Below are 72089 nucleotides of genomic sequence, written 5' to 3'. Positions count from 1 at the left end.
TGATGAAACCAATATTTGCTGTTGTTAATTTATTTCATTATAATAGTTTGCTTTTTTCTTTAATTTCTAATTTTAGCTTCATTTTGTACTTAACTATCATTTTAAATTTAGTTTACTGTTCTTTTACCAGCTACCTGGAAATGATATTTAGATTGGTTTTGAGCCTTTAATCTTTTTGATTATTAAGTCCATACATTTCCCTCGAAACACAGCTATATCTCATGTATTTTTCACTGTAGTTTTATAACCATACATGACAAAATATTTCTCAGTTTCCTTTGTGAATTGTTTTCTTTGAGCCATGTTTTATTTAGAAATGTATTACTAGTTTTTCAGATATTTGAAAACATCAACTCTACTATGGTCAGAGAATATGACATGTATAACTTCAATCATTTCTTGAGACTTGCTTTATGGTTCAACATAAGGGTAAATTTGGTAAATGATCCATATGCACATAAAAAATTAGTAATCTACATTTGATGGATGCAGTGGTCTATATTTTTAATTATGTTAAATTTGTTAATCATGTTGTCAAAATTTTCTATACGATAAATGATCATTTTGTTTGCTTTTGCTTTTAGTTACAAAATGAGATATGTTGGAATCTCCCATTATGATTGTTTCTTTGTCAGTTTATGCTCTTTGTTCTATCAGTTTTGGTTATGCATACATACAGGCTATGTTCACAGGTGATAGTATTTGTAGAATTGTTTTATTTCCCCAGAGGAGTGACCCTTTAATTGCTATGAAATATTTCTTTTTTAACTAGAAATTCTTTCTGCCTTAACGTCTACTTTGTCTGATATTTGATAGTGACATCACTTTGTCATTATTATGATGAGCATTGTCACTGTTGTTATCAGCTAAGTTCTGCTTGGTTTATCTTTTTCCATCTTTTAATATCAGCCCTTCTGTATCTTTAGTTTTAACATGTGACTCATAAAAAGTATATAGTGTATTTTTTCCTTTACTATGAAAATCTTTGTAAATTAATCAGTGTACTTAGTCTGTTTATATGTAATGTAAACACTAATATTTTTGGATCAAAATTTCCTGCCTTAATATTTCTACATATCATATCTGATCTATTTCTATTCTTTCTTTTCTTAACATTTTTGGTAGATTCCAGTATTTTTATTGTTCTTTTTTCCCATTATCCTAACTCATTATTTATGTCTCCTTTTACTATGTATTTAACTTGTGTGGAGGATTACTTCCATCCTAGACTTGTCAACTTCTAGAATATTTTATCTCTACTTGAACATAAAAACAGTGCAATACTTTAATCCCCTTCCTTACTTTTCCACCATTATTGCCTTATATTTTAATTGTATGTATTTAAAACTCTCATAATTGTTACTATATGCAATTATAATTACAATTGTTACTACATATGTAATTATACATATTTACATATAAACATATGTAATTATATGGCTAAAATTACAATTATATATACAGTGTACATATATGTTTTCTTCCTTCATTTATATGCTTTCTACTGGGAGTCATTTCTTTTTACCTGAACAACTTCCGTAGTTTCCATAATGAAAGTTGTACTAGAGTCTAATTATTTCAGTAATTGTCTAATTATGTATTCATTTTACCTTTAGTTTTGATATTCTTTCAGCATATAGAATTCTGGGTTTTCTTTCATCCCTATGAGATACCACTGTCTTTTGGATTCTGACATTTTTCTTGAACCCTCTTTTTTTTTTTTTTTTTTTTTTTTTGCGGTACATGGGCCTCTCACTGTTGTGGCCTCTCATGTTGTGGAGCACAGGCTCCAGACATGCAGTCTCAGTGGCCATGGCTCACGGGCCTAGCCGCTCCATGGCATGTGGGATCTTCCCGGACCAGGGCACAAACCCGTGTCCCCTGCATCGGCAGGCGGACTCTCAACCACTGCGCCACCAGGGAAGCCCAAAGCCTCTTTCTTGTTATTGGTTTTTTTAAGGTACAGTAATTTATTTTCTCTGGTTACTTTTAAGATTTTTCTCTTTGCCTTTGTTTTTTACAAGTTTGACTTAAATAAGTGTGTGTATGTGTGTATGTTTGATTTTTTTGGTCAATTTGGGGAAAATATTAGGTGAATATTACTCTTTCTATTTTTTCTTTTTTCATTGTTTGATTCTGATTACTTACATGCTGGACATTTTATCATGTCTTGTATGTCTCCTTATGCCCTTTTAAAATACTTTTCATCCTTTTCTGTCTGTTGCTTTAGTCCAGATATTTTCTGATAAACTGTCATTTCATTTAGTCACCCTCTTTACTTATAATATTTATGAATTTGGTTATCCAGACACACATTTATGATCACATATAAAATGTCTAGTAAATTAGAAATACTGCTTTTAAGCATTCTCAACCTCACAAAATGATTTTATTTAAACTCATGTTCCCCTGGCATCACTTGGTCGCAACTCAAGTAACAGTTGAGTCATGTAAGATAGTCCTCCAAAGGACTTTGCCTTCATTTCCAGCTAAATTGTTTTCAGTTTTTTCTTGAATTGTATAATATACTATTAATGAAGATTTACCCTAAACTTCATATACACACTTGCATAATATTGAGTATAGTTGATTGTTGATTCAACATCTAAATGTATGTTTATGATTGCTACAAAAGAACTCCATGATAGTTGTTTTTTGTTATTGCTTTTTCTTTTTATAGCTGAGATATAATTTGCATACTATAAAATTCATTATTTTAAAACACACAGTTCAGTGATTTTAGTATATCCTCAGGGTTGTGTAACCATTACCACTATCTAATTCCAAAACATTTTTCATCACCCCCAAAGAAACTTCATACACATAACAGTCACTCCTCACAACCCACCCTTCACTCCCAGACTTTAATAACCACGCATCCACTTTATGTTTCTGTGAATTTGCCTATTCTGGACATTTTATACAAAAAAATTATATGATACATAATCTTTTGTAACTGGGTTCTTTCACACAGCGTAATGTTTTTAAGGTCCATCTATATTGTTGTAAGTGTCAGTACTTCATTACTTTTTGTGGCTGAATATTCCATGTCTTATGGATATCTAACATTTTGTTTATCCACTCATCTATTGATGGACTTTTGGGTTGTTTTCACTTTTGGCTATTGTGAACAGTGCTAGTAGGAATGTTTGTATACAAGTTCTTGTTTGAACACTTGTTATAAATTCTCTTGGGTATATACCTAGGAGTGGAATTCTAGGTCATATGGCATCTCTGTGTCTAACTCTGAGGAACTGCAAAACTCCTTTCCACAGTAGCTGCACCATTTTACATTCCCACCAGCAATGTACGAGTGTTCTAATTTCTCCACTTACTGACAAACTTATTTCCCATATTTTGGTTATAGCTATCCTGGGGAGTGTGATGAAGTATGTCACTGTGGTCCCTAATGTCTAATGATGTTGAAAATCTTCTTATGTGCTTATTGGCCATTTGTGTATGTTCTTTGGAGAAATGTCTATTCAAGTTCTTGCCCATTTTTGACCTGGGTTATTTATCTTTTTGTTGTTGAGCTGTAGGAGTTCTTTATATATGCTGGATACTAAAGCATCATAAGATCTATGATTTGCAAATACTGATATTTTCTCCCATTCTGGGGCTGGTCTCTTGACCCTCTTGATAGTGTCCTTTGATGCACAAAAGTTTTTAATTTCAGTGAAGTCCAGTTTATCTAATATTTCTTTATTTGGTGACATATCTAGGAAATCATTGCCTAGTCCAACATCATGAAGGTTTACACGTATGTTTTCCTTTAAGAAACTTATACTTTAAGCTCTTACATTTAAGTCTTTTTTCACTTTGCGTTAATTTTTATAAATTGTTTGTGGAGAGGCCTAAATTCATTTTTTGCATGTGGATATTCAACTGTCCTGGTGCCATTTGTTGAAAAGACTATTCTCTCCCTATTGAATGGTTCTAGAAAATCCCTTGCAGAAAATCAGTTGACTCTCAAGTTCACCCAACATAGCCACATGTCTATCCTTATGTCAGCATCACACTGCCTTTGTTACTGCTTTGTGGATGGTTTTGAAATTGGGAAATGCAAATCTTCCAATTTTGTTCTTCTTTTTCAAGATTGTTTTGGCTATTCTTGTTCCCTTGCAATTTCATATGAATTTTAGAATCGGCTTGTCCGTTTTTATATTTTACAGTCAGTTCAAATTTTTATAGGAATCGTGTTGAATATGTTAAACAATATGGGGAATGTTGTCTTCTTAATAATATTAAGTCTTTTAATTCATTAACATAGGATATTTTCCCATTTGTTTATGTCTTCTTTACTTTTTTTAACAGTGTTTTGTAGTTTTCAGTGTACAAGTCTTGCATTTATTTTATGGAATATATTCTTAAGTATTCGGTTCTTTTTGATAGTATTATAAATAGAATTGTTCCCTTAATTATATTTTTGGATTGTTCTTTGACAGTATATAGGAACACAACTGATTTTTGTATATTGATCTTGTATCCTGAAACTTTATGAACTCATATATTAGCTCTAATAATTTTGGGGGGAGGTGAATTCTTAGGGTGTTTTCATCAAAAAGATTATGCCATCTGCATCTAGAGATATTTTCCCTTCTTTTCCAATCTAGAAAATTTTATCCCTGAGTTTAGTAAGTTGGGTCTTCTCTTTCTTTTAATTGGTCAGCCTAGGTAAAATTTTGTCAATTTTATGACTTAAAAAAAAGCTTTTTATTTTATTGATTTTCTAGTCTCTATTTTGTTTATATATAATTTAATCTTTGTTATTTCTTTATCTTGTTTTGAGCTTAAATTGCCCTTCTATTTCTAGTTTCTTAAGGTGGAAATTTAGGTAATTGATTTGAGATCTTTCTTCTTTTATTAGTGTAAGCATTTACAGCTGTAAATTGGCTTCTGAGCACTGCTTTCACTGCATCCCTAAATTTTGGTAGCTTGTGTTCCAATCCATGTCAAGGTTTTTTCTAATTTTCCTTGCTATTTCTTCTTTGACCCACTGGTTAATTAGGAGTGAGTTGTTTGATTTCCACATATTTATCAGTTTCCCAAATTTCTTCATTTTGCTGATTTCTAATTTCATTCCATTGTTGTCAGGGAACATGCTTTGTGTGCTTTCAATCCTTTTAAATTTATTGAGACATTTTACGTCCTACCATATGGTCTATCTTGGAGAACACTTCATGTACACATTTGATGTTATTGAAAATGGAATTGTGTGTCTACTGTTGCTGGGTGGAGTGGTCTACAAACCTCTCTTAGGTCTAGTTGGTTTATTCTATTTTCTTGCTAATCTTCTCTCTAGTTGTTCTGTTTATTATTGAAAATAGGGTATTGAGATCTCCATCTATTGCTATTGAATTGTCTACTTCTCCGTTCAATTTTGTCAGTTTTTCCTTCTCTTTCATTAACTGCATGTGTGTTTATCATTGCTATGTCTACCTGATTATTGTACTAATTCTCCCTCAAACTTTATTTTCCTTAAAACCCTATCTATTGAGATCTTGATTTCTACTACTGTTGTAGTTTAAATTATTTCATTTAAAAATATATTTGTTTCCTTATAAAATTTTCCATTTTATCTTCTATATTTTTAAATTTTTACTAATTTTAAAGTTTATATAAAATAGCTTCTATATAGAAATCTCGGGGATCTATTTCTAATATTTGTTTTTTCTCTTTTTTCTGTTTCCTTGGTTTTGTACTGCAGGCTGATATGCTTGATAATTATTTTTGTTGAATGTCAGAAATTGTATATAAAAATTGTATAGATGATTTAATGCTACCACTTTCCCTCAAAAAGCATTTACCACTGCTTCTGGCAGGCTTTTTTGCTGGGGCAAGTTCCAAGCTATGAATTCGTTTATTTGGAGCTGAGTTTCAATGTTTGCAAATTCTGGCCTAGTTTTGGCTTGCTTTTACTCTTCTGTAGCCCCTCCAGAAATCCTAAATTAAAATTTGGATTATTTTATAGGGCTTTTCCTTTGAAAGGTTTAAAAAAACATTTATATCTGCTGGCCACAGAAAAGTACCAAAAGCTCTGTTCAACTTCTTAGTCCCAGTTTCCACTTAAAAATCCAACACACAGGCAAAGCAAAGAGCAGCTGAGGCCAGCCCAGATTAGCTAAACTGCCCTCCCTCCAACACATCCTTAACCTGCCAAACTTTGAGTAAAAAAACAAATAGCTTCTGGGGTAGTGTGTTATGCAGAATGTGAGATTAACTGCCTGAGATACTACATTTCTCCATAAAGAGTTCTTATTATCTTTGCAACACTGGGTTTGCAAACACCTCTCAGATGAAACTTTTGCCTTGAGGTCATTTGCTTGTACAGCTGGAAGCAGATTCAACCATCCCGACCTTTTTCTGACTGGTGAACTCCTAAACATGTTTCAAGATTCAGCTCCAGAAAAGCTCATCTGAATTCCTTAACCCACCCTCTAACCCCTAACCCCTCATAACCTTAGTGCTCAAATCTGTTAGGGCAACGTTCGCATTGTAACCCTCCAGTAACTTGCACTTGCTGCCCCGGATGGCCCCTGCACGTTGAATATGCAAGTTGGCAATCTGTTATCTTTGGATCCTCAGTGCAGTGTCTGGTGCTTGTTATTGGCTTAATTTGTGCTCATACAATGATGGGTAACAGTGACAGTGTCTGAAAGCTGTGTGATATTTCATGGTATACAAGATATCAATACTTTTACAACATTATTGTTTTTTGTTTTTGAGTCTCACATTGAGGACTGACTTTGTTACATAAGGTAGACACTATCTTTGGGACAAGCTTTTTGACTACTTCATATATGAAGAAATTAGACCTCAATGAAGTTAAGTAACTGGCCTGAGATTACAAGGCTTTTAGTAGAACAACAGCAATTAGAATCCATACTCTTTTCATTTTGCCATATGGCATCTCCATACGAGCTGGCTTTCAGGCACCCACTGATGGGAATTTAAACAGAGGCCTTTGGCACCAAGTTTGGCTTCACAGTGTTGGCAACCCCTTCCATTTTCACATTCAGCACATGGAACCACAAACTCCCTAGAAATTCAGAACTTGTCCACTGGATACCTGGGCTGACACACACTAATCCTTGTACTCACTAACCATGAGCTTTCACAAAGTAAATCGAAGTTGCAAGCTGTTCTATGCTTTCATCTGAGAGGAAGGCTTTTGTTTGTGAAGAATTATACCAGGAGGCTGCTGGCACCTTTTGTCAGATGACATGGAAACATCTGTTCCAGTCAAAGTCTCCTCACTGGCTCATTTGCAGGGAACAAGAATCTCCTCTGGCAATGAGAGCAGACCTGGTGAGGTGGCCTTAGCTGGAATTTGGTTGTTTTCTGGGTTCCACCCCCCCCCCCCATTAAGCCCTGCAGGCCTAAGACTACAGGTGACCGATGATCTAGTGGTACTTCAGCGTGGCTGGGAGGGCAGGTGCCTCGCCAAGCCCAGGGAGGAATGTCCCAAGGTGCCCTCACATGACAGGGGACAAATGAGCATCTTGGGTTGAGGTCAGGGGGCAACGTCTGAGGATGCCCCACTCACCCTGTCAATCCTGAGATGTGGATTATAGTAGGAAGGAGCTAGAACACAGAAAACAAAAAGCTTTTGGTGACTGTATGAGTCTTACTGAAAATGTTCCTCTTTGGAGCAGGTACGAGGGAGTGGACTGGCCATTCCTCCACGTGGTTTGGGGTGTTGTGAGGACTCAAACTGCTGCTGGTTGTGTGGAGCTCCATCTACACTGATGTAACACTTAAGGACTCTGCTGTTGGGATGCACTTTATGACTACTGTCATGACTCCTGTGACCCCAGGTCTGGGACTCCTGTCTCCACGTTGACCTTCACTCTCTTGAACTAGCCTTGACATGTGTGTAGCAGAGAGGGCAATGGCTAGAAGGGAAAAAAGAAATAATACATGTTAAAGTATCAAGGGTGCGGTCAACTTGTGTGGTGCCCACCAAAGCAGACTACAGCTGTCTGCAAAGGAACATTGTATTCTTAAGTCGAGTCTGATATCATCCACTGGTCATTGCTATGGTGTGATGACTGCCCACATCCACTGATCAGACACACCGTCCATTAGCAAATGTGTCCTGGATACCTGTTACTCTTTAGGGATTTTCTCTGTCAAGGTAAGAGTGTACACTCTAGAGATGTATTAACAGCATCAGAACCAATCAGAGATATTCCAAGGAATTGGCTCCCATGATTCTAGAAGCTGAGACATCCCACATCTGCTGTCTGCCAGCTGGAGACCCAGGATGGACAATGGTTTAAGTTCTAGTCCAATGTCGCAGCTCAAAACCAGTCAGTCAGGGAGAGCAAATTCTCTCTTGTTCTACCTTTTTGTTCTTTTCTCTTTTTTTTATCAGTACCTGCTTTTCTGTATCTTTGCCAATTCAGATATATCATCAGGGACTTCCCTGGTGGACCTGTGGGTAAGACTCTGCACTCCCAATGCAGGGGGCACAGGTTCGATCCCTGTTCGGGGAACTAGCTCCAGCATACATGCCGCAGCTAAGAGTTTGCATGCTGCAACTGAGAAGTCCGCATGTTGCAACTAAAAAAAGATTCCACATGCCGGAATGAAGATTGTGCAAGACCTGGCACAGCCTAGATAAGTAAATAAGTAAATAAATAAATCTTTTCTTTAAGAAAAGGATTTCTCCAGATATAACATCAGACTTATTGATCTTTACCAATCTATACATGAAAGTGGTATTGCTTTATCATTTAAATTTTCATTTCTCTTATGATGAGGCTGAGCATCTGTTTTTTTTTTCTTCAAGTATATTAATTTACAATCTGTATTAGTTTCAAGTATACAGCAAAGTGATTCAGATATATATATATATATTTTTTTTTTTCTATTTCAAATTATTTTCCACTCTAGGTTATTACAAGATAATGAATATAGGTCTCTGTGCTATATAGTAGGTCCTTGTTGTTTGCCTATTTTATATATAATAGTGTGTATATGTTAACCCCAAACTCTAAATTTATCTCACCCCCCTCCCGGCCCCTGATATCCCCCTTGGTAACCATAAGTTTGTTTTCTATGTCTGTGGGTATATTTCTGTTTTGTAAATAAGTTCAAACATCTTTTAATTCGTATAAGATCCAATTCAATTTCCTTTTCTGGGAACTATACATAGATTTTTTGGGCCCATTTTTCTATTGTGAGTAGGTTTTCTTATTTATTTGTAGGGACTGTAGGAAATTAGGAAATTAGCCCTTGTCTGGTATATGAATTGCAAAAGTTTCGGAAATTTGATGTTCATAGAAATATCACGTAAGAACAGCACCCCCTCCACAGCAAATACACAAACCTTTCCCAAGCATGGGGAGAATACTGCACATACAGACTTCCACTTGAGGAGAACTAAACTCCTGAGGGGAGGTTTTGGATTGGAAGAATGTCATGCTTTGTCAAAGAATCAGATGTGTATTGTTCCAAAAAAACATAAAACGCACATGTCTGTACAAATGACTCTAGAGTCTCTCAGTAACCTACGTGGATGAAAAGTTAATGTTTTATTGTGTATAATACAGCCGACCTGGGTCTCTCTGATGGGAATATCCACCGGTTCATTTCAGGCACAGGGGAAGATGACAGTCACCTCTGGGCACTTCCTGCCTTGCCTTTCCGAGATCAACACATCATCCAAAAGTGAAGATAAGCTCACAGTTTGGGTGCCCTATCGCCAGCTGCACACATAGCACTCCACTGAGATGTCTATATCTTAGGATGTAATGGAGAACAGTTGGGACATAAAAAATTATCTTATTTTCGCATGACACAGAGAAAGAAAATGTGTTTGACCCCAAATACAGCAGAAGACGGCTTGTGAACTAAAAATGAGGCACAGAAAACTTTACTTAGTTTCTTTGGATAAATAAATGTATAGACTGCTTAAGAGAGAGACTCCCTGGGGAGGGCTGTGGAACTAAAGAAGGACGACTCACTACCTCTTCTTACAGAGGACGTGGGGTGTAAGTCAGTCACCCAGTATGAGCTTGAACCAGGCAGGCGGTGGTCACTGGATTTGATTTTAATTTGTCTATTGATAGTAAACATTTCATATGCTTTTTGTTGTATTCAGGCCACAGACAGATTGGATGAGACCCCCTTTCCCCAATGGAGAGGATAATCTGCTTTACTCCCTGTAGGATTCAAATGCTAATCTCATCTGGAATTAATCCAACATCTGTGCACCCCGTAGCCAGTCAGCTTGGCACATAAAATGAGCCATCACTGTCCCACAACCTGCCCGGGTTCTAATCCAGACCCCACCATTTCCCAGCTATGTGACACCCACCAGCAAGTCTGAGCACCTCTGTGCCTTGATTTTCTCATTTTCAAAATGAGGCTAAAACACAGAAACTACCTGAAGGGCCATGATGAGGCTTACATGAGAAAATGCCCACAAAGGGCTTAGATGATGTCTGGTCCATGTAAGCACTGAGGAGAAGGTGCTGTCAGCTTCCATGAACCACACTGGGACCCCACCCTGAACCTGCCACATTCCAGACTCCAGCCCATCCTTCCCGCCTATAGGAGACACGTGACCTTCCTTCCCGCCCTCCCTCCCTCCCTCCCTCCCTCCCTCAGACTCCACAGTTGGAACACAAACTGTCCTCTGCAAACACTCTCTGGATTAATGAATGATGTCTCTAAAAAGAAGGTTTCATCTTCTTCCCCTAGTGATCCCTGAAGCAAAGTCAGCTACAGAAAACATATTTTCTCTGATCTGGAACACCGTATAAACAAGCCTTAATTTAAAAAAAAAATTTAAAAGTTTTAGAGCAGCCAAAATGGAAATACATAAACTCTCTACAGAAAGTACTAACTAGCAGCTATCACACATATAAATGAGCACTCTGATTTAGCTCCATTCTCCACGAAGCAGAGGGCAGTTAAGGCAGGCCCCGTGCTGTGGGCTCAGAAACCCGTAAAGCAGAGGAGGGTGAACGGCATGGTTTAGGGATGTGCAGACACTCACCTACATTTCATGGCTATTTTGGATGATTAAGATCACGGCTATTTTGGATGAAATAACTGTTAATTGACTCTATACATTTTATATATGAAAAGATACATTTTCTTCTGGAGTGCAAGTTTGTAATTTAGTTATGTTTTAATAATGGCATAGATAATTCAAAAAAAAGATTGTTTCAAAGCTGGACCACGCGAAGCTGATGAAGGGTGGGCAGGGAGCCTTGTAGGAGGAGCACCCCACCGGCCCCGAGCCTCAGAAGTCAGGCCCTGCCAGGCACGCACGGCCCCCATGGTCACACTCACCAACACTCCTCCTCTGGTTTCTCTCCTGGCTTCTAGCTTTTTCTTTTACATAGAGTCATTAATTTTTTGTCATTTTTATTCTTCATTCATGTACACATGTTGAATGAAGTTTTTTGTAATGCTTAACGTCTTCAATCATGTATTTAATAAATGTTAATTAAACCTTATGCCCTGGGTGCTGTGCGGGGCACTACAGTGACGGACGAGACACCCACTGTCTGGGCCTCCTAAGCATTACTCTGCGGTGGAGGAGAGATGTGAACAAGAGGGTGATGATGGACGAGGGCTGTGCGTTGTGACAGGGGCCATTAGAGACAGAGAGCAGAGGCCCAGGGTGGGGGGGTGTCGGGGTGCCTGATCCTGGGTAGTCCCAGGGGAGCACGGGGCTCTCTTCCCCACCTACCCACCGAGCTGCCACGCAGAACAACCCTGCAAGGACTGCTCTTTCCTCCACACCGTCCTTGCTCAGGGGACCCTCTGCATCCTGATGCAGACCGGGCGGTCTGCATCCCAGTTCCTGGCTGGGGCAGGTGGGGGTGGTGACATCGCCTCCTGGGGCTCCTGCAGGGTGACCCACTCCAGCATCCCTGGTGACCCTGGGTCACGTGGCCTCTTTGCTGTGGGCAGCCCTGGACCACAGGGCACCTTTCAGTTACTTGCCAACCACGCCTCTCACCAAGATGGATGTAGCCAGCGCTCAGCAGTCGTCCACGGAATGGATTCGGGATCAAATAACTCTATCAGCTCTTTCCCAAACCAATGTGATCGAAGACCTTCAGCTCGGCGTCCTTGCCCTGCCCCTCACCTCTGTTCCTTAAATGAAAATGCAATTCCAGACGCCTGCCTGAGAAAACAAAGCACCCAAACGCCGCCGCACAAGCCTGTGTTTCCTTCCCGCAGAGTACAGGGGCCCAGGCTGGACTGACGGCCCTGCTGGGCAGAAAGTGACCCCCCGACCCAGCTGGCCCCTTGCCCTTCCCCCTGTCGGTGATCCATCCCCATCTTTCTGGAGAGCAATGACTCCCCAGGCCTAAAATACACTCTTGAAACCTGTGAGGAGATGAGCAAGAGTCCTAACCACTCCTGGGTGTCTCCTAGATGTCGTAATGTTGACACGGTCCCTGCTAACACGTGGCTGTAGGAAAAAAAAATCACGTCTTTTCAAGTTTCCTGCAACACCTGTCGTTGGCAACGTATGTTCCTGCATAATGATGTGCATAAGTGAAGTGACATTTCAGAGTAATGAGGCTTCGGTGACAATGTGTAAGTGCTGTGACAAGTTTTCTCTGATATGAAAAGGCAGCCGAGACAAAACCCAAATCCACAGCCCAGGCAGGCTCTCGGCTCAGCTGTGAACCCGGGTGGTGCTGTGGGCACCCCTGCCGCCCAGAGCAGCAGCTGTCTCGGGGAGCTTGCTGGGAACACGAGGCCCAGCCAGGCCCCCGCGCCCTGGCCAGAAGGACCGACAAGGTCGCCTGCCGAGGGGATCAGAGAGCAGGAGGCGGGTGTGGAAGACAGAGGCAGAGGGAGGGGAGGAGCCACCTCTGGGGGGGGTGGGGGGGCGGCAGGACTGGGCGTACCTTGGACAAAAGCTACTTGACTTCTTCACTTCTCTAAACTCTGATCTGCTCCTCTTTCAAATCAAAGACAGCCACAACCGCCTCCCATGACTGGATCAGACGAAATGCAAAAGAAAATGCTCAGGGCTTGCGGCACGGAGTGGAGTCTGTGTTCTATAAACAGAATGATGGCCTCTGTGTTAAAATACATCCCACTTTCAGCCCAAGCTGAGGGATGGATGCTCTAAGTGAAAAGTTCGGGCAACAGAGACCTTGCTTGCCTCACCTCCTTAGAGGAAGGGTGGCCAGATGCCCAGATCTGCCTTCAGCCTTCCCTGGCCCTGCGGGTCCCCAGGGCGCCTCTTGGAGCACAGGAGTGTCGCTTTGTTCAGGGCTCCCGCTAAGGACACCTGATCAGCTGGGGCTGCTGGCTTCACCTTGCGAGAACCAGGAGGACACAGCTCACCTCCACCCCTTCTCAGGCCTCCAAAGACCTGGCTGGGCCACCTGTGGGTGCCTCCTTCCCCCCTGGCCTCTCAGGACTGGAGGGGATCACCAGGGCAGCCAGCCAGGGGCAGTCCTGGGAGCATCAGAGAGAAGGTCACCCTCTTTGCTGAGAGCCCAGGGAGCTGGGGCCCACCCTCAGGTTGGTGCCCCTTCCCCTTGGACCACAGGAGGGAACATTCAAGACCCTGAATGGCCATCACCCTGCCCAGCCCTCTACATGCGCCCCTAAAAAATTCAAGTTTGTCTTATCCAAAGCGGATCACTGGTGCCAAGACAGGGACCCTGGAACTGCGTTCCTTCATTCGGCAAATATCTGCTGAGTGTCTGTTGTACCAGGACCCTTTAGAGGGAGACAGACAGGCCCCACCTCCGGGATGTGAATCAACAGGGAAAATCCCAGAAACCAGCTGGGTGTATGGAAGAGGCAGAGAAGGGCCACCTCAAGTGCTCTCTGAGCTGGGGGAGGAGAAAGGGGTACCAGCAGGAGAGCAGGCGAGGCGCTGGGCAAGGCCATGTACCAGAGTCAGAGCATGTGGCCGGGGGATGCCCGACAAGTGCACCAAGTGTCCCTGTGCTCCGCCCCCCGGGGGACGGACTTCCTCCTTCCCCAGAGGCCGGCTGCTGGCCTCAGTGCTGGCCCCAGGGGAAGGCGCTGGGACTCACACCCTCCACTGTGGAACCCCCGTTCTGAGCTCCTGCCTTTTGAGGAGCATGTTTCAATCTCTTCTTGGCATTTACACAGTACTTTTGAAACTGAGCAGGGCCCTGTGGGGCTCCTGGGCACAAAAGCCCTTCTGTGTCCCCCATTTCTTTAATTACAGGAAATAGGCTTCATTCAGCCTCCATAACCTTCCCTGAGTTCCGAAGAAGGGCAGGTTGAAACAGATGCTAATTAGGGAAGGGGGTGCTGTGGAGACAAGGGAGGAGCAGCCAAGAAACAATAGTGCAGCCTGGGGGCAGGGTCCTGGTTCCCCCTCGGGATACACACAACACTATCTTTGAGCTGTTTTGCAGATAAACCTCCCCCCGGCAAGGTGGAAGAACTTAACTGCATGCTGCCCACCAGCACATAGACTCCAGAGCTGTTGGAACCAGAAGGTTGATGCCGACTCCCGATGACCTCACCACCAACCAATCAGAAGAATTTCCATGAGCTGACCACGCCCTGCTCCTTGAACCATTGCTCTAAAACTCCTCACTACTACCCCCTCCAGGGTGGGACCCTCAGTCTTGAGGGCATGAACCCTCTGTGGCCTCCTTTGCCTGGCAGAGCAATAAAGCTATTCTTTTCTACTTAATCCAAAACTCTTTTCTCCGAGAGTTAATTCAGCGTCGGGGGAGAGAGGCCAGATTCGGCTTCACTTTCAATGACCAGCGTTTCTCCACACGTCCCTCTAGGGCTCAAGGCGCCCGCCCTGGCAATTCAGCCTTGGACGGCACAGCTCCATCCTGAGGTCCCATTAAAAGGGTCTCAAGAAAATTAAGCTCCCTGAGGTTTCCAAGAGCTCTGCTTGATCACATGCCAGGAGCTGGAAACCCACTGCCCTCTCACCTCCATTTATATGCCTTCTCGAGCCCATCCCTGGGATGTGGGGATACAGGGTTGGTATAACTTTGCTTCTTTTCTAAGCCAATAGCCCATTAGGAGGCTGAGAATTTGCCATCAGGGACAGTAGGGCAGTGTCTAATGGAAACATCCTCATTCTGGAAGAAATGAGGGCCAGAGCAAATCTCTGGGCAGTCCAGCTCCAGACCAGGGTGGTACTGTATGCCAACCCAAAAGAGAAGGTGGCAGGGTGTCTATTGCAGCTTGGCAAGTCTCTCTCCCAGAGTCCTCCCACCCCCAAGACATGGGCAGCTGCCCTCTTTCCCATTTCTTCTGTGCTCAGTACACACCCCATTTATTTCACAGCTGAAGTGGGTTCAGTTGTGGCTCCTGCCAAAGATATGTCCATCTGAAACCTCAGAGGGTGACCTTATTTGGAGTCAAGGTCTTTGCAGATGTCATTCAGGGAAGGATCTCATAATAAGATCATCCTGGATTAGAGGGGGCCTTAAACCCAATGACACGTGTCTTTATAAGAGACAGAAGAGGGTACAGAGACACAGAAGATGGGCACGTGAGGATGGAGGCGGAAATTGGGTGATGCGTCCACAAGCCAAGGGACACCCAGGCCCCGGCAGCACCAAGAGCTGGGGGACAGGCCTGGGAACGTTCTCCCTGGGAGTCTCAGAAGGAGCCAGCCCTGCTGATGCCTTGATTTCAGGCTTCTGTCCTCCAGACTGTAAGAGAATAATACATGTCTGTCACTTTAGGCTTCCAAGTTTGTGGTCCTTTGGGACAGCAGCCCCCAGAAATGCATGTGAGCCCTCCCTGCATCTCTCTTCTGTTCTGTGCATGTGAGGAGCATCCGTCCACTAACTGTGGCATCTGTAACCTCCAGCCCTGGCCCTGAGGTTGGCATACAGTAGGTGCTCATTAAGAGCTTGTTAAACTGCACCGGGCTCTGTACACGCGGTCACAGGGAGTGTCCTTGGGCATCACTCGGCAGGACCAGAGAGGACCCCTCCGTGGTTTCTTACCATGGAAGGATGAGAAGGAAGGGCTCGGAAAGAAGCAGTGGATGGCTTTAGCTTTTAGCTTTTAGCTTTTAGCAGACGTTCCAGAAGCAGGTGTGAGATCCAGGGCACGCAGGTCGGGGAGGAAAAGGGGCGTATGAATCAGCGAGACTCACGAAAGCGAGTTCTTCTGATTGTCTTTTAAGGAGTGAAATTCGGCACGGAGACACGGACAAGGAGCCACGATGCAGCTGGTGTTGGGAGTGATCGCCCACCGAGGGCGAGGGGATGGGTGGGGGCGGGGGTGGGGGCGGGGACCCCTGAGTAGATCCCACCCGGGAATTCAGCCGCTTCACTGGGGGCGTTTCTAAACTCCTTTCTGCCGTCTTGGCATCCTGGGCTGCCTGTTAACAGCCGTCAGGGGCTGCTTTGCTGCCAGGGTCCTGGGGACCACCCTCCCCGCCTGCTGTGATGAGAGCAAGAGGCAGCCCTGCATCTCGGGGCGGGACGGGAAATCCGTGCAAATTCCTGGGGACACCGACGACGATACCCGCCACAGCCTTGGAGCCATGGGACAGGGTGGGCCCCCTGCCAAACCTCCACAAACACTTGCTGAGCGCCTACTGTGTGCGGGCGGGCACGCAGTGGCGCTTTACACCCATGCCCTCCTGTCCCCGCACCCCTGCCTGCGGGGCCATGACCAGGAGGCACATGGAACCTAACATGAGGACCACATGCTGAGCGCCCCCTGCAGTCTACGGGACACCCACCACCCGAGACGCGTAGGGACCCCCACGGGCTCCCTCATGGGGGCTCAGCTGTGTCCCTTGTCCTTATAACCCCAGCCTGGCATCATCCCTGGCTTCCCCCTCCTGCAGGAGGCTGGCCAGACACTGTCCTGTGAGGGGAGACCCTTTCCCACTGCCCGGGGTGGGATCCCAGGCACGGCCCTGCCAAGGCCACTTGGGTTCTGGCGCCCCTACAGCGGCCCTGGACTGACCTCCCAGCTGGAGGGAAATGCCCACGGGCCTTGCTCTTCCCGGGCCAGACCTCGGCATTAGCGGGGGCCCCCGGGGGCCCCGTTCTCTGGCCTTGATGGCAAAAGCTGACTCTGCTCCTCAGTCACACAGAGACCCCTCGGGCCGGCAGGCCCTTGGGCTTCTCCTGATGACCTGTGAGCTGCCCCTGCGGCCCCTGCACAAGGTCACTGTGGTGCTTTCATGTCCGCCTGGGGACCGGCTCTTTGTGGGCGGAGTCTCTGGTGCGGAACCCTCAGCTCTTGAAGTCTGCTTGCCCGGAGGCCCCTCAGTCCTGGGGAAGCGACTCATCTTTCAAGCTCATTCGTAAACATTTGCTGAGTGGCCGCTGCACCTGGGGCTTTGCTAGGCTCCGGGGACACTGGTGGAGAAGCGTGAGACCCCACCCTGATGGGGGAGATGGGCAAAAGTGGATAACTAGAAGAATTAAAGAAGATACCTCTACAGGAGGCAACCACATGGCGCTGCCGTGGAGACCGAGGCGCTGGGGGCCTCCCTTGGCTTCATCCCACCCTTCTCGACGTGTAGCTACGTGTTTCTTTCCCTTATTTATTTAACGTTTGTCTCCTCCATAAACCCAGCAAGAACCACATTAGTATTAGTTAATATTTATTTAGCGCTCTGTGCCAGACTCCAGCCGAAGAGGTTGATGAGGATTAGCTCATTCTGTTCCTACAGCAAATCTCCCAGAAGTTCTATTTTTTTCTCTATAATGAAGATGAGACACTCGGTGCTTGGGGAGGCCGGGGTTGGCCACCAGCCGGCATGTGGAAGCTCTGGGACTTGACTGCAGGAGGGTGGGGGGCGGGGTGTCCTGGCTTTTGGGAGGGTCCCCTGTTCCAGGAGGCTGGGTTCTGGTCTGCTCGCCACCGTGTGTCCCAGCTGCCAGCAGAGCGACTGAGTGACTGAGTGGGGGCAGATGTTATTGTAACGGGAACACTGTGCTGTGCGACGCCTCCCCCACTTTCAGATCACTCCAACTGGGCTGCATGCAACACCCATCTCCTAAGTGCCAATGGAGAGACTCAGAGAGGAGGACTCAGAGCACCTCACATCTCCTTGGAAGTCCAGAGGGCATCCTTGCAGTCCGAGGCATCCTGATCATCCCCATCCAATCCCTGGGGGGCTTCCTGGAGGAGGTGGCTCCTATGGTGGACCTTGAAAAGGACCCACACATCACCTCTCACTGCTGAGTACAGGCTCCCAGATGCCCCAGAAGTGGCACAAGGACCTGGGACAGCAAGCTGGGGCTAGGCTTCGGCTCTGCCATTCGGGCTGGTGCCTAGAACACATCATCCATCCATCACTCGTGGATGTGCCGGGAACTCCAGGTCCGCCCCCTCTGGCGTGCCTCCTGGGGCCACACGGGAGTCCGGCTCATCCAGAAAGGGGCACTTCCTCCAGAAAGGCCAAGATGCAGGCAGCACACTCGAGATATTTCCATCCACACACGTTGGTTAGAAGAGCGATTTCCAAGAATTAAAGGCTACAGAAACCTAGCTATCCCGAGCATTTACTCTCTGGGGAGTCCAGGATTCTATGCAGCAAAGAGCCGGCTTTAGTCCTACGCTCTCAGCGTGTTCAAGGCTGCACTGTGAGGCTCCGACAGGGCTCTGCTAGGTCTCGGATCTGTTGCTGTCGTTCTGTATCCTGAGCTTTCTCCCCTGCTTCTCTTGTGTGTGTTCATGGCACATCTTGACTACGAGCCCCTTATTCTGGCTTGTCTAGAATTCAGAAACCATGGAACCAAATTGCATGCAGAACTGGATTAATCATGCCCAGGAGGAGGGGCTGAGACCTCTTTTCTGGAGCAGTGAGAACTTGGGACCCCACTCAGCTGCTCAGAAGAAACCCCTTCATCTCGCAAGGTGCGCCGTTACCTGCCCTAAATTCCCGATAAAGAGAAAACTTTGTAAGCTGGCAGGACTCCTGCTGAGGTGGGACTTTCCCAGTGTGCACTAGTGGAGGGAAGCTGTTCCCAGGATTTATACAGCCCCTTGTCCCACAGAGCTCCAAGGCATACACATTCCATCATTTTAGCCTTTTATATACTCATGACAGTGGTTTGGGAAACACCTCAAAACTAGACAAACATTAGCTTAGCTTATAAAAATAAAAATAAACTGTAACGTCTTTAATCGTGTTGTATTAAATGCCAGACCTCATAATACCTTACATTTCTTTAATACTTTATGGCTTTCAGTGCACTTTTAAATAACTTCTCATCTGGAAGGTTTTCACAATAGGCTGGCCTCACTCCCTGGCGCTGGCAGCCTGGGGTCCAGCCACTCTGGGTGCAGACTCACCTCCTCACCCTGGCTAAGGGCCTCCGCGGGTTCCTTGGGGCAGACGCCCAAGTCTGGTTGGGATTCTGGAGCTGCCAGCAGGTCCATTCTGCCTGGACCCCATCCTCACACCTGCACTGGCGACCTTTTCCATGTCTGAGCCTAGGAGTACTACCTGGGGAGGGGATGGTGTGGTCTCCCCAGCTTGGCGCTGAGGAAGGAAGGACCTCACCCTAAACCGTAGGATGAAGCCTGTGGGGGTCGGCGCCCTCCCCTCTCCAGAGTGTGCACCGTGGTGGCCGAGGGCAGGCCTTGTCCACATTCACGTCCATGTCCATGTCCAGTCCAATCTCTGTCTCTCTCCACTGCATCGACCTTGGACGCTCAGAACGCTTCCTCACCCTGAACCCCTTGTTTTGTGCAGGACCCCCAAGGTATTTGCAGGTCTCAGTGAAAAATGGAAATGTGACACCAGGGGGACATTTGCCCAGTATTGGGAACTGCGCTGGGCTCTCCTGTCGGTGCGCATGGTTTCATCTGAGTCCTTAGAGAGTAGAAAGCAGAGTCTCAGAGACTGAGTGGCTTGCCTGGGATGCAGGGAGTTTGATGGGCAGAGGGGCCCTACCTTGAACCCACATCTCCACCTCTGAGAGTACAGGCCTGCCCTCCTCCTCTCCCTGACCATCCTGGACACTCCAGGTCAAGCAGGCTTGAATCCATACTCAGTGGCTTATTTGGTTGGTGGTCTTGGAAAGCTCCCATATTTTCCCAACTCTCGCCTCTCTCTGCATGGTAGGGAAAGTGTTCAAGAGGAGGGCTTGTTAGGATGACAGAGGCTGAGACTAGATGGGGCCCTCCTGGCAAAGCTGAGACCTCAGCAAAGAGCAGCTGGTACTCGTGCCCCGACCCCGATTTCTCTCCACCTTGTCTTATCAGAGATGCACCCACTCCTCCTTGGGTCATCATCATCCTTGGGCATCCCTCCTCCTCCCAGAGCCCCCACTGCTAAGTGTCTTCCACTCAGCACGCTGCATCTGGGTACCCCAGCCTTGGACCTGGGTGAGTCTTGCTCATGGTGACTTGGAAAAGGTGGATGGAAGGTGTCAGCTCTGTGGGCTGCTGATGGCTCTCCTCTCCTCCAAGCTCAGCCTCTGCCACATGGTCCAGCTTGGACTGGATCCTACACAGCCGCCCACTGGAATGCTATGGGAATCCTGTATTTTATTAGAGACCAGACTGAAGCAAGCTGAGAGATGGGGTCTTCTTTCACGCTTTGTCTGTGACCTCGGAAGAATTGTGTTTTTCTCCTTTCTGCAAGCATGAAATGAAACAGAAACATCCCAGGTACCTTCCACGGCAACCTGGGCTGGTCCTGAAGAGGTTAGGCACTCTGGTACCTGCTCAGTATGGCTGCAGATAGGTTTTCATAACATTATGTGGCCACCCAGTACTAATGGAAATAAAAGCAAAAATAAATAAATGGGACCTGATTAAACTTAAAGCTTTTGCACAGCAAAGGAAACTGTAAACAAGATGAAAAGACAACCTACGGAATGGGAGAATATATTTGTAAATGATGCGACCGACAAGGGATTAATTTCTAAATATACAAACATCTCATACAGCTCAGTATCAATAAAACAAACAACCCAATCAAAAAATGGGCAGAAGACCTAAACAGACATTTCTGCAAAGAAGACACACAGATGGCCAACAGGCACATGAAAAGATGCTCAACATCGCTAATTATTAGAGAAATGAAAATCAAAACTACAATGAGGTATCACCTCATTCCAGTCAGAATGGCCATCACAAAAAGTCTACAAATAATAAATGCTGGAGAGGGTGTGGAGAAAAGGGTACCCTCCTACGTTGTTGGTGGGAATATAAATTGGTGCAGCCACTATGGAGAACAGTATGGAGGTTCCTGAAAAAAACGAAAAACAGAGTTACCATGTGATCCAGCAATCCCACTCCTAGGTATATATCTGGAAAAGATAAAATTCTAATTTGAAAAGATAATGCACCCCAGTGTTCATAGCAGCACTATTTACAATAGCTAGGACATGGAAGCAACCTAAATGTCCACTGACAGATGAATGGCTAAAGAAGATGTGGTGTATATACACAACAGAATATTACTTAGCCATAAAAAAGAATGAAATAATATCATTTGCAGCAACATGGATGGACCTAGATATTCTCATACTAAGTGAAGTAAGTCAGAAAGAGAAAGACAAATACCATATGTTATTACTTATATGTGGAATCTAAAAGAAATGATACAAATGAACTTACTTACAAAACAGACACAGGCTCACAGACATAGATAATTAACTTATGGCTCCCAAAGGGGAAAGGTGGAGGGATAAATTAGGAATTTTTGTGATTAACAGGTACACACTACTTTGTATAAAATAGACAAACAAGGATCTACTGTATAGCACAGGGAACTATGTTCAGTATCTTGTGATAACCTATAACGGAAAGGAATACATGCATACTATGTATACACACACACACACGACTATAACTGAATCACTTTGCTGGATGACTGAAACTAACAAAATATTGTAAATCAACTATACTCCAATAAAAATTTAAAAAAGGTCTACCAAGGAGAAAACCATCCCCTCAGTTCTAGCACAGAGAAGGTTTATTAAGTCAACACTGCCCACAGGTGATTTCCACCTCCACAAACTTCAGTAATGAGGGCAAGGTCTTTAGGGCACAAAACCAAGAACATACCTTGAGCCAGTGAGTCCACACTTGACCCCATGCCCCTGTGTGGACTTACCATCTGGCTTCAGGGTGCCCTGAGCTCACCAAGGACTCCTGCTGTACTTGGGTTGCTGGCACAAATCTCGTTACCACTCCCTCATTCTCACCAGGAGCGGGCAGGGAGGTGCCGACCTCCCTTTGTTTATGGGGACACCAAGGGCCTGGGAGGGGAGAAGGGGCCCAGCTGGAGAGCACAGGTGAGGCGAACTGATCCACTGTGTCCAACCCCAGAGCTGTGTGGTGTGACTTGAATGCTGTCCTGCAGAAACTCAGGAGTAACGATGACCATTTCTGCAGCCAATCATTGAGTACGACTTGCCCCGAGTGGCCTCTCTCCCCGTCCACTTCCTTCCACTGGGAGACTCTCAACCCTGCTCCTCACCTGGTCTTCCTGACACACCACCCTTGTCCTGCCAAATGGCAGAAGGCCTGGTTTCTGAGCCGCCTGCCCTTAGCAGCTGCTGGGCTTGGACACAGTTTGTGCATATGTGAAATGGGCATAACAGTCTTTTTTGTCCGGATTCTTTTATTATTACCCATAAATTTATTTCTTTGTTTTAATGACATACCTTCTTGTCCTAGACCTTATGAGGCTGAAATCAAATTTCAGGTTAATTTCCAAGTACCTAGTCCTATAATTTTTGGACTGTGAAAGTTACAAAGAGAATCTTCATAATTCTTATGAGGAATATTTTACCAGTTATACTGCTGGAGCTAAAGATTACAATTTTATAAATATCTTTAGTCATTTTAGTATAACTACATACTATAATGTAATAGATTTTTTAGTATAACAATAAAATAGACTAATATTTCTTGTTTATTTGGGGGATAAATGATTCAGAGTAGGGTTTCAAAATATCTGTATAATTATCTGAGCGGTGGAGCAAGTTTTACTCCAAATCAGAACATAGATTTGTTTTAGTTTTTTAACATAGTCTTAAGAAATGCTGGCTATTTTAGGTTCCTTTCCATTGCCCTCCCCTCGACCTAGATCAATATGGTCTTTACAGCATGAGGATCAAAATATCATTTAAAAATTAATTTATTATAAGAGTATTATCAAAGCCTAAGCAAATCAAATTCAAATATTAATATCTAAAATAATGTATTTCTTATTTAAAAATTTTTCCAGGTTTATTGAGGTATGTTATTGACAAATAAAAATTGTATATATTTAAGGTATGCCTCATGTTTTGATATACATACATTGTGAAATGATTACCACAATCAATCTAATTAACACACCCATTGCATAGTTACATGTATGTGGGGGGGCAGGGGTGATGGTGAGGACACTTAAGACCTACCCTCTTAGCAAATTTCCAGTACACTGTACAATATGGTATTGCTAACAGTAGTGACCATGCTGTACACCCACCACAACTCCAAACCTATTCGTCCTGCATACTTGCAACTTTGTACCTTTAGACAAACATCTCCCCATTTCCCCCACCCCCCAGCCTCTGGCGACCACAGTTCTACTCTGTTTCTCTGAGTTCAATGTCTTTACGTTCCACACGTAAGTGAGATCATGCGATGCTCATCTTTTTCTGTCTGGCTTATTTCACTTACCATAATGTCCTGCAGGTTCAAGATTCATCCGTGTTGTTGCATGTTGGCAAGACTTCTTTATTTATTGAGACTAAAATAATATTCCATCATATATATATATATACATATATATATATATATGCATGTATATATGTCACATCTCTCTATATCTATATCACCTATCTATCATCTAATATCTATCATCTATCTGTATCTTTTTATCTATCTATATCTCCCTCTATCTATCATCTATCTGTCTATCATCTCTATCTATCTATCTATCATCTATCTATATCACACCTTATTTATCCAGTCATCCATCGACAGACACACTTTGGCTGCTTCCATGTCTTGGCTATTGAGAATAATGCCCCAATGAACGTGGGAGTGCAGATATCTCTTTAAGGTACTAATTTCACTTCCTTTGGATATACACCCAGAAATGGAATTGCTGGATCATATGGTAATTCTATTTTTAATTTTTAAGGAACCTCCATACAGTTTTCCACAGTGGCTGCACCAATTTACCTCCCCACCAAGAGTACACAAGGGTTCCTTTTCCTCTACATCCTTTCACCGGAAATAATGCTCCAATTTCCCATTTTCTGATGACTGAAAAATATGTTGGTATATTTCTTGAAACTACAGACTACTAATATTGTTAGATTTGAAGGATTTTATTTTCACAGAATACAGTTTGTCCTTTATTTGCTTTCCTTTAAAATTTTTTTCTGGAATTATTACTATATCATTTTAAAAATAAACGATTTTAGAACAGTTTTAGATTTACCAGAAAAAAAAATCCTGTGAAGATAGCATAGAAAGTCCCCAGATACCCCACAGCCAGTTTCTCCTATTATTAAATCAAACATTAGTATATTTGTTCAAATTAGTAAACCAATATTAATATGTTATTATTACCTAAGTCTATATTTATTCAGCTCTCCTTAGCTTTTACTTAATGTCCTTTTTCTGTTGCTGGACCACATCCAGAGCATCACACCTAGTTGTCCTGTCTCCCCAGGCTTCTCTGGGCTGTGAGAGTTTCCCAACTTTCCTTGATTTTGATAATCTTGACAGTTTTGAGGAGTACGGGTCAGTGTATTGTAAAATAGAATGTCCCTCAGTGGGGATGTATCTGATGCTTCTATATAAGTAGACTGGGGTTATGGGCTTTGGAAGAAAGACCAAAGAGGTGAAGTGCCATTTTCATCACATTCTATCAAGGCTACATGGTATCATTGGTGATGTTGACTTTGATCACATGAGTGGGGTGGATTTGCCAAGTTTCTAGAAAGCTACTTTTGCCACACTTTCCATACTATCATCTTTGGTAGGAAGTCATTATATGCAGCCTGCACTTAAGGAGTATGAAGTTACACATATCTACATAAATTATGGAATATAGACATAAATTATTTGAGATTATTCTGCATGGATAATCATCTCTTCTTCTCCATGTTTTTATCCATCCAATCATTTATATCAGTACAGACACATGGCTATTTGTTTTACATGTTGCATCACTATTTGATACTACTTTATGTATTGTGTTGCTCCAGATGTTCCAGATTTGACCATTGGGAGCTATTTTAGTTGGCTCTTTTGTTTCTGTGACGTACTCCCATCATTGTGTGTGTGTGCATGTGTGTGTTTAGCACTTCCTTCTTTCTGGTACTGCAAGGAGTTTCAAGTACATATTATATACTTCCTGCCCCAATCCTTGCATCTGCCATTTCTCCAAGAAACCCTGGTTCCTTTCATGGAGAAACCAATATTTGGATGTATGTATCCTCATTGCTACTTAGGTGCTGTTGCTTCTGATAGATCAAGGAAATATATGTGTGTATACTAATCCATATGTATACACATATCTATACATATTTCTATATGTAACAGTTTGTATCTGTATTAAGCTAAACAAAATTTCATCCTGGTCATTCTAACCCTACTACATTTCCACATGGCTTATTCCAGCCTCCATGAAAAATGCATGTCTCGACCATCACCATATAACTCAGACTAGTTTCACTGTCATAAAAGAATACACAGTGCTTCATCTGTTCAATCCTCACCTTTATTCCCTGACACATGGCCAACATTGATATATTTACTTTCTCTATAGTTTTACCTTTACCAAAATGTTCCATAATTGGAATCATATAGTATGGACACTTTTCAGACTGACTTCTTTCACTTAGCAATATGCATTTACAATTTTCCATGTCTTTTTTTTTTTTTTTTTTTTTTTTTTTTTTTTTTTTTTGTGCGGTAGGCGGGCCTCTCACTGTTGTGGCCTTTCCCCTTGCAGAGCACAGGCTCCGGATGCGCAGGCTCAGCAGCCATGGCTCACGGGCCTAGCCGCTCTGCGGCATGTGGGATCTTCCCAGACCGGGGCACGAACCCGTGTCCCCTGCATCGGCAGGCGGACTCTCAACCACTGCGCCACCAGGGAAGCCCTCCATGTCTTTTTGTGGTTTGATAATTTCTCTTTATTGCTGAATAATATTTTATTGAATAGACCAATCACATTTTGTTTACCTATTTATCTACTGAAGACTATATTGTTTGCTTCCAGTTTGGGGTGATAAAGCTGCTATAAATATTTGCATGAATTTTTTTTTCACAGACATAAATATTCATATCAGTTGATTTAAACAACTACAAATACATTTACTGGATCATCTGATAAAACAATGTTTTTTAACTTTGTGTTAACTTCTAAACTGTTTTCCAAAGTGGCCATACCACTTTACATTCTGACCAGTAATTAATTGTATGTATTATATCTGTAATTTGTGTCTTATGTCTTTCTCGGTTAGACTGATTAGAGATTTATGAATTTTGTTGATCTTTTCAAAGAACTAACTTTTAATTTTGTTGATTTTTTCTATTGTTTTCCTGATTTTAATTTCATTGATTTCTGCTCTGTTTTGTTATAATTTTTCTCGTTTTTGCTTTAAGCTTAAACTGCCCTTCTTTCTCTAGTTTCTTAATGTGAGATCATAGATGATTGATTTTAGATCTTTCTTAGACTCTAAGATGTGCATTTAATCCTATTTTTAAAAGTTTGATGAGTTGTGTTCTGATTTTTATTTACTTTAGTTTCTAAAAAATGTCTCAAGATTTCTTCCTTTACCCATGTGTTATTTAGAAGTGTATTATTTAATCTCTGAATATTTCAGATTCTTCCATCTATCTTTCTATTAGTAATTTCTAGTTTAATTCCAAACCTGAGAACAGATTTTGTAGGATTCCTAGTCTTTTAAATCTTTAAGGTGTGTTTATGGCCCAGAATGTGGTCTATCATGGTGAGTGTTTAATCTGAACTTGAGAAGAATGTGTATTGTGCTGTTGTTGCATGAAGAATTCTACAAATGTCAATTAGAACCAGTTGATTGATAGTCTTGTTCAGGTCAGCCATACCTTTAATGATTTTCTGCCTTCTTGATCTATCTATTACTGACAGATGGGTGTTGAATTCTTCCAACGTAATAGAGGATTTGTCCATTTCTTCTTTTAACTTTTTACCTGATGAATTTTGACAGTCTGGTGTCAGGTCCATACACTTTTAAGATTGTTATGTCTTCTTGAAGAATTGACTCCTTTATCATTCTCTCTCTTTATTCCTGATAATTTTTCTCATATTTCCAGAAGTCAGCTGCCTGAAATTAATTCAGCTATTCCATATTTCTTCTAATTGCTTTTAACCTAGCTGACTCATTTTATGTAAAATGGGTCTCTTGTTGATAACATATACTTGGGTCTTGTTTAGTTTTTTTTTTTTTTAATCCACTCTAACATTCTCTGTATTTTAATTGCTATATTTAGACCATTCATATTTAAAGTGACATTTAAAATATAATATCTGTCCTGTTTGTAAGAGTTTTCTGTTAATTGCACTTATTCTGTGTTACTTTTTTAGTCTTCTCTGTGTAAGTCCTCCTTGAAATAATACTATGTGGTCACATGTGTAAGGTACCTTATAACTGAATATTCTCAATTCTCCTGTTCCTTTTTGTCATTCACTTATACATACACTGTAATCACCCAATAAATTGTTACTATTATTACTTTGAACAGTTACCTTTTCAATCAATTAAGAATAAAGAAAATTAAATATTTTGCCTTACCTTCATTTACCCCTTCTCTAACATTTTTCCTTTCATTATGGTCTGAGTTTCTGGCTTATATTATCTTCCTTCTTCCTGAAGAACTTCTTTAAACATTGATAGGCAAGTCTTCTGGTGATGAATTCCCTCAGTTTTTGTCTTAAAAAGTCCTTATTCTTCCCTTTTAAAGGATAATTTCATTGAATATAGAAGTCTGTATTTTTAAAATTAACTTCTTTTATATTTCACTGCATCGTCTCCCTGCTTGCAGATGAGACATCTACTGAATTTGTATCCTTATTCCTATATAGGTAAGGTGTTATGCTTTCCGCTGGCTTCTTTCAAGTTTTTCTTTGTGTTTGAATAAAATATGAATGCAATATCCCTAGGTGTATTATTTTTTTCTTCTTTTAATCCTGCTTACTGTTCAGTGAGCACCTCAAATCTGTGGTTTGGAATCAGTCATTACTTTTGGAAAGTTCTTAGCTATATATATATATAGAGAGAGTTAGATAGATAGATAGATAGATAGATAGATAGAGATACACGCACATATATACATATATATTTTCTGCTTGCATACCTCTTTCTTCTCCTTTTAGTATTCCAATTACATGTATATGTTATATCTTTTGACGCTGTCCCACAGTCCTTGGATGTTCTGGAAATAGCCATGGTGGTCACCTCTGGTTTTCCCAGCCTGCCTGCCTCTGTTGGTCCTTTTTCCTCTCCCCACTGCCCCAGATCCTGGGTGGCATCAGGCTCAGGCAAATTACAGGAGCTGCCACATCTTTCCTGCAGACACATGGCACATTCAGTCCCTACCCTGTTCCCAGAACCTTGCCCTTGTCTAGTTGCCTCACCGTCTCCCCCCTTGGCCACTTTCTGAAGGTAGTATGATGCGGATGAGAGACCTGGCTAGGAGTCAGGCAGCTTGTGCCTCCTCACTTTCCTATGTGAATTGGAGATGCTGTTAGCCTTGTCTGACCCTGAACTCTTGATCTCTAAGTTAAGGGTAATAACTCCTGGACTTCACAGGGCTGTCATGAGGATCAGCTAACAGGCATGAAGTTTGCTGTGTGGTTGATGCAGGTTTCAGGAAATGGAGCTCAAGCAAGCTCCCACCCCTGTGCCTGGCTCAGCACACATCTCATCTCCCATGTGTCCCTCCTGCTCTCTCTCCTCTCATGTAGGCTGGCTGTGTCCCAGCAAGTGATCTGCATGTCAAGTTCTCTGCCTACTGGGTGTGAATTCCAAGTGGCAGAAAGCTCACTGTCTCCTCCTTGCAAGTCTCCTCACTCAGGCATAAGACCTAGTCCATGGTCAAACCTCCCTCCAAGTCCAACCAAGGGTGCACTGTTTGTAACTGATGATATAGTTGCAAACCTCTTCTATCTCAATTAGGAATGTCCTTCTCAAATTTCCCCTTATACTTTACTTCCATGATTGCTTTCTCCATTTGGTTTTTATGCAAGTAAATTTCAAGGCTGTCCTACAAGCACATCAGGTGGGAATCATGAGAGAGGCTAGAAGAGGATCTATGTGGGGAAAATCTACAGTTAAATAAGTTTGGAAAATTATAAGTAAAGCTAAACAATTTTTTTCAATTGCTATAAGTTTCAGAACCTTTATTTTCATGACTGAGTCCTGTGGCTCAAATTGCCCAAACACGAAGCTTTCTTTGTGCTGTCTCAGATACTTTTCTTTTTCCCTGTGAGATCATCTTGCAGGAAATATGCCCACTGTGGAATCCTCTTTGACAGTGCTGGCTGCAGTTTCAGGGAGACCATGGCAACAGTTACATTTCCTTCCTTCTATTATACCTATAGTGTCTCCCAAGCAGGGATTCTGTGGCTCTTCAGCCCAGAAGCTCGAGACTGGTGCCTGATGACTGCTCACCACCCTGCTTGATTTTATATCTAACAAGGCCTCCTGCCAGCCTGATAGAGGAATGGCAGAGGGTGCTGGCTGTCCTCATGGAGGGCACACTCTGATGCTGGAGATTCCAGGAGAGGAATCCTGGTCAAGGCAGGACACTCTGAAGATGTTTTCAAATCTAGTATTTGATGACTCTATTAAGACTCTGTTTACTTTTTCTTTCTTAAAGTAAAATGCACGGGCACAAAGTCTACTGAGTGTATATACTCTCAGCACATCGTTAACCCAATTTTGTTTTGCCAAGTACCTCGTATAGTGCGTGTTACAGTATCAGCACTTAGCAAATGTTGTTGAATGGTAGAATAGGCATTATATCCTAGAATCCGGAGAAATGCCATCTTGGAGATGAGGGTGAACAGATAGCACGATTAAAACCAGATGCCAAGGAGATTTTTAAATGTCTCAGGGGATGACATTCCCATCATTTATTTGGTAAAAATTGCTCTCTGCTCCATCTTGAAGCCAGCTCTTTTCTGGCACTGGAAACACAATCTAAATAGCATTAAATTCCAGTGAAGTTTTCTCACTTCCTACTCATGATCCTCTTTGACTCTAGGCCAATCTCAATTGGCCCAGTTTGCTGCAAGCCTGCCTCATCTTAGATTAAACTGGGCAGCCAGGTTTCTTCTTGTCTTCATTAGCCACACTAAGGACACGGGACTGATGATCTCAGCGCATCGTTTTGCTGGTAACAAGGCCTAGGTAACAGGCCTCACTACTGCCATTCTTTCTTCACCATAGGTCTACGTCCAAGAGTGGAAGGAGAGATGTTACTTGCATTTGTTCATCTGGGAGAGGATGATAGCTTGGACCAGATGATGGCAGTTGGCCTGGAAAGAAGGGAAGTGACTTCAGATATTTTGGGAGGAAAGGGCACCAGGATCTGCTGATATTGGTTGCGTTGGTGAGGGGTGGGGTGGTGGAGAAGGTGTAAGAATGTGAGGAATCCAGGATTTATACGTTTGTACTGGAGCAACTGGACTGTCATGCCATTTATAAGGTGGGGTGATTCACAGAGGCACTGAGACCCTATAGGAGGGAAATGCAGAGTTCAGCTTTGGACATAATAAATCTGAGATGACATTAGACATCCAATGTCAAAAAGGCAGTTAGATTTACTAGTCCTGGAGCCCACTGGCCAAGAGTAGAGTTTAGGGAGTCATCAGTGGATATATGGTATTCGTAGTCACAGGACTGAGTGGGGTCCTCTAGGAAATGGGCTGGGGCTGAGTCTTAAACCTCTCCAGGGCTTGTAGCCCCAGCTGAGAGGGAGCAGTCACTGGGAAGAGATGACTGCCAGGAGCTTTTGTTGTCTCAGAAGCCTAGAAGGTAGAGTAATCAAGTCAATACACTCATATGTAAAGCAGGGAAGTCACTGGTGATCATGAGATAGGACAGGGTCGCGAGTGTAGAGGGCAGAAGCCAGAGGGAAGTGAGTTTAGAACAGGACATGAAGTGAAGAAGTGAAGCTGGTGATACTGATGATACTTATGAGGACCTTCTGCTGGGAAGAAAAGATGAACAATGAGGTAGTAGCTAGATGGAAATACGAAGCCAAGGGAAGTTGTGTTTATACTTTATTTTTGCAAGATGGTATACCTACCAGGGCCCATATGTAGGGGAAAATGCACTGATTTCGAAGGCAAAGGGCACTGCAAATGAGCAATTTTATCCCTGAGAAGGCCGGGGGAGACAGCAAAAGACTGAGTCTCTGATAAACATGGGCGCACTCCTTAGGACATAAAAAGGGAGGGTGGAAAGATGAGCACAGAAGTAGGAATTGGTGGATTTGGGAGCAAAAGGAAGAGGCAGCTCTCATTTTCTCAGTGAGGCATATGATGATTATGGACTGCAGAGGTGGGAGAAGGCATTAAATACTTAACTTGCAAAAAGGAGAAATTAACATTGTTACAAAATGGGTTGGGATTCCTGGGCAATTTTGCCAACCAACTTGATGGAGCATTTAAATAAGTCCTGCAGCCATGGTTCAGTGTTTTACTGTCACTACATTCAGCAGCCTGGGTGAGGTGCAGAGTGGGTGGAGAAAGGGGGTCAGTATGTCAGAGGAAATGAGGGGCAAGGGAGCTGAAATTAAGAAGAAGATTTAGACGATGGACCTAATCTGAGCAAAGTGTGAAGCCAAGACATAAAGAGGGTGGTGGGTCTTCAAAAAGTGGTTGGTGGTGCAATTAATTCAACATCAAAATGACACGAACTTGAATGTGACAGTGAAGACTGGTGAAGTGGGGCACTGGAATAAGGATGCTGGAGAGAGAGGTGATCCATGGGCAAGATGCTCTTGCAGTTCTGGAGATGAGATTGCCTAAGATCTGACATGGGAGAGGATGGGGCAAAGGAAGAGATGACCAGGAATTAGAAAACTGATTAACTGAGAGAGCAAAGAGACGCTCCCTGCGGATGCTGATATCATGGAGGATGGCGGACATGGAGATCAAGGTAGAAAGGCAGGGTCCAGCATAGGCCATAAACACTGGGATGGACTGGACCTCAGATGGTGTCCACACAGGCTGGGCACCTAATGGAATAACACACACTTTAAAGAAGCTAGGAATTTGAAAAATGAGTTTGTACACAACAAAAGTGTAAAAAGAGATTTGCCCAAATCCCAGGGCTGAGGTCCAGGTGTGTAGGTTGAGTAGTCTCAAAGTGACAGAGAGACAGGGATGGTGGTGCTTTCAAGGAACAGCTGGATCTCAAGCCAGAAGAAAGAGAATATACAAAGAATATGGTTATTTTGCATCTGTCTCTATGAAAATGCAAACATATGGGCAGGAATTTTACCTGTTTTTGTCATTGTTTTATCCTAGTACCTTGAACAAAGCCTTGAACATAGAAGTCACTCTGTAAATATTTGTTTAATAACTGTTGGATTATGAATGTTGCTGTTTATGATCACAAAATAGGCACCTTGTGCAATTTCTGCTTTCTGTAAGTCAGAGAGGTTTAGTTTGAATTTTAAGTATGGCCTAATCTTATGTCACGTAAGTGTTGAAATAAGCATTATTCTATAGAGACAGTGTATTGCATTTCATAATCACTATTATATACATTATATTATTTGAAATAATTAGAACTTATAAACCCCATTTACTTTTTTGCCTGCTTGATCTGTCAAAGAATAGAAGAATTTTATTCAGCTGTTATTGGGTGTCTGACATATTCTCTTCATATTTCAATCTGATTTTTCTTTATCTGCTTTGATTCTGTGTTATTTGACACATAAGGGTTCATAACTGTCATCTCATTGTGTCAAAATGAACACCTAATAAAACATCACCCACTTTGTCGTGTTTAGTTTTTTACTTTATCTTAGGTTATTGTTGTCTCCTGTGCTTTGTTTGCTTGGTAGGTATCTGTCTATTCTTTCACTTTTAATCTTTCCAAACCTCTTTGCTTTAGACAGGACTCTTGTTAGATAATGTATAAACAGACTTTGGTTTTGTTCCAGTCACCCTTCAGTAATAAATGTAATCCCTTTAAAGTTTCTGCACCGTGTTTTGTCTGATTTTTATACCATTGACTTTTGTGCTTCTAATCTCTAGTTTTCTTATTGCTGCCTTCGTTTTATCTTCGTCACATGTTCTTTCTCTTTGAGAACAGTGATTTTGAAGGCATCTGTACAATGCCAATTCTTCGACTGGTCAATTTTAATGCTGTTTCTAACTCTTACAGAGTTAGAACTCTTCTCTAGTTATCAGTGTCTACTAAGTTTCTTAGTGGCCCTTCCACCTTTGTAAGATCCAGAAATCTTCACTCTTAATTCCTTCCAGAGTTCAATTTCCAAACTTTCAGGTTTTATTGCTAAATTCTGGAATTAAACAAAGCGCATTGATTTTTAAACGTTTTCTCTACATAGATTCTATTTTAAGAATTATTAACAATATGTAACTTGGAGCTGGGTGTACAGCACGTATGAATCACATGCTTAAATGGTTTCAGGGTTCACTGTTATCTCTTTTACACCATAGCACCTCTACTCCTGGTTAGTTTTTTTTTTTTTGACTCATTTTACAATTGACTAAAATGCATTGTGAGGTGATTTGTCCAGACAGGGTACATGGTTGTTATATTTTCAAAGCTTTTGCATATCTGAGACTTATTTTTTCCTTGACTTCTTTTGCAGATGCCAACTGAGCAGGATATAGTATAATCGAATCCAAATATTTTTGCCTTAAAATGCTTTCAATGTCCCTCCACTGCTTCCTGTCTTGTAAGGTTGAAGAGAAGAACCATGTGACAAAGCAGGCTTTCCTTCCTTTGTCAGCTACTGCATGCCCAGGGCCTGATGTCAACCTAACCAACAGGACAGCACTCAGTTCGTGTCTGCCACTCAAATCACTCCAACCCCTTCGCCAGGCTAGAGAAATATAACAGAAGGCCAATAAGAATATCCCTCATGGATTTGAATTCTCCTCTCCCCAAAGAAACATGCAAATTAGTCAACACTATTTTAAATGACTCTGATTGTTACCACAGTCGCTAAGATTCGGTTTAAAAGGGGTTGAGACTGGGGCTGACACAATCTCACCAATATACATGATCATCACTCTACTAGAACTTTCTGAATTGTTAAATTGGGGAGTGAGTGCCAGTTTAAAAAAACACAGAAGGCTGAAAATAAGAAAATACTTTATTTGATGCCTTTAGGATTGTAATTCAGGGGACACACATTTGGGTAAAACTGAAAGAATGTTTCAGGGAAGAGAAAGGGTCAAGAGCTTATAAAGGCAAAAGCCATGAGGCTGTGCTCTGACGCAAGAAAGGAAATATTTATCCTTAAGGGTTGGCAGTCACAAGTAGTTGTAGGGTAAGTGTTCAGTAAGTATCTTGAGTTTCTGGCAGATGTTCTGGATGCCTTTATTAGGACAAAAAGTGGTCATAAATCAGATTCCCTCCAGGCTAAGATGTGCATAAGTCACAGGTCCTCAGTGGTCTCCTGGCTCCATTTTAGAACCTCTTAGCACTACTGACTCCAGTTCGATTTTCCTTTCACATTTCCTCCTTTTGATCAAGATCTTTCTTTGGAAAGCACTGATGATCAACCACGTAGTTATTTGGCCTTGGCATTGAATTTCTTGGTGCTGGGAAGGCTCATTCCCAGAGATTCATGTCCCATGGAGGAGAGAAGGAGGTGATTTAGGGAGAGGTGTGCTTTCAGAGTTTATGGTCACATTTGAGCAACAAGGAACCATCTAGGAAGTGAGTCTTAAGTGGCATTCTAAAAAGGAGAAATTTATGTCTCTTCATTAGAAGTAATCTTATAGGTGTGGTCAACAGATGTTGACCAGATGTCAAGTTATCATTATTCTGGTGGAGGGCATTAGAGTACAGCAGTGAGAGAAAACGTGTAAATGGTTTAAAAACAACAAAGAGAATAAATAAGAACAATGATTAGTATAATGAATTGCAATTTGGATGGCAATAAAGCACCAAGTCCAGAGGGGAGCCAGCTGAAAATATCTAGATGTCAGGATTGAAGCACCTTTTGTAGTTTGAAATGTCTCTGATGATGTCATCAGGTGTTTAGGTAAATTTTCTGAGTAGATCATATAGCAACAGGCATGAAGGTTGTCAATACATTAGCAGTTTCAGTGATTTCTCTGAAGTTTATGTCAAGTTGTCCAACTTTAGCTTGCACGGCTTTAGAAAAAGGGCAGTCGTAGTTCTCAATGATTCCAAGTCAAAAGGATGGGACTAAAACTGGAAATGCTAGTTTGGAGAGTCATAGCTAGATATAGGAGGAAACTAGAAGAATTCAGGATCTAGTCCAGTTTATCAGGTAAATGCCAAAACCTCAGAGACAAATAATAATGCTAGATTCTAATATCCACAAAGGTATATTATGGAAACAATTTGTCACTCTAAAGTCACCCTCATTTCTACCAAAGATAGCCAAATTCATATTAATTTGTTTTCAAAATAAGACTGGTTTTAATGAATTTGCCTGGATTATTTACATAAGTGTATCAAGAATAGCAGTTGATCATATAGGCTCTTTTAAATATGCTTTGCTGCAACTTTTCACAAGAAATCTCAGCTTGAATTTTTAAAGGCCTCTTGAGGCCAGGAAAGCCAAGCCAAAGATTTACCATCAGACTTTGCCTACAATACTTATACATTTGGGTGAACTCTTCCAGAGGTCCATAAAATATCTTGTGGTTTCTGCACCTGCCAGGAAGTGAATTTCTTTACTCACATGTTTAGACCACTGGGAACCCTGTAAGCAAGGTCCCAGGCTGTTTTATCAAGGATCTTTATTGACTCCATCATAAAGTCAATCTTAGTTCCTTAAAGCTGTCTGGTCATATCTGAGTCTATGCATGTCTCTCTCAAATAAGACATTCCAGTCAAAGCCTTGGTAATATAACCGATGTTTCCAACGTGTCCTGTTATGAGGAGAACAGATTCTTAGTGAACTTATGCAAATAATTATATTGTTATGAAAATAAGAGAATGCGCTAAGAATTTCTGAAGTCTGGAGGGATCAGGTAGGAAGAAAAAGATCCATGTTTCATCTTTGTTTACAAAGGTACACTTTATCAAATTGTTGCAAGTCATAGATAGCTTGAGAGAACACATTTCCTTAAATCTGGAAGAGCAAAACATAAAAGAACTGGCAATGTTTAAAATAAAAAGTCATAAAAACTATACTCATCCTCATCAGTTTATTCCGTTCCATGGAAAAAATTCTTGATCTTTTATCTTTTGTTAAGAGTTTTATGAAACCATCAGTTTTTTCATTAGAGTTCTGTAAATTTTTATCCAATTCAATGGTATGGTCTGAAAGTTTAACAGAAACCTGTACTCTTTAGTAAGTGTCATGGATCTCTCTGAAGATGAAACATTTGTAAAAGCATCAGAGCAAAATAATAACTCTGTTAATGAGAAAAACTTTAAAATGGCATGATTGAATATCTGATTACAATGCAATTGACAAGGGAATTAGTTTTTTTCTGTTATGTGAAACATTTTAAGTAGAATTATGACTGATAACCTATACCAGGACATATCAGATTTCCAGGAATTTCACATAGTTTTTGAAACACTGACTATATGTATACAGACACATCATAAAGAAGCCTTAGTATTACTTCTTTTCTGACAATGCTTCCCATGTAGTTTAACATATCAAATAAACTTCATTAGTCTAACATCTACTTTTTTATAAGAAGAGAGAACAATTTTTTAAATGTCTGAAACATTTATATTAACATATTTCCATACAAATAACCCAAAGAAAGTTCAGTGCTAGTTGCCTTCCTTGTCTGCCCGCTTGTTCTCTCACACTGCAGTCTCCCATCAGTCATCAATCCTACACACATCAGTGTACACATGTCAATCCCAATCACCCAATTCAGCACAGCACCATCCCCACCCCACCGTGGTTTTCCCCCCTTGGTGTCCATACGTGTGTTCTCTATATCTGTGTCTCAACTTCTGCCCTGCAAACTGGTTCATCTGTACCATTTTTCTAGGTTTCACATACATGTGTTAATATACAATATTTGTTTTTCTCTTTCTGACTTACTTCACTCTCTATGACAGTCTTTAGATCCATCCACGAGAGAACAAATTTTTGATACATTTCATGGGCTCTCTGAAATGTTTCATATCTCAGAGGTAGTTCTAAGTCAAAAAGACTTCATTTAGAATTTGATTTGGGGAAGTTTGTCAAAAGTTTTTAAAACACTTGGTCGAATAGGATCATGGGTCACTATGAAACAATGCTTAGTTATCCATTTAACCAAGATAACAAAGACTTCATAGGCAAATATAGAAGGTTATATAGTTCTGATCAAAACTTAGCTCTTTTAATATCAAGAGAATTTGTTTACTTCAGTTATTAAAGTCCTGATGAAGACAACATAGAAATAAGTGGTTATTTTGACAAAACATAAGATCTACATTTTATAATCTTTTATTATAAAGATCAGAACAAAAGGAAAAAAGAAAGTTGTCCTTTTAATAAAGAGAAAAACTAAATTTTAATTTTGCACCAGCTTACTTTTGATATTAAAACTCACCCATTTAATTAAATGTATTCCAATTTTAGTCAGTCGTGACCACACAAAAAATACTTTCTAAAGACTTCTTTTTTTTCACAGAATTTTTACAACTTTCTATGTCCATTTTACTTGTTCCTTGTTTTCTTTCCCATCTAGAAATAACCAGCTTTTCTTTTCCCTTAACATTTCCATTTCTTATACCTTTAAAAAATTCCCTTGTTGGGCCTCCCTGGTGGCGCAGTGGTTGAGAGTCCGCCTGCCGATGCAGGGGATACGGGTTCGTGCCCCGGTCTGGGAGGATCCCATATGCCGCGGAGCGGCTGGGCCCGTGAGCCATGGCCGCTGGGCCTGCGCGTCCGGAGCCTGTGCTCTGCAACGGGAGAGGCCACAACAGTGAGAGGCCCGCATACCGCAAAAAGAAAAAAAAAAAAAAAAAAAAAAAAAAAAAATTCCCTTGCATACAAAGATATTTTCCTTATTAATTGTAGTAGTTTTAATTAAATATGTTCATTAAAACTTTTAACCCCTAGAAGACAATTTCTAGTGAAAACTAAAAAATAAGCAATTATGAACTATTTGTTATACCAGCTTTTTTTTTTTTTTTTAACGTGGCACAAAAAGTGGCTAACAGACCCAAGCATCTTTAGTTGTTTTGGTAATAAGACAAAAGTAGGCAAACTTAAACTTGTTTAGCAGTTAAACTTAGACTTGTCTAATTGCCTAGACATTCAATGAATTCCCATCATTTAATTTAACTTAGCAAGCCTGAGAATTGGGGGTCAATGGTGTAAGTCGTAATCAAGTCCTGAGTCTGAAAGCTCCAGAACCAGGAGCTGCAATGTACAAGAGCAGAAATCCCAGCTTAAACAGAGAGAGAACTTGCCCTTCTTCCATCTTTTCCTTCTATTCAGGTCCTCAGTGGTTTAGATGACAGCTACCCATGTTAGTGAGGGTGATGTTTAATCAGTCTACTGATTCAAATGTTAATCTCTTCTGGAAATGCCCTAACAGACACAGCCGAAAATAATGTTTCACCAGCTATCTAGGTATCTCTTGGCCTTGTCAAGGTGATACGTAAAATTAACCATCACTGTGGGTTATTTCAGAGATCCTCTATATAAAACCATGGGGTATTTTCAATAGAAGTATTAGAAAAAATTCAAGACAGGAATAGTATCTGCCTGAGCTGTGGTAGAAAAAAAAAATAGTTCAGACACAAGAAGTCTTAATCCAAGCTTTACTAGCAAAATGTGGGGTGTGAGGGCTTCCCTGGTGGTGCAGTTGTTGAGAGCCTGCCTGCCGATGCAGGGGACATGGGTTCGTGCCCCGGTCTGGGAAGATCCCACATGCTGCGGAGCGGCTGGGCCCGTGAGCCATGGCCACTGGACCTGCGCGTCTGGAGCCTGTGCTCTGCAATGGGAGAGACCACAACAGGGAGAGGCCCGCGAACCACAAAAAAAAAAAAAAAAAAAAATGTGGGGTGTGAAATCATACTAACTATGTGATCTGCAAAGTGCCACATTAAAAATTTACTTTAAAGGGACCTTGAGTTTGTAATAACCCAATACCCCTGCCAGAAACAAAAACAAATCCTCACTTGAAGAACAGTCTTTAAATCCAGTCCTAGGAGAATTCTCATGGATAATATCAAAATATAATCTCTCTCTCACACACACAAAATCACAAAACACTTCAAGAAGTCAGCTTCCGTGAGTCAAAGTCAGCAGAAACAGCAGTCACAGAATGAAACCTGCACAGAATGAGGAATAAGAAATTATGAAATACAGAATTTTTAGTGAATGTTAATTACATTTAAAGAAATAAGACATTGACAGTATAAAGAAGGAATGGGAAACTATTAAAACCGAGCAGACAGATTAAAACAAAATACATCAAACAAGATAGCTGAAAATGAAAAGGTAATATTTTAGTTTAGAAACTTGAGTGTGGATTAAACAGCATTTTATGCTCACTTGAATACATCATCAGTGAACTGGAACATAAATATCAAGAAATTACAAGTAACTCAGACAGACTAGTGTGAAAGAGAGATTAAGAGACCTGGAAAATATCAATAGAAAGAGGAGTTCTAATATACCTCTAACTGGAGTTCCAGAAAGCAAGGGAAAAGAAAATGGGAGAGAAGTGATATTCCAAAGAGAGACTAACGAAGAATTTCCCAGAATTTATGAATGATAATGATCTCCCCATATCTCAATCAATCTAAAGTAAACTAAATAAAAATAAGTCTGTGCTTAGATAAAGCATAGTAATACTTCAGGAAAACAAAGACAAAGGAAAGATCTCAAAGGAAATCAGAAATAAGAGAAACATTACCTACAAAAAAGTAATGAATGGCAACTGAATTATCTAAAGAAACACTGGATGCCAGAAGTTAGTAGAAAATATTTTTCATGTGCTAAGAAAAAACTACTGTCAACTTGACATTGTGTTCCTGAAGAATAGACCTTCTAAGAATTAGAGGACAATATATTTTTACATAAACACATTCTCTCCACTAGGACTAGGGAAATAAATATTTCCAGGGTTGTTCACATTCTGACCAGCCAGAGCAGAAAGTCTTCACTGAGCAACTAGGACACTCAGCTCCCTTCCCCTAGAAGGGATCAAGCACTCCTTTTTTCCTTCCATTTTCTCCCTTTTTGAATGGAAATGTCTATCCTATTTCGTCCCATTACTGTATTTTAAAGCAGATCACTTATTTCTTGAGGTTCACAAATTTACAGTTGGAGAAGAATTTTGCCCCAGGATGGATTATATGCAGATCTTTATCCTAAATGTTAGATAATTTAAATGATAAAATTTAGAACTATTAACTGATTGACAAGACATAGATGAGATTTTGGACTCTGTGTTAATGCTGCCATGAATTGAGACTTCTGGGGATGTTGGGATGATCTGAAGGTATTTTGCATGTGGGACAAACACAAATCTTTAGAGGCCAGAACGCAGACCATTGTAGAAATAATAGTACACCTACCCAAAGATGTTCACATCCTGATCCTTCAAATCCTTAAGTATGTTTTGGTACACTGAAAAATTGTATGATAATAAATGTGTGTTGTTTGAAGCCACTGAATTTGTTGTATTTATTATAGCAGAAACAGGAAACTAATGAAATGGAAATTTAACAATTAAAAACTGAAATTAAGAACTTAATAAATGAGTTTAACAGCCAGCTCTTCTCATCAAAGAAGGGATTAGTGAACTGGAACATAACTCAGTAGAAAATATCCAGACTGAGGCACAGAAAGCAAGAAGGATGAAACATAAGAAAAGCATTGCTGCCAGAGATTAAAAGGTTAAAAAGAGGATATTGTTAATTACATTTTAAATAAAGATGAGAATTAGTATGGTACATCTTAGAAAAGTATGAATTACAAATCAACTCAAGAAGAAATCATTTTAGAACTTGAAACAGTCATTTTAAATATCTCTATAAGGATTCCTCAAAGTCCAATCAGTTTTAGACAAGAGCTTCAACCATTTTAAACAGAGAAAAATTCATTTTTTTCCCAACCTCTTCCAGATTATAAAATAAGAAGAAACACTTGACCTTTCCCTTTATGAGATTGCTAGAGTATTGTTACCAAGTTCCCAGATCGATAGTATAAGAAATTAAATTACAGGCTAAAGTTAATGATAAATCAAATGCAAATATCTTAAACAAAATATTAGTAAACTCCATCCAGTACAGGCTCACCTCACTTCCCTTTATTGCACTTCACAGATATTGTGTTTCTTTACAAATTAAAAATGTGTGGTGACCACGTGTTGAACAAGGCACCATTTTTCTTCAAACAGCATTTGCTTACTTCATGACTCTCATGTCACATGTTGGTAATTCTAGCAATATTTCAAGCTCTTTCATTATTATTATATTTGTCATGGTGATATGTGATCAGTGATATTTGATGCTACTAATATGACCTGCTGAAGGCTCAGATGATAGCACTTATTAGTAATAAGCTATTTTTAAAGTGTGTACTTTTTTAGATTTGATGCTATTGCACACTTAATGGACTGCAATATAATGTAAATGTAACTTTTATGTACACTGGGAAACCAAAAAATTCATGTGACTTACTTTATTGTGATATTCTTTTTATTGCAGTGGTCAGAAACCAAACCTGCAGTATCTCTGGAGTATGCCTGTAACATATAAAACATGCAATCTACTGTGACAAATGGGGGTTATTCCTAGAACACGAGTTTGGTGTAACATTAAAGTTAAACTAATTTACCATATTAACAGATGAATGTTGAAAACTGTCCAACTGTAAAATACAGTAAACTAATTTTACCAAATCAATATTCTTTCATGATAACAAAGAAACTCTTTGCAAACTGAGATAGGAAAGGAACTGTTTAACGAGACAAATACTATGTGTTGGGGAAAAAACCTCAACATTAACCATAATTACAGGCTTTAATATTTAAAGCCTTATTGTTGAAGCTGGAAGGAAGAAAATATGGGTCTGATGGAGACCAGCTTCAGAGAAGAACCAAGGATGCAGCACCTCAGGTGCCAGGTTGGCCCCAATTGACACTGGGGAATCTTTCTCCAGCTTGGCGCCCGAGGAGGGTGCAGGGGCTGAGAGGCAGAGCACAGGAGGGATGAAATAAGGAGAAATGGAGGGGCGGCTCATACAGCCTGACAGAGGTTAGGACCCACACACTCTGCATCTGAGTTTCCTCATCAGCCAAAGTGGGATAGTGATGTTTTGGTTTGTGAAGATTTAGCAAAATTTATTTAAAGTGTGTTGCACATGAAAATAGACCCATCATCAGAAGCCATTATTCTTTGTATTATATGAGGTTGAATCATGTGAAGTTGTGGATATCCTAGTGTTTTTGATGTTCGAAAATGACATTTCACATGGTTGAACTTGGAAGTTCCTGTTGAGGTGTATGTAGGCTACCCTTGTAGCTAGTATGCACTAGCTAGTGACCACAAAGAGACCAAAGGCTGATTGTCCTGAAACTAACACTTCCACGTGTATGTATCTTGAATTCTAATACTTAGTTGTTTCTTTTTTCTCCACAGTTCACTATTTCTAATATTGGGATATGTTTTACAAGCAAGGTTTATGTGAAGTGTCATTTTCCCTTTATAACCAGAAAATCCATAATTAAATCGTTGATGTGTCTTACAATTCATGATGTCTAAGATTTAATTTCAAGCTCAACATCATGGTTTTGAAAATGATGCCAGAGGAAAAAAAATGAGATGATCTACTAATATTTCTTGGCATTTGATCATTGTACACTTGGCCCCCAAATACCCCCAAACATATTCTCCAGGCCCTTTGGGGAAGCACTACAGAAGGTACACCTGGCCTCTGCTGTGCACATCCTTCTCCCACAGCTTCTGAGCACCAGCCATTCAGCACCTGAGGGACCCAGGAAATTATTCACAGACCAGCAGAATCTGAATGTCTAATATTCAATATTTCAAAAACTAAATGCAAGATAATGCCTTCTTTCTATGAAGTCCATGGAGATTGCTCGGAAATAAATGAGGTTTTATGTCTTCATTATACACGAAAACTATTTAATTACATATACCTAGAAAATACATCAGTCATTTACCTGAATATAGCTAGGCTCACCTTCCTTGTCCTGAGAAGCAGGAGCAAAGTCTGGACAAGACTTGTTCACACTGGTCGTGCCAGCATTCACCTGGGACAGGTCTACAGGCAGATTGATCTGACCCCCAGGTCGGCCTGTGCCATGGGACCATCTGGAACACCCTTTAATAGGATGGCCACATGTCCCAGTTTGCTGAAGACAGTCTCATACTCCTGTTCAGTTTAGCATTTTGCCAGGTGTTTCATTATTAAATGAAGCATCATTAGCAATTGCATTAAAATAAGCCAGGTGGGCTGGTAAACTTCCACCTGCACTTCTGGCTTCTGCTGTGTTCCTGTCTAGCACCAGAGCTAGGACAGTGATTAAATATGAAAACTTCATCATGGGACTTCATAGGTGAGAGGAGTGTGAAATGTTTGTGAAATGGGGATGGGGAATGGGAGTGGAAAAGCCCTGCTTTCAAGTGTGTAGACAGCAGTCTGAATGCTCCTGGTACAGTTTGTCTTTTGCTATATGTTATAAATCTATATTTTGTTCTTTGGAAGACATTTATTTTGCAATAACTTTCACCATTGAGACATTCAAAAATAAAGCACCCATAGAATAAAAATTAAGAAATGACTTTCTGCTTCTCCAGGAATTTCATGGTGTGCATGCATCTTCAGTAAGATATTTGGTATTGTTCTCCATGTAAAAACCAGAAGACACAGCTGTCCCAGAGGAGCATCTGAATCTTCTTCAGAAGTCGGGCATTATGTTAAGATGTGTATCCTCAAAGAGGAAAGCAGATCCTGGGTAGTGCAAAAGCAGAATTCCATTTCAGCCTGAGAGGCCTTTCTGTTCAATCTGATCAGCTGACGCCTTTCCTAGTTTAATCTTGTTCATTTTTGATTCCAGTCTTTCTTGTGTACGTCTGAAAAGTAGAGCAACAACTATTAATACGTTGGGTGGGTTCTCACAAAAGAACATTGTAAATAGTTAAATGAGAGTCTTATATCCGTGTCATCAGATTCTGGAAATAGTACGTCAGTTCATTTATTTTTTTAAATGAGGTTTTATTTAATACACATAATAAAATTAAAGCCTCATTGTGTCAAAATTCTTTTCACCTTACTGTGAAGACTATTGTAAATTATGTTAAAAATTTAAACATTTAAAGGAAATCATCTGGTTTTGTACAGAAATTTTAGAAGTCTGATGAAGTGTAGAGTTACGGTGAAAAAATATTTTCCTAGACTGAGAAACTATGGAGCTTTTACAATTCCTAACCTCATTCAAATTGTGATGTTATATGTACCAAAGATTTACAAATATTTTTTATTCAGATACACTTCAAGTTAACTGAAGCATTTTTTGGTAACAAAACTGGTTTTGGATGTGAAAACCATACTAGTGCTTCCACTGTAGTCCATACTCAATTGGGTCTTAAAAATATGGGGGCCTTGAAGTATTGTAGATCAAGCTAAGTGCCCCACAATGGTGTCAACATTTTTGTAAAGAAATCCTCTACGTTTCAGTTACACTTTGTTCAAAACTCTTTGATTTTAGAAACCTTTAATGAAATAATTCTACATATGAAGTTCCAAAAATAACTTGAGATTTAAAGCTTTTGGCAATTTGCAATTATTTAGCTATTTTTCTGTCTTAAAATGAACAAGAAACTGATTATATTAAACACTGAGAGTTTAACGGGTAATAACATTTAAATCTGACATTCTATAATTGCATTTTGGAATCTATGAGCATGTGAGGAGAAGTTTTCGGTAAAACTCTTGTTTCCTCAACATTTTATTATGGAAAGTTTTGAGCATACAGAAAAGTTGTAAGAATTTTACAGAACAGCCATACACCCATCACATCTGTCATACCACTAACAATTTATTACAGTTGCTTTTCACATATCTGCCCATCTTTCTATTCATTCATCAATACATTGTATTTTTTGGATTCATTTTAATGTAACTTGTAGACATCAGTACATTTTATTCTTAAATATTTCTGCATGCAGACCACTAACTCGACATTATATATGTTCATAATTCTTTTCAATTAGAATTTGTGATCTGTTGAGTGCACAGTTTTTAGGATAGAATTTGACGAATTCTGGAAAATACATTGGCTAAGAAAAAGGGTACAGAATAATTCATTTCCCCATTTCTTCTTTTCACTCCATCTCCAATCCAAGAGGCAACCATTTCTTTGATTTATTTCACCATAGATTAGTCCAATCTGTTCTAGAACCTCATAAAAATGTAATCATATGGTATAGACTTTTTTGGGGAAAGGTTTCTTTCACTCAGCATAATGATTTTGGGATTCGTCCATGTGGTTGTGTATAACACTAGTATTTTTTTTTCTTTTCCATTGCTGAGTATACAACTGTCTGTTTATGTTACGAATATACCATTGTTTGTGTATCAATTACCCTGTTGATGGACACATGGGCTGTTTCCAGTTTGGTGCTATTATGAATAAAACTGCTAGGAACATTCTTGAGTAAGTCTTTTTATACACATATGATTTCACTTCATGGGCATATGTTTGTTTTGGAAGAAACTGCCCAATATTTTCCAAAGTGGCTGTAGCATTCTAAAATGTCACCAGAAATGTAGGAAAGTTCTGACAGATTCACATCCTCACCAACATTTGGTGTTGTCAATAGTTTAGCTTCAGCTATTTTGTTAATTGTGAATGAATGATAAACCTTATTTTGGTTTAAGCTTACATTCCCAGAGAGCTAATGATTTTGAACACTTTTTCATGTGTTTCTTGACCATTTGTATATCTTCCTTAAAATTGCTGGCTCATTTTTAGTTGGATTGTTTGTCTTTTCATCATTGAGTTTTAGGAGTTCTTTAGACAGTCTTGATAAAAAATATTTTCTTCCAATATGCAGTTTACTCATTCACTTTCTTAAGACTGTCTTTCAGTGAGAAGAAGGCATAAATTTGATGAAACAAATTAATTATTTTTGATTCTTTTATGTGTATTGCCTTCAGCATATAAAGAAAATTTTACATAACTTCAAGTCATGAAGTTATTCTTTTGTGTTTTCTTCTAGAACCTTTATAGTTTTTTATTTTTGTATATGTTGTGAGGCTCCAAAGTTGAGGTTTACTTTTTTCCTAAAGATAACTTGTTCCAGTACCATTTGTGGAAATGACTTTCCTTTCCACGTTGTATTACTTTGTTATTCATGAAAAATTAATGGACAATGTTTGGGGGCTTTCTATTATATTTCAGTACTCAGTCTTCCTCTTCTTATTCTAGTACCATATGTTCTTAATCACTATAGCTTTAGAGCAGGGTTTTGTTTTGTTTTTTCCAGTACACAGGCCTCTCACTGTTGTGGCCTCTCCCGTTGTGGAGCATAGGCTCCGGACGCACAGGCTCAGTGGCCATGGCTCACAGGCCCAGCCACTCCACGGCATGTGGGATCTTCCCAGACCGGGGCACGAATCCGTGTCCCCTGCATCGGCAGGAGGACTTTCAACTGCTGCGCCACCAGGGAAGCCCTAGAGCAGGTTTTGAAGTCAGGCAGTGTAAGTTTACCAATTACTCTTCTTCTTTTTTTTTTTTTTTTAAGATTTCTTTTAGTATTCTAGATGTTACACATTTCTTTATAAAGTATCGCACCAAGATGACAAATACTACAAACAATGCCTTGTAGAATTGTTTTAAGGATTGCATGGAATCTAAAAATCAATTTTGGGGGAAGTGATAGCTAACACATAGATTGAGTCTTCACGCCTCCCCAAAAGGGAGGAAAAGGTATATCCTCCCTTTTATTATAGATTTGGGGCTTTTCAGGTGATTATTTAAGAATGTATCCTTTAATTTCTCTATATAAGATTTTTTTCTAGATATTACATTGTTGTTGATCACTAACTTAATTCCATTTTAGCTTGGGAACATATTTCATAGTATTTTACCTTTACTCATACCTGTTTTATGGTCTAGCATATGGTCTCTCTTGGTGATCATGCCATGTATGTGCTTGAAAAGAAGTTTTGAAGTCATTGTGTGTAATGTGCTATCAGCATCAATTTGGTGAAGGTGATTGATAGTGTTGTTCAGATCTTCCATGTCAATCTTAACGTTTGGTTTATCTGGTCTATTAATTGTTGAGAGAGAGGCATTAAAATCTCCAACTATTATTGTATATTTGTCTATTTTCCTTTTAAACTTGTGAGTTTTTAAATTTGTAATTTTAAGCTCTACTTAAAGGCATATCCACTGTATCATTGTTATGTCTTCCTGAAGAATTTGTCCTTTTATCATTATGAAGTCTTTTTCATCTCTCCTAATCCTCTTCATCTTGAGGTATACTTTATTTGACAATAAAAGCCATTCCAGTCCTCTTATATTAACTGTTTGCAAGACATATATTTTCCCATCCATTTACATCCACTTTCCTATCTTCATCATTATATTTCAAGAACACCTCCTATAGAATGTGTATAGTTGGGACTTGCATTTTTATTTATTCTGAAACATCCCTGAACTTTTTTGGAGTTTTTAGTCAATTTACATGAATGCAGTCACTGAATAGTTTGATTTAGTCCGTCAACTTGCTCTTTACTCCACCTGTTTTTTCCCCTCTGTTTAGCCTTTCATATTTTATTTTGAGTTGAAAGGATACAGATATAGATATAGGTATTTGGGTATATCTATTATTGTTGCTCTAGATTATTATTTATACCCTTAATTATTTTTACAGTATATTTAGTGTCAAAACTGTGTCACTTCATATATAAGAATCTTGAAGATTTGTACTTCTATTTGCCTTCTGGTTTTTTGTGCTACAGTTATCATATGTATTATATCTAAATATGTTATAAATTACATAATACAGTACTCTAAGTTTTGCTTTAAACCATCATATGTATGTGAAAGAAATAAAGAAGAAAATAGAGTCTAATATATTTATACACATATTTTCCCTTTAGTCTTTCCTAAAGATTCAAGTTTCCATTCTGTAGTATTTCTGTTTAGTCTAAAGAATTTAGTATAGAGTACACCTGTGAAACTACGTAGCTTGATATATTTACATATTTCAATAAAAAGTTAGACATGAGAATATACGCATTTGGAAAAAATTGAGTTTACCAGGTAACTCAGTACATGTAGAGAAAAGATTTTTTCAATACAAAATATTATGGTATAAAAGGAAGGGTCATTTGAATTTTTCATCACTTTCAAGTGCATTATCTATAAAATTTATCTTAGAAAAAACTATAGACCTGTTTCAAAAATATTAAAATCAAAACCACATTAAAAATACATTCTTCAGTGACTTCCCTGGTGGTCCAGTGGCTAAGACTCCATGCTCCCAGTGCAGGGGGCCCGGGTTCAATCCCTGGTAAGGGAACTAGATCTCACATGCAACAACGAAGATCTCGCATGCTGCAACTAAGACCTGACGCAGACAAATAAATAAATAAATAAATGTCTAAGAAAATACATTCTTCAGAAAAATACTGGTAACATATATTTGACACAGATACAGCTAAGAAGTAGACCAAAGCACACGGATACTTATCAACCTGCTGTTTTATTTTAAAATTAAGATAATCAACATAAAGAAAAATTTTAAATTGTGCTTCAATGATCACAAATACATGCTGTTTTTTGGAAAGAATTTTATTTTTGAAAATGATTTTTGAATAGAATTATTTTATAGGTGTATCAAAATAATAAGAAAACCAATTGATTTGTGTGTGTATATACGTATGTGTACATACATATATCTGTGTCATATATATGTACTTATATGTAATACATACATATATGTATATATAGTATGTACACATATACATATTTTTCTTTTTAAGAGTCATGTATATATAATTTAAAAAATTATTTGTCTTTCTCCCTACCATTTATTCTCAAATGTGCCCTAGTTTTACTGACAAATGATACGATCGCCTTACCTTTAAATTTCCAGCAACCACAGGTAGGAAAAGATTTTTCACAATTGCTTGCATAGACAAGTACTATCTATTCCATCAAAAAGGGGCAAATTCTGCTTCTGTTTAGGCCAAGGCTCTGGACCAGGGCTAAGCAGAGCAGAGCAGAGCAGAACGGTGGGTGTCGTCCTAACTCCCTGGGCTTCCCTGGATGACCAAGATTGGGTCCCACACTTTGTGAAATGTGTTCCCCAGGTGTAGATCTCAGGCAGGCCCAGCCCTTCAAACAAACCCGCTGGAGAATGTTTTCACTGGGAACTGACTTCCTCCTTCCCAACCTTGCAGAAGATGCTCAGGAGAAAGCTGTCATCACTGTTACCTGCACCTGACAAGTCATAAGATCCAGAGAAAGGAAAGGCTCAAAGGCACTCATAAACCCTCCACGGGATTGGCAAAGAGCAGCTCTACTGGACCAAACAGTCTTGGGCCTGTGGGCTGTTGGTAGTTTTATTATTGGTGCTTCTTTTTTCTTTTTGTTCTGGTGTATGCAGTGGGTAGGAAGATGTTGAAGGACAAAGAAGTTTGCCCCTGCTCTGTGTAGTCTGCTTGTTACAACTTTTCTGCAGCTAAGTTCTTATGTCTCTCTTTTAATTTGAAATATCAAAGTATATTTTTTAGAAAATGAATAGACTATTTTCATCAGTTTTCTGTTTGCAGAAAAATTAAGCAGAAAGTACAGAGTTCCCATAAATCCCCCTCACACACAGTTTCCCTGTTGTTAACATCTTGCACGGATGTGGTGGGTTTGTGACAACGTATGAGCCAGTGTTGATATATTATTAGTAACTAATGTCCACAGCTGACATTAGCCATCGGACAACCAGGAGCTCTGAGTTTGGGGGATGGGAGAGGTGAAGGGGACAGGTTCCCGTAGCCCAGGATCCAGGCACAGACGCGGAAAGGCGCGGCCACAGTGGGAAGGTCCACGTGGCCACAGCTAGGGGGTGAGTGGAGTCACCAGGGGCAGGGAAGGGTCCTACCTTTGGAGAAGGAAAGAGGTGATGTCTGTGGGGAGGTGGTCTTAAGCTTAGTCTTGACAAATGAGGAGGCAGTTTTGATTCCATATCCGTCTAATAACATGGCGCCTTTGTTTCTGATTAGAGTATTTGTCGTTTGAAACACTGGCACTGCTGACGTTATGTAACCTGTCATAGGAAGGATATCTGCCTTTGTGACAGGTGCTCACTGAGAACATCTACCTCATGGGACCCTTAATGCCCAGAACGACCGGTTCTTGGGTGGGAAGTCTGAAGTCCAGAGGGCATTTGTGATCATCCAAGTCACACAGCTGCCAGTGGGGATGTGTTTGAACTGCCAAACGGATTGGTGAATTTTAGTGTTGGATTTGGGTTCCACCGTCAGCCTATACCTTTCCCTGGAGACCCCATTTAGGTTCACGTTTCCTAGGACATGGGTATCCAACAGATGAGCTGGACCAAATTGGCATGTGATTTAAAAAAATATATTTCAATAAAGGAAACAGCTCTAAGATGTTGTTCACTAATTTTAACTCAGTCAGTTCTGCTCAAAAAACATCACTTGAGCACCTGTTATGTACCAGCCAGTCTACTGGGGGTTCAGGTTATCAGGTTAAACAAGGTATTTTTATGACAAAACATATTTACCAAATATGCTTTGAGAATCTCTAATGTGCCTGGCTGGACTGATAGAAAGTGAACTCAGGAGCGATTGAAATTTTACATTTAGGAGATAGGCAGTTTGTTCAGTTTTGTTGTTTATTAGTCCTCACGTGTTAGGGCCGTGCCTCAGTTTCTTTGTCTAAGAAGTGGGCACGAGAATCTGTCCTCCTTCTTCAGGGAGGTTCCCTTAAGACCAAAAATCTTCTCTGTTATGCAAGCCATTTGAAATTTATAGAGTTCTAAACAAATGCAAGCCTTGGTTATTCTGTGTGAGATAGTTTCCTGTCTGCAGCTCACAGCTGAATAATACTCAGGATTCTTTCCCCCTTTTTTGAGTTTTATAGGCATAACTTGCAAAATTGTAAATACAAGGCCTTTGGGTGTCAATCAGTCCACGGTAGAGCCCATGATGTTGTTGGATCATTCGGTATAAAGTTGTTTGGGTTCCCTTCCTATTGTGAGGTGAGCTTTAGGAAAATGAATGATTCAAGTGATGGTGCATCTGCTGAGGCCATAAATTCTCAGACAGATTTCCACAGAACCTGGAGGCACATTTGTAAATAGATGAGATTGAAAAGGAAGCCCGGGTCCTGCTCCCCGACAGACAAATGCCTCTCTGTGGGCTGTTGAACCACGTGTGGCCCTGCCTTGATTTACAGCGGTCAGATGGGGACCCTGGAGAGAGGGGGTGAGGGCACCCTCTCATCCCAGATTTGTCCATCCTTGACATCCAGCACCAAGGGCACAACACCACTCATCCTGTATCAGTTGTCAATGGCTGCATTGCTCACACCCAGATCTCAGAGGCTAAAACAACACATGATTGCGTGATTCCCAGCTTGGGGTGCTGGTCCCCCTGCTGGTCTCACCTGGGCCCACTCAAGTGGATCACAGAGCTGGTGGGTCAGTGAGAGCTGGGCTCCACCGGGATACCGTTCCATTCTTCTCTCGCCATGTAGCCTCTCACCCTCCAGGAGATGGATAGCAACACAAACCATGATGGCAGAAGTGTTCTGGAGGGTGGAGAGAGATAGAGAGAGCCATAAAGCCTAAGGCCGGTCCTCAGAGCTCCAGTAGCATCTCTTCTGCCACATTCCCTTGGTTCCAGCAAAATCACACGGCCACTCCATCCATGGAGAAGGATCCTCCAATGCAGCTGCTGCATGTGGCCCCTCTTCTTCCAGACACCTTCAAACTGACAAGACCAGCTACCTGCCCAGCTACTGCCACAGACAGTGGTGAGACAGGTTGGGGTGGGGGTGGGGGTGGGGAGGGAGTCATCACAACAGACCCTCCCATTCACAGAGGGGAAGAGAGCATGAAGCAGCCACCATCTGCAAGGCCCTGCCAGGCTCATGTTACAGGCCCCTAGTGTCTTTCTGAGGATCCAGTCCTGTTCCCAGGGAGCGGGGTCCTAACCTCTTGTCTTCCGTGAATCTTGGCCCAGCCCCATGAGATGCCCTGGTTAAGAAGAAACTTCATAAAGAAGATATGGTACATATTTACAATGGAATATTACTCAGCCATATAAAAGAACTAAATAATGCCATTTGCAGCCACATGGATGGACCTAGAGATTACCATACTAAGTGAAGTAAGTCAGAAAGAGAAAGACAAATACCATATGATATCACTTATATGTGGAAACTAGAAAATGATACAAATGAACTTATTTAAAAACCAGAAACAGACCCACAGACATAGAAAACAAACTTATGGTTACCAAAGGGGAAAGGTGGGGGGAGGGATATATTAGGAATATGGGATTAACAGATATACAACACCACTATATATAAAATAAACAACAAGGACCTACTGTATAGCACAGGGAACTATACTTAATATTGTATAATAACCTATAAGGGAAAGGAATTTGAAAAAGAATATATATGTGTGTGTGTGTATATCTGAATCACTTCGCTGTACACTTGAAGCTAATACATTGTAAATCAACTATACTTCAATAAAAAAATAAATAAGTAAATAAATAAATAGAATTTTAAAATTAAAAAAAATAATAATAAAAAAAAGAAGAAAAAAAGGGCTTCCCTGGTGGCGCAGTGGTTGAAAGTCCGCCTGCTGATGCAGGGTTAGTGCCCCGGTCCAGGAAGATCCCACATGCCGCGGAGCGGCTGGGCCCGTGAGCCATGGCCGCTGAGCCTGCGCGTCCGGAGCCTGTGCTCCGCAACGGGAGAGGCCACAACAGTGAGAGGTCCGCGTACCGCAAGAAAAAAAAAAAAAAAAAAGAATAAACTGCAGCTGAGCAGGTCTCAATTCTTCCTGCCTTGAAAACACAGAGGGTCCAGAAGCCTCTTTCATTCACTGTCAATTGTCACTGTCCCTTAAAAACCTTCACCGCACATCCCATCAGCTACCTGCACCTTCTTTTCCAGACAGGCCTCTCCCTAAGAAGACACCATAAGGACTCGTAGGCCCTTTCTGGGAGGGTCTACTGGTCATCACATTACATCTCCAAGGACTGCAAAGGGAGCCTGACAGCTACACAGACCCTTGATTTGGCTGATGTTGTCCTTGCGCTTATTTGCCATCTGAATGTCCTTTGCCATGGTCGTTTTTGCAGCTCAGATCCTCAGCCTAAAGTTGGTCACTTTCGCAATCAGTTCACACAGAAGGCCCTGACCCCGTCCTCACTCTGGACTCCCTCGTGAGGATGTGATGTGATGATAAAAGCATCTTCCCGACGCCACAGCTGATCTTCATTTCTCCCCAGGGGCCATTCAAGACCACAGGACACACACACAATGGCAAGGATGGGGGCACTTGAACTCTCTCTCTGCTCCATGGCTGTGAGGGAAAGGGAAGGAGGTGCAGTCTCAGGACAGAACGAGATGCCAGGCTTCCTGCGGACACGCGGGATGAGAGCATGGCAGAGTTGCGTCCAGCTGTAATGGAGGCTTGTGGGCCACTCCCACACTTCCTCTGACATTGCATTTCTTGTCATGCTTCCAAGATCAAATCAACAGCTTAGGTGGCCCAGACCCACTGGGAACCCCCCTAAGGGCTGGCCTCCTGCACCCCCATCTTTTGCATGAGAAGCAAAAGGAATTCTGTGACAGGTTTCATCCCATTGCTTTCAATTAACAAAAAACTTGATTTCCTCTCTACTGGAATAATGGTCCAAATTCCTGGAAAGGCTCATTTCCAGGATGACCAGGGCCTCATTCATGCAGGTTCCCATGGATAAGCCTGCAATGGGCAAGAGGAGATGGTGGAGCCCGAGAGATCCCTGCTCAGTTAAACACTGTGCAGCTCCATTGCGGCCATGCCTGCCCTGATGAATGGCATTATGTGAGTTCCTCATTTCTCATCCTGCAATTGAGGACTACAGAAGCGCCTTGAACATGGGAAGTAAACAGGATGGACAACGTCGAGCTCAGCGCAGCCACAGTCCTACTAGAGGAGGCTGGCACCCGCAGGAAGTTCTAACCCAGTCCTCCCAACAGGCCCCTGGGGAGACTTTGGCTTCTAAATGCTTCTTTTTCAGAACACCCTTCTTCCCCAATGAAAATACACAGGTACATAGACAGATAGATAGACAGACAGATAGATAGATGGCTAGATAGACAGATGTAGGTCGATAGATATAAATAGATGATAGATAGATAACAGATAGATAGATAGATAGGTAGATAGATGTAGGTAGGTAGATGAATAGATAGAATATAAACAATAGGTAGATGATAGGACAGATAGATAGATAGAGGTAGGTAGATAGATAAATAGGTAGAATATAGATAATAGGTAGATGATAGGATAGATGATAGATAGATAAATAGATAGATAGATAAAATGCATCCAAGGACCCAGCTTCTCCGTGGCACCAGCGAAGAATATGAAGTCAGAACTCCTAAAACACTCCCGTCCCCCTCCCAGCCCCCCTGTTGCCCCCTGACCCTACCAGTAACCCTAAAGACTCAGGGCCAAGGAGCAGACACATCGCCAGGCATCAAACCATATCTGTGTTCGTGGAGCTGGCTTTTAAAAACATATATATATGTTTATATATATGTATATATGTTTATATATGTGTGTATATATATATATATATATACACACATATATATAAAATAAATAAAGCAGGGATAGCAGGGCATTGCTGATTCTGTGAATATTTGCTGGAGACATTAGTAATTTTGGCATCACTGGAGTGACAGTGAAATGTTGTTTTCCCTGTATTGTAATTAATGTTGATAGTGGTGACAATCCCCAGTCCTGTGTTTATGTGACATGGAGTGCATAAGAACTCCCAGAACTTTACAGTTTATTCATCTGTACAGCTCACAGAGCAGGGGGTGGGAGAAGGCATTGCTGGCACTCATCTGAGAGCCTGGCAGGAAAATGAGACAGGATGGGGACTCAGGAGACCAGTTCTCTCTTCTTGACTCGGCTCCTATTTACGCCCATGGCCTCAGGTGAGGTGAGGCGTTGGTCTTCTCAGAACCTCGGTGTGGTCTTCTATAAAATGGAAGGGTTGGATGCTTAGGACAACCTCTCCTGGACATGATATTCTTGTGTGAGAGACTAACTGAATAAATCAGAACGGGCATGCACCTGTTATCTTAATTATCTGGAAGTCTCAGGCTGAAGGGTCTGACAGATGAAAGAATTGAATAAATGCATCAGGCACCATTGTCATGACTGTTTCCTGATCTGGAAAATGGGTCTTTTAAAGAGCTTTTCGGGAAGCTTTTTTCCCAGGAATTTAGACCATCATACCAGTAGAGAAGAAATCAAGCTTTTTATTAATTAAAAGTAATGGAATGAAACCTATCACAGAATTCCTTCTGCTTCTTGTGCAAAAGATGGGGGTGCAGGAGGCTAACCCTTAGCTGGGGTCCTCAGTGAGTCTGGGCCACCTAAGTTTGGAGGTATTCTGAGATTCAGTGAGATGAAATCCTCACAGCACCTAATTTAGTGCCAGACACATGGTAGACATGAAATTGCAGACACCTAAAGCTAGGTTCATGCCCAGGTCCCACACCAACTAGCCTGATGACTTTGCTCTCCCGTGAAAGAGGATGGATTCTGTCCAGTTGCCTGGGCCCCCATTACAGCGAGGGCCCAGAGCATGGTGAGAAGATTTGGGATGCTGTTCAGAAGTTCTGAGCTCTGGTAGTTTTAGGCTTGGTTCTGGGCTTGCCTGGCTGTGAGACCCCCGTGCGGTAGCTGCATCTCTCAGACCTCTGTTTTTGCATCTGTCAAACGGCAGCTCAGAGAAAGGTGGCAGGGCTTGGATCTGACTTCAGAGCCTCCACACCCACCTCCTGGCTGTGGAGCAATGTTTTTTCACAACCATGAAGGCTTATCCATGACCATGGTGGCTTTCTGCCTTTCCCCCGAGTGCTCTCAGGAACACGAGGATATCACAGCAGGGTATGGAAATGACGCTGCTTCAAGTTAAGTATCTGAAACATTTCCACTCTCTAGCTCCTGTTTTGCATCCATTTCTTCTCATTATTAAAAAATATATAGAAAACAGTCAATGGAACCCATGAACTTGGACCTGGGGTATGGATTCAGAGCCCATGACCCCAGGGAGGTAAACAGGGCCATTCCCAGTCCCGAGGACCCTCTGCTCCTCCATCCAGGAGGAGACAGCAGAGCTCCGGCCCACCCTGGCTGTGCACTCTGACCCCAACAGTAAGCAGCTTCCTAGAAGCCTTTCTACCAAAGCAGCATTGAGGCCTGGGGGCTTCTGGGTTCCAAGGAAATGTGGCCGTCGGTTTCCTCAGGGTACTGTCCCTCCTACCAGACTCATAACCACCTCCAAGATCTCTATTTTGGAATGTGTGGAAGTGAGGTTCTCCTACCCCAAATGCTACTTTCACCATGTTCTGTATGAGTTTTAAATTTGATTTTCACAGCCATCAAGGTTTTGCAATATTATGAGAATTACCATCAAGTGTGAGATGCAGCTCTGGAGATAATATTATTATTAAAAATATTCGTCTGTGCATACTCACTTCTTTGCCCTTCATAATCCTTCCTGACAGGAAACTTAGGCAAGATAGATTATTATTATTTTTTTATTATTACTCCCATTTTTCTATTCAGAAAACCGAGGCTCAGCGCTCTTTCCTTCTGGGGGGAGGAGGACATTTTTCTCCTGGAGGTGGAGCTAGGTCTCAGACCTTTTACTGCGTTGAGTGGTGCCTCCCACCCCCACGAATATGTCCAAGTCCTAACTCCCAATGCCCGTGAATGCGACCTTATCTGGAAGTGGGGTCTTTGCAGATGTAGTAAGTGAAGGATCTTGTGATGATATCACCCTGGATTAGGGTGGCCCTGGATCCAGTGATTAGTGACTTGTAAGACGGAGAGAGACACGGGGGAGGCCACATGGAGACAAGAGGCAGAGAATGGAGTGATTTGTCTGCCCTCCAAGGAATGCCAAATGTTGCCAGGAACCCCTTGGAGCCGGGAGAGAGGCATGGGATGGATGCTCCTCGGAGCCTCCAGGAGGGACCAACCCTGTCGACCTCTTGTTCTCAGACTTCTGGTCTCCAGAAGTTCTGTGGTTTTACGCCCCTCAGCTTGTGTTAATCTATCATGCAGCCCCAGGACCCTAACACGTCCTCATCCACAGCCGGGAGCCTCCCTGCCCTGCATCCCCACCTCCTGTTGGAATTGCCTGTTGGCTGGAATCCTTTGGAGGAGAGTCTGGCTGGCTCACAGTGGGAGCACAGGGGCTGCTTCCTCTGCACTGAGTTAATGGACACTCAGCGCCAAGGACAGGCCAGAGGTGAGGCCCTGTCCCCGACTCCTGACCACGGACTGATCCTGATGGGCTCCTTTGCTGCCTGGCCCCCTCCCCTTGGCCAGATCTGCAGCCTTGCTTGTTGCTACAGCAGAGCTGCTTCAAGTTGGGGACCGATGGCAGTGGCAGGTGGCAACCCCACCCTGAGCCCGTTGGAGCCTGAGGGGCTCGTGTCCCTGGTGGTCCAGCAGTCAATGACGTCAACAGGGCTCCCCTCACTTGTGAGCAGAGATTCCGAGGCAGGAAGGAATGAAATCTCTTGTGTAAGGCCAGTCTCTGGGAAGGAGCGGAGCAGGGCTCAGCCCAGGGGTGCCTCCGGACACCTGCACCCTGGACCAGTCACATCCTGTCACCGCCACGTTCACGTGACCTACTGGGGCTGGAGCATGTGCCAAGCTCTGTCGGGGGTGAGTGGGAACTTTCCTGACCCCTCGCTCAGGAGTGAGAGCCCGCTACAGCAACATCGCCAATTACAAGAACGTTTTGCATTGTTTAATCCCAAATACCTTCCTTGGACAACTTGTCGTCGTACACTTGTGGGGATACATGCTTCTCGCTGCTGTGACTCGGGTTGTGATCAGAGAAAGATGACGGAGACAAAATAAGAAAGGGTACATTTTAGAAAATGGGATATTTAAAAGGCAGTGTGTCCTCAGTCTGAAAGTTTGACATTTGAAAGCCACCTTCGATTTTTCTAAAGGAAAAAAAGAAAGGTCTGCTCTAGCCTATGGAGAAAATGTATAAAAGTATGAGGGTTTTGCCTAGAGAAAGTAACATTTTCATTTGCTCTCTTTGAGAAGTTGAGTTGCAAGAGGAAAAGCAAGATTCAGTCTGAAGAGACCCCCGAGCATCAGGAGAGAGGGCAAGATGATGGGGGGTCCAGGTGGCACCCCAAGACCCCTGCCCCCCAAGGGCTGCTTGGACCCTTAGATGCTGGGTCCACAGGGTCAAGGAGAAGGGAGGACTCATAGACATTATTCTGAAGGTTTCAAAGTTTTGAACTAAGTGAGGTCCTTTATGCTCTGAGACACAGGAGGCCCTGTCAGACCTGGTGGGCAGTGGGACTACCCAGGTGGCCGGGAAAGGAGGCACGTGTATCCAGGGCTGGACTCTCTTTCTGTCTCTCTCTCTGTCTCTCCCCCTCTCTCTCTGTAGCTATGGGGTGAGCACGTGGAGATAATTCATGAGATGTCTGGGGAAGGCTGGAGGGAGGGATGGAGGAAGGGTGCCCTCAAGGCCAGGCTGCCCAGTGTGGCTCCCCAGCTGCGATGGGTGCATGAACGGCTGGACCAGACCAGCGGCAGTGATGTTTCCTCCTCACACATGATTCCAACCATCTCTGCCAGGGCTGCAGGATAGACCCCACCCCACGGGACCTGCACCCCAGGTGGGCAAGCAAGACGGGCGGGTGGTCCTTGCTATGATAGAGACAGCAGTGGGCCAAGGAAGCAGGATGGCCTCCCGAGGAAGCACAGCCAGGGCTTCACTGTGCAGATTAGCAGGTTGGTGTCGGGAGGCGGGGTGATGCGTCTGAGGCTGATCCAGGGAGACAGGCCTCAACACGGGCAGCCTGGGGTCAGACCTGCACGGGGCTTGGTATGAGGGCCCACGTCCTGCACACAAACCCCGGCTCACACCCCAGGGCCCAGCATCATGGGGGCTGCAGGAGAAAGGGCCTGAACCCATCATGCCTTGGGGGCAGCCAGTAAAGCTGGTGGTCCGAGCTCTGGATAAAACCTAAGTTTTATAACTTAGGTTTTATAAAACTCTGGATAAAACCTAAGTTCCATCTTGCCTGGAACTCCGCCAGCCAAGATGCCTGGGCTGCAGTGAGAAGGGGGTCAGGGAGATGTCCCCACGTGAGGACCTGCCTGAGGGTCACCTTCAGAGATCCAGGCAGGCGCAGAGCAGAGCTGGTTGAGTCACTGGCCCTGGACAGGCTGTTTGCCTGAAATGAAATATTATACAATCTTTGTGAATTGGAGACTCACAGTCAGGAATTTTCATAAGCACCCCAGGACCAGGAGAACTTCCTGGAATCATGGCACAGATTTTGTGTTTGTTCTTTGTTGTTGTTTTCTGTTTGCTCTGGTTTTGTTTCTACTTTTAGCATCTCTAGAGGTCCTGCCCAGGGACAAGCCCAGGCACAATGAGAGTGCAGGGGCTGTGCAGCCTCCTCTCATGGCCTGAGCCCACCCTGGCCGCAGACTCTGCACATTTGGATTGTAGAAGCTTTATAAAGCTTCCCGTGACTTTCTGTGGACAAGAGGATGAGCTGTGCCTTTGCCTACTCCATGACAAGGAGGCAGCTATGTGCAAGGGTGAGATGTGGCTTCACCGTGGACATACTGGCTTCAGATTTAGGAGTGGGGCTGCCTGACCTTGAGCCCTCCTTAGCCCCTCCCCTCACCTGCGAGTGACCAGCAGGATTGGATGGCACATGCTCATCACCTGCACAGCAGCCGTGATCGACCAGAAGCAGCCTATGTCATTGTCACACTCGAGGACAGAGAACTCCCTGAGTCCCCAACCAAAGGAGTGGAAACATGTTCTCAGCTTGGAAAAAAATCTCTGGTCCAGTGGCGCCTTGCTCTGGGGAACTCTGTTCACAAACATTTATTTAATGCCAGATGCGCGTGCGAGAAGCTGAATAATTAGATGGGGTCAGACATCAGAAAAGGGCCTCTTGCTTCCCGCTCTGGACCATAGTTTTTGCATCGGCAAGTGGGGATGCTGTTAGTGTCTCCCTCTCAGGGAGGTGGGGAGGAAAGAAGAAGCTGATCCATCTTACTGCTTGGACGGGACCTGTTACGTTGGAAGCGCTCAAGACACCGTAGCTGTGAGATGTCAAATCCTGCACTTGGACCCAAAGATGGCCCAGCATGAATGGAGGGATGTGAATGGAAAGGCCACATGGCAGGAGAAACCTGGGGTCCTCCTGAGCCAGGGTAAGGTGTGGCAGCCTCCAGTCTGGAGACCCTGAGGTCCTTGGAGAAGGGACAGCCCACCCTGTCACTGGTGGGTGGCTCCAGGACTCATGTTGAATGGCGATGCCACCAAACTCAAAGGGGAGCCACCGGGGGCGGGGGTTGTGGTGGGTGAGAGTTCAAGTCAGGCCAGAGGTTCAGAGCCTGGACGGAAGATGATCTTGGGGACAGGATCGTTGTGTCCTAGGAAGGGAGGATGTCTCAAGTTGTCTCCTGGGACCCTAAGGAGCAACCCGAGGGCCAAGGGTCAAATGTTCAGGGAAGCACCTTACCGAGAATGAGCTTTGAGTGTCCGCTCTGCCCCGCCAGGGATGGGCTGCCCAAGACCCACCCCAAGTTCACCAGACACAGCGAAGGGTCATGAGCACAGACACCCAAGGGTGTCCCTGCTACACCGAGAGGTAGCAGCGAGACCCCAGGCAGCATAGCTGGAGTCTCTGTGGCCAGGCTCTTCACCTCAAATGCTGTGGCCTTGAAGGCCTCTGAGACCATCCACACAGTCAAGTGCAGCACTCGGCCCATACCACACCCAGGCAACTCTTACATTCAGGCTGCCGGCCACTTGCCAGGACAAACTGGCAGCCGCTCCTGCAGGGAGTGGGGCTCAGGTTATGGGACCTGCCAGTCCTGAAGCTCCCAGGCTTCTGGGCTTGGGACAGGTGACAAATAAACACTGTTAATAAGTAACCACCATGTTCGGGAACCCAAGGGCTTCACATCCACCAGCTCTGGTAATTCAAGCAGGCGGCAGGGTCAGTGTCATGGTTTTCAGTTTTCAGCTGGAGAAAATGAGTGTCCTTGTGCTTCCGCGACCTTCCCTGGGTCAGACAGCCCATAAACGCTATCGCTGAGGCAAATCCAGATGTTATTTGCACGACCTACCCTTGATGTTCACAGAGGTGCCAGGTCCCAGTCGCCGCCCTGGCTCTGCGGGGTCTGTGCGAGGTTCTGCCCGAGATGAGTGTGGCCCATGTCAAGCTGGTTCACAGCCGTGTTCTCTGGGTCTGGCCCAGGTCTGGCACTGAGAGGCTCCTTCATAAATATTTTTAAATGAGCTAATAAATAAGCAGTGGGAGCCACAGCCGGGGAGAGTGGAGGAGAGGGCACAGCAGTGAAGGCTGGACCTCGGGGCGTGTTAATATGTAGGGGTCTGACACGGGAGGCATGGCTGCGTCACACAAGCACAAAACAAATCTGGGCAACACCAAGGCAGAAAAGACCAATCAGCATGAAATAGCCAGGGAGGGGAGACCAGGAGCACGCGAGACTCGTACAGAAATGAAGAAAGGGGTACACTTACAGAAAACCCAAGTTCATTATCCTGAAAGAGAACGTGAACCAATTTCAGCGACAGAAAAGGCACTCACTCTGAGGATGCTTACAGACAATGCAGAGAAACCTCTGCAGACAGAGCATCGGGACAGGGCTGCTCTGAGCTCAGAAGAAGGAAGACAAAGGCCCCCTTTGCTCTCTGTGACCCTGGGTTTCGTGAGGACGTGCAGGCCTGCGTCTGCCATGGCAGCAAACCTCACAAGGGGCAGACAGACCATGCCCAGCCATGTCGCCATCTCCTGGGTGCTGGCGGGTGGGGAGGTGGGGGATGGAAGCTTCCTCTTGTCCTTAAAATTAGCTCAGTTTCCAACTGCTCTGAACTATAAGGTGGTCTTTGGAGCGGAGGAGAAGGGAGAGCAGGGCTTGAGACCAGCACCTCTGCTTCCACTCTTTATTTCTGTTTTACTTGTATTTCTTTGCCTATAAGCCCCATCGTAGGATGCTGGGCTCAGCATCCGGAAGTGCATCCCCTGATTCATCAGTTCTCACCCGGAATCTCCTCTGACTTCGTTTTCTACCTGATACTAAAAGCATGCTGCCTGAGGGCGGCATTTTGCTCAGGGACAGCCACCGTTTTTAGCAGAATGAACCCATTCCTTCCCTCAGAGGCACCAGCTGAAGCTGAGGCCACTCCATCCTTTGGTGGATGTGTAAGAAAGCTTGGCAGGGGAGACAGGCCCACACTTTGGGAAAGTGGCCAGACACCAAGATGGACTTACTTCTTTCCTTGCTATGATGGAGCAAATGTGAGGTATAACCATGATGTAACAAGAGTGATTATTTAGGGGCCTGGATGAGACCATCCAATTCCCAACCCCCCTGAGCCATGGTCCTTTCAAACCCAATATTGCTTCTTAAAATAAATGCTAAAAATGACTTTGAATCAAGGACAAGGCAGATATTGGCCACTTAATGATGACCCAGAGATTAATGCATGAGTAAAATATTCTCTGGCTAAATTATGAGATTATTTTCCTTTTTAAAAAAATTAATTAATTTGTTTTTGCTGTGTTGGGTCTTCGTTTCTGTGTGAGGGCTTTCTCTAGTTGTGGCAAGCGGGGGCCACTCTTCATTGTGGTGCGCGGGCCTCTCACTATGGTGGCCTCTCTTGTTGCGGAGCACAGGCTCCAGACGCACAGGCTCAGTAGTTGTGGCTCATAGGCCTAGTTGCTCCACGGCATGTGGGATCTTCCCAGACCAGGGCTTGAACCCGTGTCCCCTGCATTGGCAGGTAGATTCTCAACCACTGTGCCACCAAGGAAGCCCCTATTTTCCAATTTTGCCCTAGAAAGAAGCATTCCATTTATTTCACACAGCACTTGGAACTTTGTCATAAACATGTGATGGCTTTAGGAGGCAGAAAACAAGTGACACCAAAGATCTCTGTCATTCCAGCAGGACGGCAACACCTGGGCAGGTGAGTGCGCCCCTCCTCCGCACTCCTATGTCAGTCGATGTGAGGGAAGGGCGAGGCAGGTGCTCTGCTGTCAGGCTGTACCCTTCCCTGTATGGAGAGCCTGATTGATGCTAAGCCTCAGCTCAGATTCTCCCATCATTAGCTCACTTATTTCTCACACTATTATCAGGAAGCCATATTCAGATCCTAGTGTTACTGCTAGAGAATTTGCATCCACGAGCATCTCCAGGCTCGGACTCTGGAATTAGAACTCAAGTCTGTAGACTCCAAGTCTGGGCTCTTCCTATAGGGATGTGGCATCTCCTAACAGACGTGCAGCCCTTGTCGGGAAAAGGGAGGGCTGCAGAGTTGTCCTCCACCACTCAGAATCTTTCAGAGAGACCCGCTGGGTGTGGGCACCTGCGCAGGGCTGTGAGCACACAGCGGAGTCAGCTCTGCCCTGGAGGAAGCACCGTCTAACGGGGACTCGGGTGAGGTCCAATGCCTCTTACCACAACCTTAAAGGGGTCATAAAAAATTACTAGAGTTATGTGTCCTGCAAACACCAAGGACGGAGGCGCTTATATCTGACGGTCACAAGGAAGTTATCACAGGTGATAAGACTCTTTCAGCTGCGTCCAGAGGAAAATTGGAATGAGACAGAGGGACAGGGAGGGGAGAGCTGCAGACAGTGAGGGAGGGGCCGCCTAGAGGTGAGAGAAGGGAGCCTGGGCCTGGGTCCAGGGCCTTGCTTATGAGCTCATTGGGATCTCCCTCCCCCAACACAGAGGAAGGCTACAGGGAGTTTAATAGGGGTGCAGGCATCCTGTGGGAGGCTCAGGAGGGGTCCAGGGGTCCCTCCTTCTGTGGGCCAGTGCTTACTGGGCATGTGCGCCCATGCCAGCTCCCGGTCTCAGACGACATGCAGATGGAGCTTGGAGGCTCCTGGGCTCATGAGGGTGGCAGAGGGAAGCTGTGCCCGGGGAAGCGGGGTAGAGGATGTCTCACGGGGCCCGGAGGCACCTGCCGTGAGCCTGAGGGGAGAAGGGAACAGGAAAGGACAAGAAGGAAGTCTTTCTGGAAAACAGGAGCCCCATGACAAAGGCACAGAGCAGAGGAGAAAAGACCACACATCTGGGACCACGAGCTGCTGAGAAAAGGGGGAGATGCTGAGTTCCCCGGAGGCAGCGGGGAGGGAGGTGAGGCTGCAGGGGCCACAGCACAGCCCGGCCAGGCTGGGGCTGAGCAACTGGAGGGACCCCCGGGGGTCTACGGGCAGGGCATGATGGTCAGGAGTTTATCTGAGAGAGGACATGTAGAACGGACCAGACCAAGCTCAGGGTTGCATTACTGGTCCAGGCGAGAGGTCCAGGCGAGAGGCCCAGCACTGAGGCTCTGGGCAGGGAGGGCAGGAAACATATTTCAGGGACATTTAGGTCACATTGATGGAGCACCTCAGTGCTCTGGTGACATGAAGAAGAAGGGGGTGGGGGTGATCCCTGGGCTCTCCTGGGCCCCTGGGGAGGGCGGTTCCATCCCCAAGGGAGCCTGGGAGGAGGGTCAGGGCTGGGGGAGAAGAGCAGCTGGGGTGGGGCGTGTTGAGTTGAGGTGTCTGTCTGTGTGGAGCCCAGTTACATCAGGGGTGGGAGAGAGATGCCGTGTGGGGCTGGGGAGAGTCCCAGGACTTTGACAAAGGTTTTGGAGGCATCACTACTGGCTGAGAAACTCCCCCCAAATGGCAAATCAAGTCAGGAGAAAGGGAGGTGGGACCAGAAGCCAGCAAGCTGTTCTACTCGTGCAGCGGACAGAGATGGACAAGAAACGTCTGCTGCCAGACGAGCACGCCCACCGCTCTGATCTTCCACCCCATCCAGCTGAAACGCGAAGAAAGACGAAGTGAAGGAGGCAGAGAAAATCCATGACATTATGGGATAGCCAATGAAAGAAAACCCCACGAGCAGACAGAATGCTTGAAGATTTCTGGGAAAAATAAAGGAGATGGAACTGGAAGGCTGCAGAAACTCAGAGTGAAGTCAAACCCAAAATATGTCAAAAGAAGCTATTTTCTTTCCTTTGAAGAAAGTTCCAGAGAAACTGCCAGCACAGAGGCAACCAACAAAAGACAGGGGAGGGGAGGGTTGGGGAGGGGTGGAAGATGGAAGGTGCTGAGCAGAGGTCAGGAGCTAGAGGGCATCTGGATGCTGTGTACCCGCCCTCTCACCTGCCCCAGGATGAAGCCCCTGTTGGGAGGGGACCCCCAGGTACAGGAAGTGTCAGGTGGGAGAGAAAAGCAGACTGGACCAGGGCAGCCTGTGACCTGCAAGACAACTGCCAGGGAACGAACCCAAAGGCAGGCGGAGCTGATCTTGAGCTTGGCTCGGGCTCCATCCAGGAGGAAGGGTCTCTGAGTCTTGGGTACAGGAGACCCCAAGGGCGGGATCTGTGACCAGAAAAGCAGGGTGTATTCTGGATGACTCGAAGCCCCACCCTTGGGAGACCCACTTCCTCCACACCTGCTACTCAAATATGGGCTGTGGACCAGCAGCCTGGCCTCATCTGGGAGCATGTTGACCTGAAGCATCTAAGCTCCAGCAATGAGATCTTCCCTCCCCCCAGAGAGACCTGTGCCCACTCTAGCTTAGAACTCCATGCTGACCCCGAGAGAGGACCAGGGCCCCAGCGGTGGCCCTGGGGAGTGTTTCACTCTCTCTAGGAGGTGGACTTGCAGGCGGGCTGGGTCTCACCCAGCCATGGTCGGACAGCCAGCTCTCTTTTATGGTTTGTATGAGGTCAGAGGACCTTGAGAGACCAGTCCCCACTCCCGTGAAGTTGGGATGATCACGACCCCCCTCATGGGCTGATGATTGGAGAATTAAGTGAGAGAATCTCTGCAAACACAGCAGCCTGGGGGCTGGCCACTGTGAGCCTGAATCCCCGTTAGCAAGTCCAGCCAGGACCCACCTCCCACCAGCGCACTCGCCCCACACCCAGCCCTCCCAGAAACAGACCCACCAGCTTCAGGCACTGGCTTCGGGACAGTCCCCCCAACGAGAACAAGGTGCTACTGGATCTCGAGTGTTCAGTGGTCACCCCCTCGTACCCCCAAGATTTCTCCCTGAGCTTCTCGAAGGAGTGGCTTTGTCTGTTCCTCTTGGGGTCCTGATGCCTAAGAAATAGTTTATGTAGAGAGAATGCTCAGTCCAGTCACCCCCTTATCCATGGTTTTGCTTTCCCAGGTTTCAGTGACCTGCAGTAAACCAAGTTTCAAAAATATTAAATGGAAGTTTCCAGAAATAAATAATCTGTAAGTTTTAAATTGTGAGTTAAATTTTAAGTTCTGAACAGGGTGATGAAGTCTCACACCATCCTGCTCTGTCCCACCTGGATCCCCAACCATCGATGTGGTCCCGGCTGATGATGCAGGTTCACCCGAAGCAGGTGGTCCTCCTTCAGACTCATCCAGAAGGTTGCTAGTAGCCTGAGTCTACATCAGGATGCCTCCATCATTCACCTCACTGCATCTCACTACCTGGCATTTATCATCTCACATCATCACAAGAAGGGGAGGTACAGTACAATGAGATATTTTGAGAGAGAAAGACCATATCTGCATAACTTTTATTACGGTATATTGTTAGAGCTGTTCTATTTTATCATTGTTGTTAATCTCTTACAGTGCCTAATTAATAAATTAAACGTTATTGTAAGTATGCATATATAGGAAAAAACATAGTATAAATAGGGCTGGGTACCATCTGAGGTTTCTGGCATCCACTGGGGGTCTTGGAATGTATCTGCCAAGGGCAGAGGGGACCACTGTTCACTCTTGCTAGAGGGATGTGTGAAGAAAAGAAAAACACTAACTGTGCGCTCAGACATGCAACTATTTCCTTGGTTGGGGAGCCTCTTCCTTCCCTCTGCATTTATCATTAGATTGTGGAATTTTCATCCTTTGCCTGAAAACTTTGCCATGTCTCTGCCCAAAACAGCTCTGGTGGCAGGAAGCGGGTTGTCCTGAAGTCACCCCCCCACGTCTGCGGGGACTGCACACACGGGGCCTCTCCACCTCCTGCTTCTGTTTCCTCATCATTAGATTTCTCTCACAGTCCAACACTCACACAGAATCAACGAGAAGAATCCCTGTCATTATAAAATGATATAAAATACAAACCCGCCTGTTACCCATTTTGTGTTAATGGACAATGTGGTAACTCTTTGCTGGGAAGTTTCTATTTCTCCAGGACAATGGCTCACACTGAACTCATTCTCCACGGGGTTTTATGAATTACAGTGGAGGACAGGAAAAAAAAAATCCACGTGTCTCTGGAATCCCAGAAAATCAGGGCTAAGAGGGACTTTAATGATTTTGGAGTTTGAAAATTTTTAATGTGCTCGGGAGACCTCTAAGGCATCGTGATATATTAAGCTTGAGGAACTAAAGTTATTAACTTATGTGAAAGCTGATGCCTTGTTATCATAGATTCTAACAGAGGCAGGCAGTGCCGGGCACAGAGGTTTCGGCAAATTCGTGGAGGACACCTGTGGGCTGAGACGCTTCTGCCCTTGCCTGTCTATCCTCCTGCTTGGGGACAGGCCCCTCCCTGGGTGTGGAAGGTAGAAGCTGCAGGCGGAGGCAAGGGGGTCCCTCAGAAGTCAGACTGAGGGCTTCCCTGGTGGCGCAGTGGTTGAGAATCTGCCTGCTAATGCAGGGGACACGGGTTCGAGCCCTGGTCTGGGAAGATCCCACATGCCGCGGAGCAACTGGGCCCGTGAGCCACATCTACTGAGCCTGCGCGTCTGGAGCCTGTGCTCCGCAACAAGAGAGGCTGAGATAGTGAGAGCCCCGCGCACCGCGATGAAGAGTGGCTTCCACTTGCCACAACTAGAGAAAGCCCTCGCACAGAAACAAAGACCCAACACAGCAAAAATAAATTAATTAATAAACTCCTACCCCCAACATCTTCTTAAAAAAAAAAAAAAAAAAGAAGTCAGACTGAGCACTACTGTTCCAGACTAAAGTCCACAATGGTGATTAGGAAACTGGTGGGGGAGTGCACAGATGCTCCTGCTAGACTCAGGAAGTGGGACCCCCTTTCCTACTTCAGTCCTGGCCCCTGCAAGTCACTGCCATTTATTCTTACTGAGCACCCCTGTGCTTAAGGCCTCCCTCTGGGCCCTGAGGGGGGAGCTGGTACAAGCGGGAATTGTGCATCCGGGTGTGCATCCTCTCGGCTTCCCAACTGATGAGTCTGGCCACCCCCCACCCCCCAAGATCACTGCACTGACCTCATCACCACGCCGGAACGTGAGAGCACATTTCATGCACTCTTTTCAACGACTGGTATAGTTTGGGTGAAAATACATACGTCTTTGAGGCTTAACGTTGCACATCCTTTACTACACAGATGTGATTATTTACAAAAACCAGTGTGCGCACACATACACACACTCTCTCTCTCTCAGGGTGGGGAGGTGTTCTTCCCCTCCCTCAGCATCTGTGATTAATCTGGACTCTTAGAGAGTGGGGTTGCATGCCTTGTCTCAAACTCCACCTCCCAACCTGCAGGAGAACTTCTGACAGAGCAGCCGGACACACTCTGACCTGGGCAGGGACTGGCTGACCTGTGTGCAGTTAGATCACCAAGATGTGAGGGTCCTTGGACCTGATGTGAGGGTCCCTGGACCTGACCTCTCCTGGTAGCCAACTACCCTGGCTGCAACACTTCAGAGTCCTCAGAAATAGAAAGAGGGACCCTCATAGATCATTAGAGGGGACTGGTGTAAGCTGGGTGCTCACGCTGGAAAAGACAATAAACGAACACCTACACACACACAAATACACATATGCACACACACACATGCATGCACACACATACACACATGCACACACACATACACATACATGTACACACATGCATATACACATATACACATGTACACAGAATTAAAATATTCTCACTGATGGCAGCAGGTGCAAGCGCCCCGTCCCAGATCCCACCTTCTTTGATGTGACTTTGCAACTCCTCCCACCAACAGGGGGTCACGGTCCCACCCTCTGAGTCTGGGCTGGCCGAGGCACGTTCTTGGAAGGGTACAGAAGTGCTTAGTGACAGTTCTGTGCCAACCTGAAGAGGCCCCCCAGGCCCTCGTTCCCTATCCTGAAAGGCTGACTCCACGGTGGGAACAGGCCAGGCAGTCTGGCTGGGGATGAGACACCGCCTGGGAGGGTCTGGATGCCCCAGCTCAGCCCCCATCACAGAGAACATTCCTGCGGGGTCCATGGAGCCACTGCTGAGACCAAAAGCTCCCCTGGGTATGTGCATGCACCCCACTGAAACTAACTGAGCCCTGCCCATGGCTGCAGACCCCCACCCATGCTGACCAGACTGTGGACTCATGCGCAGGGGTGAACCACTGCAGGGCCTTGGGAAAGCATGTTACTCAGGGACAGGTAAGGGAAAGGCCAGCAACGTGTCAACTGGAAACCATGACACAGGACAACTTCACGGTGCTCATCCCAGGAGCCTGGAGCCTGGTGCGTTGGGTCCAGGACTGAGCTTTCTGGAAGGATATGGCTGAAAAAGTTTTGAACTTGGAACAGAATGAGCAACAGCCGGCTTGTGAAACAGCCAAGGGTTGGGAATGGAGCAAGCAGACGGGGTTGTTGAGAACAGGTAAGAGCTGAAATGCACACAGCAGGTAGGTAAGCACTTTCCATAATCAGCACCTAATCTTTAAAATATCTCATCCCTTTTTGCAGGACAGAAAGAGAGAGACACTGAGGTGAACATGAGCTGCCCAAGGTAATAGAGCCCATCCCCTTCCAGGGCCAGAGCTCCCTCCCGGCCTCTGTCTGTAAAATGATTCAGAGCGTGCAGCAGAGGCTCAAGACAGGTGGACCAGATGGACGTTGGCCCTTGAGGGATATTTGAGAAAATGGTTACGGGAAGGAGCCTGTGTCTTAGATTTGGAAGGGAGGAGGGAAAGCCATGGGCATCACTCCAGGTTGTGTCCAAGGTGGGCTGAGTTTGACAAGGTTTTGAGATGCAGCTCAGCTGGCCTGACAGCTGGGCTGGAGCTCGCGGGCCAGGCATCACTGGAGGAACCTTGAGACCCCTTGGCTGAGAGGGGGACCCCCTTCTGAGCCCGTTCCTGCTCCCAGCTCCTAGGGATTCTGCTGGAGTCTCCCTGACATTTGGAAATCTCTGGGTCCAGAACACTGCTGCCTGGATTTCTCGTTGCCATCGAGTGAGTTAGAGAGCTATGGGGTCATGCAGCCTCGAGGAATTTCTGAAGAAAAAGAGGGCATTTGCAAATGAGGGCATTACCCCCATCACCAAAGAGAAGATCAAGGAACAAAGAGGTTAATTAATTTTCTCTGAGGTCTCACTGAGAGTCAACTGTTTACCTGGACAAGAAAATTTAACTCTAACGATTTTACGAGTGACGCACTCGAGGTCTACCCTCCTGCTCCCCACGTGGCCGTGGCATGCTCCCCACATTCACCAGCCAGTCCTGCGCCCACTCCTTCTACCAACGACCCCAGAAGAAGCTCTCGGTATAACGTTAAGATTAATGAAACTCCCTCGTAAGTGCCAGGTCATTTGATCCTGAGACCATGCCCACGCGACAGGCATGTTTATGACATGCATTTTGCAAACAGCTGGCCTGGAGAGAGCTGCTTCTGCACACAGGGTTCTCCAGCGGCTGGGAGTCAAAGTGGTGCTGCCTTGGGAACCTGGCTGGTCACTCTGAGGGACGGGTGGGATGGGGCCTAATCTGGGTGCCTGGGGCTCGGCTCCAGATGCCTGGCGTGGAACAAATGAGTGGTGAGAAGACGCGTCAAGGTCTGGATGGGGGCTGGTGAGGAGGCCTCAGCGAGGCAGAGAGACCCGGAGGCATCTCTGTGGAAATGTGCCCTTCACTGTGGCACACGACTGGGGATCTCCAGGGAGCCACCTACTTCCCTCCTGAAGCCAAAGCCTCCCTCCCCGTGGCCTGGCCAGCTCTGACCCATCTAGGAGGTCTCTGCCCCTGTCATTGCCTCCTTGAAACTCCTGGTCTGAGGGGAGCCCCAGAAGCCTGGCTGGAGGCCCTTCCCAGAGCCCTAGGACTGTGCTCTCATTTCCGGACAACTCGCTGCCTGTAATGTAGCTTCCTACCTCTGGCCTCTGGCGGCAGGGCTTCCTGCATCTTATCCCTCAAGTGCTCCCTGTGGCATCACCAAGTTCCTGGGAAACATCATCACTCAGTGAGCGTCTGCTGAGTGGAGGAATGTTGGAAGGATTCAGTGAATGTGTTCCCCGCCTGGGCCTCGGGGTTGGACATGTACTAGGTGCTCAATAAACACTTGCTTGATGAGTGAAGGGAGTTCTCAGCTGTGTGACTTGGGCACTTTCTTTGTTTCTTTAGTAAAAAAAAAAAAAAAAAAACACTTCTGCAGAGAATATGAGAGGATGACCCTGAGGCCCCCATTAGTTTCTGTGATGGGCTGAACTGTGGCCCCCAAACACACCAGGTTTTCACCCATAGAACCTGCGACTGTTCCTCTACGAGGTAAAAGGGACTTGCACTTGTGATTAAATTAAGAATGTTGAGATGGGGAGATGGGAGCTGGTTTTGCCATATCCAGACACCCCGTAAATGCAATCACAAGGGTCCTTAACTGAGGGAAGTGGAAGAAGATTTGATCACAGAGGAGAAGAAGG

This window comes from Mesoplodon bidens (assembly GCF_964165515.1).
Source record: "Mesoplodon bidens genome assembly, chromosome: 11".
NCBI classification, from domain to species: Eukaryota; Metazoa; Chordata; class Mammalia; order Artiodactyla; family Ziphiidae; genus Mesoplodon; species Mesoplodon bidens.
This window is presented reverse-complemented; position numbering follows the sequence as displayed.